At 51.9% G+C, this 62,543-nt stretch overlaps 1 protein-coding gene across 1 annotated transcript; it reads right to left on the bottom strand.

Moving 5' to 3' along the window:
• Window positions 1-15,259: 15,259 nt before the first annotated feature.
• Window positions 15,260-31,899, bottom strand: nfkbie (nuclear factor of kappa light polypeptide gene enhancer in B-cells inhibitor, epsilon). Its single transcript, XM_067975745.1, has 6 exons — window positions 31,485-31,899; window positions 24,077-24,179; window positions 23,353-23,599; window positions 21,228-21,316; window positions 20,600-20,848; window positions 15,260-16,411 (listed from the first exon to the last, which is right to left on the bottom strand). The coding sequence occupies exons 1-6, from the start codon at window positions 31,778-31,780 to the stop codon at window positions 16,355-16,357; spliced, it is 1,041 nt and encodes a 346-aa protein (XP_067831846.1). The 5' UTR covers window positions 31,781-31,899; the 3' UTR covers window positions 15,260-16,354.
• Between the last annotated feature and the right edge of the window lie 30,644 nt (window positions 31,900-62,543).

Raw genomic sequence — 62,543 nt, 5'->3', positions numbered from 1 at the left:
CAAGGCCTTGGAGAGGGTGCAGAGGAGATTTACCAGAATGGTACCAGGGATGAGGAACTTCAATTATGTGGAGAGACTGGAGAAGCTGGGATTGTTCTCCTTAGAGCAGAGACGGTTAAGGGGAGATTTAATAGAGGTGTTCAAAATTATGAGGGGTTTTGATCGAGTAGAGAGGGAGAAACTGTTTCCAATAGGGAAGGTTGGGTAGGAGGGTCGGTAACCAGGTGATACAGATTTAAGATAATTGGCAAAAAAGCCAGGGGAGAGATGAGGAGAATTCTTTTAACGCAGCGAGTTGTTATGATCTGGAATGCGCTGCCTGAAAGGGCGGTGGAAGCAGATTCAGTAATAACTTTCAGAAGGGAATTGGATAAATACTGGAAAATGAGAAATTTGCAGAGGAAGAGCGGGGGAGTGGGACTAATTGAATAGCTCTTATAAAGCCGGCACAGGTGCGATGGGCCAAATGGCCTCCTACTGTGCTGTAAGATTCTATCTGTTCATCGGACAGTCACAGAAACCCGTCCATATGTTTAAGGATCTCCAAATCAATCCTGCCAGGAAATCCCTGAAGTTAGAGTCTCTGTCTGCCCCGTAGGCACTCTCTCAGAGAACGGAGGCGTGAGTTGGCACTTGCTGGGGTTTAAGCAATCAAAAGGGCATAGCCGACCATCAGAGAGCACTGGGAGGCCCTCCAGCTTACCACTGTCCCACCCATCAATAGGAGTATCTGGAGCCAAGTGGGAATTTCACCTTCCGGTACTTATATGAGACGTGTAATTGTCCACACTCTTCCTTTGTTGCCATTATTCTTTTCTCTCCCGATGGGCTGTTTCGTGACGGAGGCCTCTGCCGTCTAGGCACTGGACTGAAACTGCCAACCCTAACGCCCCCCAACCCTAACACTCCCCCAACCCGAACAGTCCCCCAACCCTAACACTCCCCCAACCCGAACACTCCCCCAACCCGAACACTCCCCCAACCCTAACGCCCCCCAACCCTAACCCTCCCCCAACCCGAACACTCCCCCAACCCTAACACTCCCCCAACCCGAATACTCCCCCAACCCTAACACTCCCCCAACCCTAACACTCCCCCAACCCTAACACTCCCCCAACCCGAACAGTCCCCCAACCCTAACACTCCCCCAACCCTAACACTCCCCCAATCCGAACACTCCCCCAACCCTAACACACCCCAACCCTAACGCCCCCCAACCCTAACACTCCCCCAACCCGAACACTCCCCCAACCCGAACACTCCCCCAACCCGAACACTCCCCCAACCCTAACACTCCCCCAACCCTAACACTCCCCCAACCCTAACGCCCCCCAACCCTAACACTCCCCCAACCCTAACACTCCCCCAACCCTAACACTCCCCCAACCCTAACACTCCCCCAACCCTAACACTCCCCCAACCCTAACACTCCCCCAACCCTAACACTCCCCCAACCCTAACACTCCCCCAACCCTAACACTCCCCCAACCCTAACACTCCCCCAACCCTAACACTCCCCCAACCCGAACACTCCCCCAACCCTAACACTCCCCCAACCCTAACACTCCCCAACCCTAACACTCCCCCAACCCTAACACTCCCCCAACCCGAACACTCCCCCAACCCTAACACTCCCCCAACCCTAACACTCCCCAACCCTAACACTCCCCCAACCCTAACACTCCCCAACCCGAACACTCCCCCAACCCTAACACTCCCCAACCCTAACACTCCCCCAACCCTAACACTCCCCCAACCCGAACACTCCCCAACAACCCTAACACTCCCCCAACCCTAACACTCCCCAACCCTAACACTCCCCCAACCCTAACACTCCCCAACCCGAACACTCCCCCAACCCTAACACTCCCCAACCCTAACACTCCCCCAACCCTAACACTCCCCAACCCTAACACTCCCCCAACCCTAACACTCCCCAACCCGAACACTCCCCCAACCCTAACACTCCCCAACCCTAACACTCCCCCAACCCTAACACTCCCCCAACCCGAACAGTCCCCCAACCCTAACACTCCCCCAACCCTAACACTCCCCCAACCCGAACACTCCCCCAACCCGAACACTCCCCCAACCCTAACACTCCCCCAACCCTAACACTCCCCCAACCCGAACAGTCCCCCAACCCTAACACTCCCCCAACCCTAACACTCCCCAACCCTAACACTCCCCCAACCCTAACACTCCCCAACCCGAACACTCCCCCAACCCTAACACTCCCCAACCCTAACACTCCCCCAACCCTAACACTCCCCCAACCCGAACAGTCCCCCAACCCTAACACTCCCCAACCCGAACACTCCCCCAACCCGAACACTCCCCAACCTGAACACTCCCCCAACCCTAACACTCCCCAACCCTAACACTCCCCCAACCCTAACACTCCCCCAACCCTAACACTCCCCCAACCCGAACACTCCCCCAACCCGAACACTCCCCCAACCCTAACACTCCCCCAACCCTAACACTCCCCCAACCCGAACAGTCCCCCAACCCTAACACTCCCCCAACCCGAACACTCCCCCAACCCGAACACTCCCCCAACCCTAACACTCCCCAACCCTAACACTCCCCCAACCCTAACACTCCCCCAACCCTAACACTCCCCCAACCCGAACAGTCCCCCAACCCGAACACTCCCCCAACCCGAACACTCCCCCAACCCTAACACTCCCCCAACCCTAACACTCCCCAACCCTAACACTCCCCCAACCCTAACACTCCCCAACCCGAACACTCCCCCAACCCTAACACTCCCCAACCCGAACACTCCCCCAACCCTAACACTCCCCCAACCCTAACACTCCCCCAACCCTAACACTCCCCCAACCCGAACACTCCCCCAACCCTAACACTCCCCCAAGCCTAACACTCCCCCAACCCTAACACTCCCCAACCCTAACACTCCCCAACCCTAACACTCCCCCAACCCTAACACTCCCCAACCCTAACACTCCCCCAACCCGAACAGTCCCCCAACCCGAACACTCCCCCAACCCGAACACTCCCCCAACCCGAACACTCCCCCAACCCTAACACTCCCCAACCCTAACACTCCCCCAACCCTAACACTCCCCAACCCTAACACTCCCCCAACCCGAACAGTCCCCCAACCCTAACACCCCCCCAACCCTAACACTCCCCCAACCCTAACACTCCCCAACCCTAACACTCCCCCAACCCTAACACTCCCCAACCCTAACACTCCCCCAACCCGAACAGTCCCCCAACCCGAACACTCCCCCAACCCGAACACTCCCCCAACCCGAACACTCCCCCAACCCGAACACTCCCCCAACCCGAACACTCCCCCAACCCTAACACTCCCCCAACCCTAACACTCCCCCAACCCTAACACTCCCCCAACCCTAACACTCCCCCAACCCTAACACTCCCCCAACCCTAACACTCCCCAACCCGAACACTCCCCCAACCCTAACACTCCCCCAACCCTAACACTCCCCCAACCCGAACACTCCCCCAACCCTAACACTCCCCCAACCCTAACACTCCCCCAACCCTAACACCCCCCCAACCCTAACACTCCCCAACCCGAACACTCCCCCAACCCTAACACTCCCCCAACCCGAACACTCCCCCAACCCGAACACTCCCCCAACCCGAACACTCCCCCAACCCTAACACTCCCCCAACCCGAACACTCCCCCAACCCGAACACTCCCCCAACCCGAACACTCCCCCAACCCTAACACTCCCCCAACCCGAACACTCCCCCAACCCGAACACTCCCCCAACCCGAACACTCCCCCAACCCGAACACTCCCCCAACCCTAACACTCCCCCAACCCGAACACTCCCCAACCCTAACACTCCCCCAACCCGAACACTCCCCCAACCCTAACACTCCCCCAACCCGAACACTCCCCAACCCTAACACTCCCCCAACCCTAACACTCCCCCAACCCGAACACTCCCCCAACCCTAACACTCCCCAACCCTAACACTCCCCCAACCCTAACACTCCCCCAACCCTAACACCCCCCCAACCCTAACACTCCCCAACCCTAACACTCCCCCAACAACCCTAACACTCCCCCAACCCTAACACTCCCCAACCCTAACACCCCCCCAACCCGAACACTCCCCCAACCCGAACACTCACCCAACCCGAACACTCCCCCAACCCTAACACTCCCCCAACCCGAACACTCCCCCAACCCGAACACTCCCCCAACCCGAACACTCCCCCAACCCGAACACTCCCCCAACCCGAACACTCCCCCAACCCGAACACTCCCCCAACCCGAACACTCCCCCAACCCTAACACTCCCCAACCCTAATACTCCCCCAACCCTAACACTCCCCCAACCCTAACACTCCCCCAACCCGAACACTCCCCGAACCTGAACACTCCCCCAACCCGAACACTCCCCCAACCCGAACACTCCCCCAACCCGAACACTCCCCAACCCTAACACTCCCCCAACCCGAACAGTCCCCCAACCCTAACACTCCCCAACCCTAACACCCCCCAACCCTAACACTCCCCCAACCCTAACACTCCCCAACCCGAACACTCCCCCAACCCTAACACTCCCCCAACCCTAACACTCACCCAACCCGAACACTCCCCCGACCCTAACACTCCCCCAACCCTAACACTCCCCCAACCCTAACACTCCCCCAACCCTAACACTCCCCCAACCCTAACACCCCCCCAACCCTAACACTCCCCAACCCTAACACTCCCCCAACAACCCTAACACTCCCCAACAACCCTAACACTCCCCAACAACCCGAACACTCCCCCAACCCGAACACTCCCCCAACCCGAACACTCCCCCAACCCGAACACTCCCCCAACCCGAACACTCCCCCAACCCGAACACTCCCCAACCCTAACACTCCCCCAACCCGAACACTCCCCCAACCCTAACACTCCCCCAACCCTAACACTCCCCCAACCCTAACACTCCCCCAACCCTAACACTCCCCCAACCCGAACACTCCCCCAACCCTAACACTCCCCCAACCCGAACACTCCCCAACCCTAACACTCCCCCAACCCTAACACTCCCCCAACCCTAACACTCCCCCAACCCGAACACTCCCCCAACCCTAACACTCCCCCAACCCTAACACTCCCCAACCCTAACACTCCCCCAACCCTAACAGTCCCCCAACCCGAACACTCCCCCAACCCTAACACTCCCCAACCCTAACACTCCCCCAACCCGAACACTCCCCCAACCCTAACACTCCCCCAACCCTAACACTCCCCCAACGCTAACACTCCCCCAACCCGAACACTCCCCAACCCGAACACTCCCCAACCCGAACACTCCCCCAACCCTAACACTCCCCCAACCCGAACACTCCCCAACCCTAACACTCCCCAACCCTAACACTCCCCCAACCCTAACACTCCCCCAACCCTAACACTCCCCCAACCCTAACACTCCCCAACAACCCTAACACTCCCCCAACCCTAACACTCCCCCAACCCGAACACTCCCCCAACCCGAACACTCCCCCAACCCGAACACTCCCCCAACCCGAACACTCCCCAACCCTAACACTCCCCCAACCCTAACACTCCCCCAACCCTAACACTCCCCCAACCCGAACACTCCCCCAACCCTAACACTCCCCCAACCCTAACACTCCCCAACCCTAACACTCCCCCAACCCTAACAGTCCCCCAACCCGAACACTCCCCCAACCCTAACACTCCCCAACCCTAACACTCCCCCAACCCGAACACTCCCCCAACCCTAACACTCCCCCAACCCTAACACTCCCCCAACGCTAACACTCCCCCAACCCGAACACTCCCCAACCCGAACACTCCCCAACCCGAACACTCCCCCAACCCGAACACTCCCCCAACCCGAACACTCCCCAACCCTAACACTCCCCAACCCGAACACTCCCCCAACCCGAACACTCCCCCAACCCGAACACTCCCCAACCCTAACACTCCCCCAACCCTAACACTCCCCCAACCCTAACACTCCCCCAACCCGAACACTCCCCCAACCCTAACACTCCCCCAACCCTAACACTCCCCAACCCTAACACTCCCCCAACCCTAACAGTCCCCCAACCCGAACACTCCCCCAACCCTAACACTCCCCAACCCTAACACTCCCCCAACCCGAACACTCCCCCAACCCTAACACTCCCCCAACCCTAACACTCCCCCAACGCTAACACTCCCCCAACCCGAACACTCCCCAACCCGAACACTCCCCAACCCGAACACTCCCCCAACCCTAACACTCCCCCAACCCGAACACTCCCCAACCCTAACACTCCCCAACCCTAACACTCCCCCAACCCTAACACTCCCCCAACCCTAACACTCCCCCAACCCTAACACTCCCCAACAACCCTAACACTCCCCCAACCCTAACACTCCCCCAACCCGAACACTCCCCCAACCCGAACACTCCCCCAACCCGAACACTCCCCCAACCCGAACACTCCCCCAACCCGAACACTCCCCCAACCCTAACACTCCCCCAACCCGAACACTCCCCCAACCCTAACACTCCCCCAACCCTAACACTCCCCCAACCCGAACACTCCCCCAACCCTAACACTCCCCGAACCCTAACACTCCCCCAACCCGAACACTCCCCAACCCTAACACTCCCCCAACCCGAACACTCCCCCAACCCTAACACTCCCCCAACCCGAACACTCCCCAACCCTAACACTCCCCCAACCCTAACACTCCCCCAACCCGAACACTCCCCCACCCCTAACACTCCCCAACCCTAACACTCCCCCAACCCTAACACTCCCCCAACCCGAACACTCCCCCAACCCTAACACTCCCCCAACCCTAACACTCCCCCAACCCGAACAGTCCCCCAACCCTAACACTCCCCCAACCCGAACACTCCCCCAACCCGAACACTCCCCCAACCCTAACACTCCCCAACCCTAACACTCCCCCAACCCGAACACTCCCCCAACCCTAACACTCCCCCAACCCGAACAGTCCCCCAACCCGAACACTCCCCCAACCCGAACACTCCCCCAACCCTAACACTCCCCCAACCCTAACACTCCCCAACCCTAACACTCCCCCAACCCTAACACTCCCCAACCCGAACACTCCCCCAACCCTAACACTCCCCAACCCGAACACTCCCCCAACCCTAACACTCCCCCAACCCTAACACTCCCCCAACCCTAACACTCCCCCAACCCGAACACTCCCCCAACCCGAACACTCCCCCAAGCCGAACACTCCCCCAACCCTAACACTCCCCAACCCTAACACTCCCCCAACCCTAACACTCCCCAACCCTAACACTCCCCCAACCCGAACAGTCCCCCAACCCGAACACTCCCCCAACCCGAACACTCCCCCAACCCGAACACTCCCCCAACCCTAACACTCCCCAACCCTAACACTCCCCCAACCCTAACACTCCCCAACCCTAACACTCCCCCAACCCGAACAGTCCCCCAACCCTAACACCCCCCCAACCCTAACACTCCCCCAACCCTAACACTCCCCCAACCCTAACACCCCCCCAACCCTAACACTCCCCCAACCCTAACACTCCCCAACCCTAACACTCCCCCAACCCTAACACTCCCCAACCCTAACACTCCCCCAACCCGAACAGTCCCCCAACCCGAACACTCCCCCAACCCGAACACTCCCCCAACCCGAACACTCCCCCAACCCGAACACTCCCCCAACCCTAACACTCCCCCAACCCTAACACTCCCCCAACCCTAACACTCCCCCAACCCTAACACTCCCCCAACCCTAACACTCCCCCAACCCGAACACTCCCCCAACCCAAACACTCCCCCAACCCTAACACTCCCCCAACCCGAACACTCCCCCAACCCTAACACTCCCCCAACCCTAACACTCCCCCAACCCTAACACCCACCCAACCCTAACACTCCCCAACCCTAACACTCCCCCAACAACCCTAACACTCCCCCAACCCGAACACTCCCCAACCCTAACACCCCCCCAACCCGAACACTCCCCCAACCCGAACACTCACCCAACCCGAACACTCCCCCAACCCGAACACTCCCCCAACCCTAACACTCCCCCAACCCTAACACTCCCCCAACCCTAACACTCCCCCAACCCGAACACTCCCCCAATCCTAACACTCCCCCAACCCTAACACTCCCCAACAACCCTAACACTCCCCAACAACCCTAACACTCCCCAACAACCCTAACACTCCCCCAACCCTAACACTCCCCCAACCCGAACACTCCCCCAACCCGAACACTCCCCCAACCCGAACACTCCCCCAACCCGAACACTCCCCCAACCCTAACACTCCCCCAACCCGAACACTCCCCAACCCAAACACTCCCCAACCCTAACACTCCCCCAACCCGAACACTCCCCCAACCCTAACACTCCCCCAACCCTAACACTCCCCCAACCCTAACACTCCCCCAACCCGAACACTCCCCCAGCCCTAACACTCCCCAACCCTAACACTCCCCCAACCCTAACACTCCCCCAACCCTAACACTCCCCCAACCCGAACACTCCCCAAACCCGAACACTCCCCCAACCCTAACACTCCCCAACCCTAACACTCCCCCAACCCTAACAGTCCCCCAACCCGAACACTCCCCCAACCCTAACACTCCCCAACCCTAACACTCCCCCAACCCGAACACTCCCCCAACCCGAACACTCCCCCAACCCTAACACTCCCCCAACCCGAACACTCCCCCAACCCTAACACTCCCCCAACCCGAACACTCCCCCAACCCGAACACTCCCCCAACCCTAACACTCCCCCAACCCGAACACTCCCCCAACCCTAACACTCCCCCAACCCGAACACTCCCCCAACCCTAACACTCCCCCAACCCGAACACTCCCCAACCCTAACACTCCCCCAACCCGAACACTCCCCCAACCCTAACACTCCCCCAACCCGAACACTCCCCAACCCTAACACTCCCCCAACCCTAACACTCCCCCAACCCGAACACTCCCCCAACCCGAACACTCCCCAACCCTAACACTCCCCCAACCCGAACAGTCCCCCAACCCTAACACTCCCCCAACCCTAACACTCCCCCAACCCGAACACTCCCCAACCCTAACACTCCCCCAACCCTAACACTCCCCCAACCCGAACACTCCCCCAACCCTAACACTCCCCAACCCTAACACTCCCCCAACCCTAACACTCCCCCAACCCTAACACCCCCCCAACCCTAACACTCCCCAACCCTAACACTTCCCCAACAACCCTAACACTCCCCCAACCCTAACACTCCCCAACCCTAACACCCCCCCAACCCGAACACCCCCCCAACCCGAACACTCCCCCAACCCGAACACTCCCCCAACCCGAACACTCCCCCAACCCTAACACTCCCCCAACCCGAACACTCCCCCAACCCGAACACTCCCCCAACCCGAACACTCCCCCAACCCGAACACTCCCCCAACCCGAACACTCCCCCAACCCGAACACTCCCCCAACCCGAACACTCCCCCAACCCGAACACTCCCCCAACCCGAACACTCCCCCAACCCGAACACTCCCCCAACCCTAACACTCCCCCAACCCTAACACTCACCCAACAACCCTAACACTCCCCCAACCCGAACACTCCCCCAACCCGAACACTCCCCCAACCCGAACACTCCCCCAACCCGAACACTCCCCCAACCCGAACACTCCCCCAACCCGAACACTCCCCCAACCCTAACACTCCCCCAACCCTAACACTCCCCCAACCCGAACACTCCCCAACCCTAACACTCCCCAACCCTAACACTCCCCCAACCCGAACACTCCCCCAACCCTAACACTCCCCCAACCCTAACACTCCCCCAACCCTAACACTCCCCCAACCCGAACACTCCCCCAACCCGAACACTCCCCCAACCCTAACACTCCCCAACCCTAACACTCCCCCAACCCTAACACTCCCCCAACCCTAACACTCCCCCAACCCTAACACTCCCCCAACCCTAACACTCCCCCAACCCTAACACTCCCCCAACCCTAACACTCCCCCAACCCTAACACTCCCCAACCCTAACACTCCCCCAACCCGAACACTCCCCCAACCCGAACACTCCCCCAACCCGAACACTCCCCCAACCCGAACACTCCCCAACCCGAACACTCCCCCAACCCTAACACTCCCCCAACCCGAACACTCCCCAACCCTAACACTCCCCAACCCTAACACTCCCCCAACCCTAACACTCCCCCAACCCTAACACTCCCCCAACCCTAACACTCCCCAACAACCCTAACACTCCCCCAACCCGAACACTCCCCCAACCCGAACACTCCCCCAACCCGAACACTCCCCCAACCCGAACACTCCCCCAACCCTAACACTCCCCCAACCCGAACACTCCCCCAACCCTAACACTCCCCCAACCCGAACACTCCCCCAACCCTAACACTCCCCCAACCCTAACACTCCCCCAACCCGAACACTCCCCAACCCTAACACTCCCCCAACCCGAACACTCCCCCAACCCTAACACTCCCCCAACCCGAACACTCCCCAACCCTAACACTCCCCCAACCCTAACACTCCCCCAACCCTAACACTCCCCAACAACCCTAACACTCCCCCAACCCGAACACTCCCCCAACCCGAACACTCCCCCAACCCGAACACTCCCCCAACCCGAACACTCCCCCAACCCTAACACTCCCCCAACCCGAACACTCCCCAACCCGAACACTCCCCCAACCCTAACACTCCCCCAACCCTAACACTCCCCAACCCTAACACTCCCCCAACCCGAACACCCCCCAACCCGAACACTCCCCAACAACTCTAACACTCCCCCAACCCTAACACTCCCCAACCCTAACACTCCCCCAACCCGAACACTCCCCCAACCCTAACACTCCCCCAACCCGAACACTCCCCCAACCCTAACACTCCCCCAACCCTAACACCCCCCCAACCCTAACACCCCCCCAACCCTAACACTCCCCAACCCTAACACTCCCCCAACCCTAACACTCCCCCAACCCTAACACTCCCCCAACCCGAACACTCCCCCAACCCGAACACTCCCCAACCCTAACACCCCCCCAACCCGAACACTCCCCCAACCCTAACACTCCCCCAACCCTAACACTCCCCCAACCCTAACACTCCCCCAACCCTAACACTCCCCCAACCCTAACACTCCCCAACCCGAACACTCCCCCAACCCTAACACTCCCCCAACCTTAACACTCCCCCAACCCTAACACTCCCCCAACCCTAACACTCCCCCAACCCTAACACTCCCCCAACCCTAACACTCCCCCAACCCTAACACTCCCCCAACCCTAACACTCCCCAACCCGAACACTCCCCAACCCTAACACTCCCCCAACCCTAACACTCCCCCAACCCTAACACTCCCCCAACCCTAACACCCCCCCAACCCGAACACTCCCCCAACCCTAACACTCCCCCAACCCTAACACTCCCCCAACCCTAACACTCCCCCAACCCTAACACTCCCCAACCCTAACACTCCCCCAACCCTAACACTCCCCAACAACCCTAACACTCCCCCAACCCTAACACTCCCCCAACCCTAACACTCCCCAACAACCCTAACACCCCCCCCCCCAACCCGAACACCCTCCAACCCTCCAAACTCATTGTACGTCACTGCACTGTTCAAACAGTACAGTGATGCACCGCACCTCAGGAAGGATATATCGGCCTTGGAGGGGGTGCAGTGTAGATTCACCAGAATGATACCGGGGCTAAAAGGGTTAAATTACGAGGACAGGTTGCAGAGACGAGGCTTGTATTCCCTCGAGTATAGAAGATTAAGGGGTGATCTAATCGAGGTATTTAAGATGATTAAAGGATTTGATAGGGTAGAGAGAGAGAAACTATTTCTTCTGGTGGTGAGGGGAGTCTAGATTGCTCTTGCATAGAGCTGGTACAGACTCGATGGGCCGAATGGCCTCCTTCCATGCTGTAACCTTTCTATGATTCTATGAGTCCAGAACAAGGGGACAAAACCTTAAAATTAGAGCCAGGCCGTTCAGGGGTGATGTCAGGAAGCGTTTCTTCACACAAAGGGGAGTGGGAATCTGGAACTCTCTCCCCCAAAAAAGCTGTCGAGGCCGGGGGTCAATTGAAAATTTCAAAACTGTGATTGATCGATTTTTGTTGGGTGAGGGTATTAAGGGTTACGGAACCAAGGCGGGTAGATGGAGTTAAGATACAGATCAGCCATGATCTAATTGAATGTTGGAACAGGCTCGAGGGGCTGAATGGCCTCCTCCTGCTCCTATGTTCCTTCCTAAACAACGACAGAAGGCAGGAGTCAGGCAGAGAGCCTGAGGAGGAATTAAACCTCCACCTTGGGGCCAAATTGAACACAGTTGTTCCTGTTTAAAGGGAAAGCATTGCGTATCATTTCCAGGCAAGCGTAGGAGGAGGTGGGTGCTAAATCGGCAGGCCCAGTGATTTCCAGGAACCTGCTGTGATGCAAGGTGTGGTCGATCAGCCAGCTTGTGCAGACTGAACTTATTATCACCGACGCGGTTTATTTTATTTTTTGATTTTAGTTACGATATGTTTTCGGGTTGAGTCAGTGCACTGAAACTGAAAAAAGCTGCCTGAGGTTTTTTTGAAAATTTATTTTCACACGGAGAATAAATCAACAGTTCGAGAACGTCGACGGTGGGGTGGGCAGGTTGGAAATGAATTGTGCAAGCACGAGAGTGTCCCGACAGCTTTCGGGCACGTTTTTGGCCGCCTGGGCCTCCATTTTGGCTTCTCACATCTGCTGCTGAAAGCCTTATCCGTTCCTTTGTTACCTCCAGACTCCACTATTCCAATGCTCTCCTGGCCGGCCACCCTCCGTAAACTTCATCTCATCCAAAACTCTGCTGCCTGTATCTAACTCGCACCAAGTCCCGTTCACCCATCACCCCTGCGCTCGCTGGTTGAGAAAGTGGTAAAAAAAAAAGCATGCGGGAGACTGGGCTTTATAAATAGAGGCATAAGAGTACAAAAACAAGGAAGTTATGATGAACCTTTATAAAACACTGGTTTGGGCCACAGCTGGAGTATTGTGTCCAATTCTGGGCACCGCACTTTAGGAAGGATGTGAAGACCTTAAGAGAGGGTGCAGAAAAGATTCACTGGAATGGTTCTAGGGATAAGGGACTTCAGTCACCGGGATAGACTGGAGAAGCTGGGGTTGTTCTCCTTAGAGCAGATTTGATAGAAGTGATCAAAATCATGAAGGGTTTAGATAAAGTAAATAAGGAGAAACTGTTCCCATTGGCAGAAGGGTCGAGAACCAGAGGACACAGATTTAAGGTGATTGGCAAAAGAACCAAAGGCGACATGAGAAAAACTTTTTTACGCAGCGAGTAGTTATGATCTGGAATGGCTGTCAAAAAGGAATTGGATAAATACTTGAAGGGAAAGAATTTGCAGGGCTACAGGGAAAGAGCGGGGGAATGGGACTGACTGGATTGCTCTTGCAAAGAGCGAGCACAGGCATGATGGGCCGAATGGCCCCCTTCTGTGCTGTGACCATTCTATGATCAAAGGCCGACCCGTTGGTACCTCAACGGGCCCATAAAGGTGAGCCCTTTGACCAGGGAGGGCTTCACAGTTGAGCCCGAAACTGTCCTCACCCAACATCTGTCAGATGGGTAACGAGCGGGAGTGCGAAGCCTTGGCTGGGTCAACCCCCAATCACCCCTGGCCCAGGATGCTGAGGCCATTTTTAGCAACCTGACTGAACTTAGTCAGTCCCGCATCCCCACTGAGACGCTGTTCTGTGCCCAAGTCCTTCATTGCTTCAACGGGAATCACTTATTCATCGTCAGTTATAGAATTGTACAGCAGAGGAGGCCACTCGACCCATCGTGCCTGTGCCAGCTCTTTGAAAGAGCTCTCCAATTAGTCCTACTGCCCTTGCTCTTTCCTCATAGCCCCACAAATTTTTCCCCTTCAAGTATTTATCCAATTCCCTTTTGAAAGTTATTATTGAATCTGCTTCCACCAGGGGAGAGAGGAGATTTTTTCTTTTACGCAGTGAGTTGTTATGATCTGGAATCTGGAATGTCCTTTCAGGCAGCGCATTCCAGATCATAACTCACTGCGTAAAAAAAATTCTCATCTCTCCCCTGGTTCTTTTGCCGATCACCTTAAATCTGTGTCCTCTGGTTACCGACCCTCCTGCCACTGGAAACAGTTTCTCCTTATTTACTCTGTGAAAGCCCCTCAAAATTGTGAGCACGTCTATTAAATCTCCCCTTAACCTTCTCTGCTCTAAGGAGAACAACCCCAGCTTCTCCACATAACTGAAGTCTCCCATCCCAGGTACCATTCTAGTAAATCTCCTCTGCACCCTCCCCAAAGCCTTGACATCCTTCCTAAATTGTGGTGCCCAGAAATGGTCACAATATTGTACTGCAGTTATACAGGGCCTTGGTGAGACCACACCTGGAGTATTGTCTGCAGTTTTGGTCTCCTTACTTAAGAAAGGATATACTTGCCATAGAGGGAGTGCAGCAAAGGGGGATGGCAGGACTGTCGCAAGAGGAGAGATTGGGTCGACTCGGCCTGTATTCACTCGAGTTTAGAAGAATGAGAGGGGATCTCATTGAAATGTATAAAATTCTGACAGGGCTAGACAGACTGGGTGCAGGGAGGATGTTTCCCCTGGCTGGGGGGTCCAGAACGAGGGGTCACAGTCTCAGGATACGGGGTAGGACATTTAGGACTGAGATGAGGAGAAATTTCTTCAGAGGGTGGTGAACCTGTAGAATTCTCTACCACAGAAGGCTGTGGAGGCCAAGTCACTAAATATATTTAAGAAGGAGCTGGATTTCTAGACACAGAAGGCTTCAAGGGGTATGGGGAGAGAGCGGGAGTATGGTATTGAGACAGAGGATCAGCCATGATCATATTGAATGGCGGAGCAGGCTCGAAGGGCCGAATGGCCTGCTCCTGCTCCTATTTTCTATGTTTCCAGCTGAGGCCTAACCAGTGTTACTATAAAGGTTTAGTATAACTTCCTTGCTTTTGTACTCTATGCCTCAATCAATAAAGCCCAGGATCCCATATGCTTTATTAGCAGCCTTCTCAATCTGTCCAGCAACCTTCAAAGATTTGTGTACACACACCCCCAGGTCTCTCTGCTCCTGTATCCCCTTTAAAATTGTACCATTTCGTTCTCTCGATTGAGATAGGGGGAAAACCCAGAGTGACGAACAGGGGGTTTACAGAAGACGACAACTTGAGTTCATTCAGCACCTTTAATGTAAGAAACATCCCAAAGCACTTGACAAATTGGGAAAAAGAGAGAAACGGGAAGGGAGAGAGCAGGAAGAAAGATTTCCAATTCTATTGCGCCTTTCACGGCCTCAGGATGTCCCAAAGCGCATCACAGCCAACGAAGTACTTTTGAAGTGCAGTCACTGTTGAAATGTAGAAAACGCGGCCAGCGATTTGCACACAGCAAGATCCCACAAACAGCAATGTAATAACCACCAAATATTGGTCCATCTCTTCTTCCAATAGTGGCCGTGGGATCTTTTACGTCCACCCGCGAGGGCAGACGGGGCCTCGGTTTAACATCTCACCCGAAAGACGGCACCTCAGACAGTGCAGCGCTCCCTCAGTACTGGCACTGGGAGTGTCGGCCTGGATTATGTGCTCAAATCTCTGGCGTGGGACTTGAACAGGAGGGCTAACCGAAAGCTTGGTCGAAGAGTGGGTTCTTGAGGAGGTTTGCGAAGTTAGAGAGAGAGAGAGAGAGAGAGAGAGAAAAAGGAGGCAGAGGCGTTTAACGAGGGAGGTCCAGAGAGTTGTGTTTAGACTCCTGAAGGCCGCCAATGACGGGGCAGAAGGGACACAAGGAGAGAGCCAGAGGACTGAAGCATGCGGAGGAGATTGCAGGTGGGCTGAGAGCGTGGAGCGATTTGAAGACGAGGAGGAAGATGATTTTAAAGTTAACCCCAACCCCTGTCCTGGACACTCATGTATCCTCCAGAACCTTTCTCCTCAAGTAAAGTCCCGTCTTCATCCTGTTTGTCGTTTATCGGTCTCTGCCATGACTGCTTGCAGCCTCTTCCGACGAGACCGGCCTGGGGGAAAACACACTTCTGTTTCCGTAGCAACGTCCTCAGGAGTCACGATCCACGCCTTGCTCAGCCTGTCCAGGGAGCTGAGGAATCGGAGTCAGTTTGGAAGCAGGCGGGTAGGACTGGCTTCTTCAAAACCACACACTGGTCTGTGGGTCCGGGCACCGATCGGCCGTCCCACCGGTTGAAGGGGCAAGGCCTTGTCCCCTGCTTTTCAGTCGCATTATGTACAGACCGACGTCTGCTGGTCCTGTCACACTAGCGGCCGCCCCCATAACCTCACGTCATCGAAGAGGCACAAGTCGAGGACCTGAAACAGGAAGTGTGACACGTAAGATTCACAGGAACAGGAGGAGGCCATTCAGCCCCTCGAGCCTGCTCCGCCATTCAATTAGATCACGGCTGATCTGTGCTCAACTCAGTTTACCTGCCTTTGGCCCATATCCCTTGATACCCTTTCCCAACAATTATTAGTCACTCAGTCTTGAAAGCTCCAACTCACCCCCAGCATCCACAGCTTTTTGGGGGAAGAGAGTTCCAGATTCCCACTCCCCTTTGTGTGAAGAAGTGCTTCCTGAAATCACCCCTGAACGGCCTGGCTCTAATTTTAAGATTGTACCTCCTTGTTCTGGACTCCCCTCACCAGAGGAAATAGTTTCTCTGCATCAACTCCATCGAATCCCTTTAAAGACCTCGATTAGATCACCCCTTAACCTTCTAAACTCAACGGAGTACAAATCAAGTTTATGCAACTGCATAATTTAACCCTCTAAGCCCCGGTATCATTCTGGTGAATCTGCACTGCACCCATTCCAAGGCAAATATATCCTCCCTGAAATGTGGTGCCCAGAACAGAGCACAGTACCCTAGGTGGGGACTGATCAAGGCTCTTGTAGCATAACTTCCACCCCTTTGAAATAAGTGATGTGTGTACCTGGACTCCTAAATCCCTTTACACCTCCACAGCTCCTAGTCCCAGTAATCACTCAAGTCTCCCACATTCCTGTCGATTCATAGGGACATCTACTTCATTAAGTATTCATTGAGATTGCACTATTGTTTTAATGTGAGCAACCCAGAGACCTGGGGGGGGGGGGGGGGGCGGGGGAAGAGAGGCACAGAGGGAGACAGAGAAGCAGACACAGAGGAGGAGGAAAGGGAGAGAGAGAGACACACACACACAGAGGGAGACGGAGAAGCAGACACAGAGGAGGAGGAGGGAGGGAGAGAGAGAGAGAGAGGCACAGAGGGAGATGGAGAAGCAGACACAGAGGAGGAGGAAAGGGAGAGAGAGAGAGAGAGAGAGGCACAGAGGGAGACGGAGAAGCAGACACAGAGGAGGAGGGAGAGAGAGAGAGGCACAGAGGGAGACGGAGAAGCAGACACAGGAGGAGGAAGGGAGAGAGAGAGAGAGAGAGAGACGGAGAAGCAGACACAGAGGAGGAGGAAAGGGAGAGAGAGACACACACACACACACACACACACACACACACAGAGGGAGACGGAGAAGCAGACACAGAGGAGGAGGAGGGAGAGAGAGAGAGAGAGAGAGAGGCACAGAGGGAGATGGAGAAGCAGACACAGAGGAGGAGGAAAGGGAGAGAGAGAGAGAGAGAGAGAGGCACAGAGGGAGACGGAGAAGCAGACACAGAGGAGGAGGAAAGGGAGAGAGAGAGAGAGAGAGAGAGGCACAGAGGGAGACGGAGAAGCAGACACAGAGGAGGAGGGAGAGAGAGAGAGGCACAGAGGGAGACGGAGAAGCAGACACAGGAGGAGGAAGGGAGAGAGAGAGAGAGAGAGAGGCACAGAGGGAGACGGAGAAGCAGACACAGAGGAGGAGGAAGAGAGAGAGAGACACACACACACACACACACACACACACACAGAGGGAGACGGAGAAGCAGACACAGAGGAGGAGGAAAGGGAGAGAGAGAGAGAGAGAGGCACAGAGGGAGACGGAGAAGCAGACACAGAGGAGGAGGGAGAGAGAGAGAGGCACAGAGGGAGACGGAGAAGCAGACACAGGAGGAGGAAGGGAGAGAGAGAGAGAGAGAGAGAGAGAGGCACAGAGGGAGACGGAGAAGCAGACACAGAGGAGGAGGGAGAGAGAGAGAGGCACAGAGGGAGACGGAGAAGCAGACACAGGAGGAGGAAGGGAGAGAGAGAGAGAGAGAGAGAGGCACAGAGGGAGACGGAGAAGCAGACACAGGAGGAGGAAGGGAGAGAGAGAGAGGCACAGAGGGAGACGGAGAAGCAGACACAGGAGGAGGAAGGGAGAGAGAGAGAGAGAGAGAGGCACAGAGGGAGACGGAGAAGCAGACACAGAGGAGGAGGGAGAGAGAGGCACAGAGGAAGACGGAGAAGCAGACACAGAGGAGGAGGGAGAGAGAGGCACAGAGGGAGACGGAGAAGCAGACACAGGAGGAGGAAGGGAGAGAGAGAGAGAGAGGCACAGAGGGAGACGGAGAAGCAGACACAGGAGGAGGAAGGGAGAGAGAGAGAGAGAGAGGCACAGAGGGAGACGGAGAAGCAGACACAGAGGAGGAGGAGGGAGAGAGAGAGAGAGAGAGGCACAGAGGGAGACGGAGAAGCAGACACAGAGGAGGAGGAGGGAGAGAGAGAGAGAGAGGGAGAGAGAGAGGCACAGAGGGAGACGGAGAAGCAGACAGAGGAGGAGGAGGAGGGAGGGAGAGAGAGAGAGGCACAGAGGGAGACGGAGAAGCAGACACAGAGGAGGAGGGAGAGAGAGAGAGAGGGAGAGAGAGAGGCACAGAGGGAGACGGAGAAGCAGACACAGAGGAGGAGGGAGAGAGAGAGAGAGAGGGAGAGAGAGAGGCACAGAGGGAGACGGAGAAGCAGACACAGAGGAGGAGGAGGAAGGGAGAATAACAGAGAGTAAGGAACATGGGCCGACAGAGGGAAAGAGACAGAGATCGAGAGAGAGAGAGAGAGAGAGAGACAGACACAGAGATCAAGAAAGGCCGAGAGAGACAGAGACAAATCAAGTAAGAGAGATCAAGAGACAGACAGGCACAGAGAGATGATGGAAATCTGGAACACTCTTCCCCAAAAAGCTGTGGATGCTTTCATTGTCCTTTCTATTTGATGAATCACATGCATCAAATAACAGGGAAAACTCAGTAAGCAGTCAATGAAATGTGGTGTGTTGTTAACGATACTCTGTGCCCCCGCCCCTGTAATCCAGACCTTAGAAGCTTTGTACAACATGGAGTGTGAAATAAATGTGGGAAAAGGTGAGGCCTCTAGGCCTAATCACCTCATACACAGAGATCCCCATGGAGGGTTTCTGCTTGGGGGGTGCGGGGGAAAGAAAAGAGGGGGGGTAGGAATGCAATAAGCTGGAGTCCAAACAATTCCCTTCAGGGAGGGAGGGCGAATGGCCCACTGAGCTCACACACTCCCCAACAGGACCGGCAGAGGCCGATGCCTGCTCTTTGACAGGCTAGTGATGTGGCACGAGGGAGGAAGAGAGAGAGAAGGAAGGAGTCCGGAGAAAAAGCACAAGAAACGGGTACACAATCACCTCAGCAACAGGAATTCATTTAACATGGCTTCTCCTTGCTTTTAGCAACCAGACGTAATTCAGTTCCCATTTTAAAAATCCTTATTTTTATATTTTCCTTTAATTCATTCTCGGGACGTGAGCAAGGCCGGCATTTATTGCCCGTCCCTAGTTGCCCTGAGGTGGTGGTAGTGGTGAGCCACCTTCTTGAATTGGTTTGAGGGGCTTGTTAGGCCATTTCAGAGGGCGGTTAAGAGTTAATCACGTTGGTGCGAGACTGGAGTCACATATAGGCCCAGACCGGGTAAGGACGGCAGGTTTCCTTCCCAAAAGAACATTAATGAACCAGTTAGGTTTTTAACGACAATCCGACTGCTTCAAGGTCACTTTTACAGAGACCAGCCTTTTATTTCCAGATTTTAAAAAACTGAATTCAAATTCTCAAACTGTCCATGGTGGGATTCAAACTCACATTCTCTGGATTATTAGTCCATCTTCTGGGTTACTAGTCCTGTAACCAGTACACTACTGTGGTTAATAGTTTTCAATTATAAATTCCTATGTCCACATTTATAATGGAACCGGCCTATGTAAACATCACACTGTAATCACACCTAGCGCCACCCCTGATGGGAGGATATAATTACAGCATGACATGTTTACATAGCAGTTCCCATTATAAGTGTGAAAATAGTTTTTCTAACAGGCAAAGTCGACAGGAAGTGCGAGCGGGTGTAAGACTTTAAATATATTATTGATCGATGTAGATTTATCTTTGATTTAATTTTTTTTTAAAAACAGATGGGAGACACCAGGCAGAGAGAGGATGCCCGTCTCAGGTCCCTCTGATATTGGAACCGAATAAGTAGTGAGTGACGGGGGCCGGTTTTGGCAGTGGCTCGCGTCTCAGTCCCTGCACCCCATGATCCCTGGATTGCAGAGGACCCCTCCCACCCCCGAGAAGAGGTCACGTACGTTCCAGTTGCTGCTGGCGAGGTCCAGAGCCGTCTCCTCCTCCAGGTTGGGCAGCAGCGGGTTGGCCCCTGCCTGGCACAGGGCGGCAGCGATGCCCGCGTCCAGCCGGCCCACGGCCAGGTGCAGGGGGGTGCAGCCGTTGTACATGGGCGCGTCCACCTCTCCGCCGCCCCGGAGCAGCCGCGACACCAGGCCCACCTCGCCCAGTTCCACCGCCAAGTGCAGAGCTGTTCTGCCGCTCGTCGCCTCCTGCAGACCAACGAGAAAAGGACGAAGAGTTAGACAGGGGGCCAGGATTTCACGCCCCACCCTCCCTCAGCCCCACCACCTCCCACTTCCTCTCACCCCCTATGCCCCCCCATCTGTTCATCACAGTTCAGCGTCCCTGCCAAACAGTCACGTAAACTCATACCCGAATGAGGCCCCAGTTACATAAGTGTGGTCTTTGATCGCAAATTAGTGGATCATGCACCACCCAGTGGGACGGACACGCACGCCTTTGTACCAACAATCGTTCAAGGCCCTTCCATTGGAGATGGAGGTAAATCCATAACCCCGGGGCAGATAGATTTGAGCTGCTTTGATTGGTAAGTAGGAGGGTGCATTTGGATTGGTAAGTAAGTCTCACCTGGGTATTGATTCTCGCTCCTGAAGACAGGAGATGTTCCACCATCTCATCGTTCCTATACAGCACTGCCACATGCAGACAGGTCAAACCTGCAAAAAGAATCCCAGAGTCACAATTCCAGAAGAAACCTGACAGGAACGCAATCAGGGTCTCACTCAGCAGCTCCGAATAGCTTAAAGATAAGTGAAAGGAAAGGGGGGGGGGGCCTCGTTTATTACCAACCTCCCCACCCCCTTCCCACCCGGGCCTACGGTCTTTCCACAAGATCAATTGAACAAACATCTTTACCAGGGTTAACTAATAACCACCAATGTTCAAGTAACGTACCCCACCCTGTGCGTGTGTTATAACTGAAAGATAATCTCAATCTTTGGCTCAGAGCTCTTCAGGTGTTTGCTGTGACCTGGAATGTCCTACAGAATAGTTGAAAGTTAAAAATTAAATTGTGGTTAGTTACAGCCCACTGTTGTGACTCGTATGACGCTGAGATTGTTCCATATGATGGATGGTTTATTCCATATGGGAGTAATTATTCCTTTTTATGGATGGTTTATTCCATATGGGAGTAATTATTCCTTTTTATGGATGGTTTATTCCATATGGGAGTAATTATTCCTTTTTATGGATGGTTTATTCCACAGGAGTAATTATTCCTTTTTATGGATGGTTTATTCCACGAGTGTAATTATTCCTTTTTATGGATGGTTTATTCCCTATGAGTGTAATTATTCCATATGTGATCATAGTATGGTACAGCACAGAAGGAGGCTATTTGGTCCATTGTGCGTGTGCTGGCTCTTTGAAAGAGCTATCCAATTAATCCCACTTCCCCCCCCGCTCTCTCCCCACAGCCCCGCAAATTTTTTCCCCTTCAAGTATTTATCCAATTCCCCTTTTGAAAGTTATTATTGAATCTGCTTCCACCGCCCTTTCAGGCAGCGCATTCCAGATCATCACAACTCGCTGCATAGAAAAATGTTTCCTCATGTCATCTCTGGCTCTTTTGCCGATCTGGTCACCCACCCTCCTCCCACTGGAAACAGTTTCTCCTTATTTACTCTGTCAAAACCCTTCATGATGTGGAGATGCCGGTGATGGACTGGGGTGGACAAATGTAAGGAATCTTACAACACCAGGTTATAGTCCAACAGTTTTATTTGAAAATCACAAGCTTGCGGAGATTATCTCCTTCGTCAGGTGAGTGAGTGAATGAGGGGTTCTCAAATCGCATATTTTATATTAAGCTGGGACACGATCACACCAATCAAACACCTTTGATTGGTGTGATCGTGTCCCAGCTTAATATAAAATATGCGATTCGAAAACCCTTCATGATTTTGAACACCTCTATTAAATCTCCCCTTAACCTTCTCTGCTCTAAGGAGAACAATCCCAGCTTCTCCAGTCGCTCCACAAAGCTGAAGTCCCTCATCCCTGGCACCATTCTAGTAAATCTCCTCTGCACCCTCTCCAAGGCCTTGACATCCTTCCTAAAGTGCAGGGCCCAGAATTGAACACAATACTCCAGCTGAGGCCTAACCAGTGATTTATAAAGGTTTAGCATAACTTCCTTGCTTTTGTACTCTACGCCTCTATTAATAAAGCCCAGGATTCCAAATGCTTTTTAATAGCCTTCTCCACTTGTCCTGCCACCTTCAAAGATTTGTGTACATACACCCCCAGGTCTCTCTGTTCCTGCACCCCCTTTAAAATTGTACCATTTAGTTTATATTGCCTCTCCTCATTCTTCCTACCAAAATGCATCACTTCACACTTCTCTGCGTTAAATTACATCTGCCACGTATCTGCCCATTTCACCAGTCTGTCTACGTCCTCCACATTGTTTACTACATTCCCGAGTTTCGTGCCATCTGCAAACTTTGAAATGATACCCAAGTCCAGGTCATTAATGTAAAACAAAATGGATGGATTATTCCATACGTGTGTAATTCTCTGATTTGAAACTTGTTTTGTTCTAAAGTGATCTACAACATGTGGAAGTGTGACCAAACACTGCAATATATAAATCTCAGCCTCCTTTTAGCCTCACTGAGTAAGAAAGTTACGAGTAGTTTTATGCCTGCAGCTTTATTGAAGGAATGCTGTATACTCGCTAGCACTGTACCTTGCCAATTGTGCCGTTCGAAGTTCTGCGGTCCCAGTGCGTTGGAGGCATCACGTCCAAACAGGGCGAGCTCTTTGGCCGTGATGGGCTTCGTCAGGGCCTGCATGCACTCCTCCAAGCTGTACTGGCAGGCCAGGTGCAGTGGGGTGTTCCCATTACGGTCCTGCAGCTCTGTGTCAACTCCCTTCAGCACCAGCTGCCGCACGATGTTGGTCTGTCGTGTGTACGTGGCCAAGTGTAAGGGCGTCTGCGATTCGGAGGGAACGTTGCTTAGGTTACAGTTAGTTCACAGCGTGCAGTCAGGGGAGCCCTTAACACCACATCACTTCAAAAGTACATCAAGGCCTGACGCGCTTTGGAACGTTTCGACAGGGTAAGACGATATCTAAATGCAAGGACATTATAACATTCTGGAATCTGGGCCCCTGCCGTTGAAATTCCCTTCGCCTCGGCTTATAACATAACTTGACACTCAGATAAGGTTTGACCACGAGCGCTGGGAATTTGGTAAATTTGGCAGAGGGTCAGCAGAAACCCCGTCTCATCCGAAACTCGGGCCCCCCCCCCTCCCCGAGTGTCAACCTGGATTTTGTGCTCAAGCCTCTGGAATGGGACTTGAACCCACGACCTTCTGACTCCGACGCGAGAGAGAGAGTGATACCGACCGAGCCAAGCTGGCAGCTACAAGCCCTAGACCCGCCCGTTAAAGGCACTCGCTATTTACCTGAAATAGGTCATTCTGCCAGTTGAGATACTCCGCCTTGGATCGGCCGATGAAGGCAAGGGCCAAGTCTTCAGCCTCGTGAATAATGCAGAGATGGAGGAACCTGAAAAAGAAGGAATTATAGATTAGGAATAAGTAGGAATGCCATTTTTCCTAAAACTTGGGTATATGCAACAGTCCAGCAAACTCATTTACATATTCACTCTGGGGATGTGGGTGTCCCTAGCAAGGCTGGCATTTATTGCCCATCCCTAGTTACCCCGAGAGGGTGGTGGGGGGCCTTCTTGACCCACTGTGCAGCAGTTTGATACAACTGAGCAGCTTGCGGGAGCATTTAGGAGGGTCATCCACCTTGGTGTGGGACTGGAGTCACATATAGGCCCAGATGGTGTAAGGACAGCGGGTTTCCTTCCCTAAATGACATTAGTGAACCAGTTGGGTTTTTACAACAATCCGATAGCTTCATGGTCACTTTTCTTGTTTAGTTTTTTTTTTAAGGACTGAATTTCAATTCTCAAACTGCCCATGTTGGGAATTTAATTCATGTTCTCTGCATTACTAGTAACATAATCACTACACTATTGTACCTCTGTTCATTTTATAAAGAGGGGACCATCAGTGGCCCTTTGAGACAGGTCACAGATAGCAATCTTAAGCTTGTGGATCAACATGCCCAGTTTATCATTGCCCTTTTAAATTTGCCTGACCCTGTAATAACTAGTGAACTGCCTAAGGCATCGCCACACAAAATGGCAACATTTACCTGAAACTCGTTCCACAGAGCCACCTAGTGGCCAGCGCCATCACTACACCGTGACAGTTGACATAGCAATTTACAATGGGAAATGTTGACAGAAAAGCGTGACCATAAATCGTGACGACAGGAAGTAAAGTTTTTGGGCAGGAAGTGTGCGCCCTACACAAGATTTTTAATAATATATAGACATAGTTAAGTTCTGCTCTCTGTACAACCTGGTCAAATAAAAGCTAATCATTCAGCCCAAGCCACAAGGTTCAATAGCACTGAAATTTAAATGACATTCATCCCTATATACCCCTTAAAGGCAAATTTGTGTAGTTAAGCAATCATGCTCACCAAACAAGAGACAATATCAAGCTAAAAGAAAAGGTTTACACAAATGCAAGGAGAAGTGGAAAGTCAGCAGACTGGGAGAACTATAAAAAGCAACAAAGGGAGACAAAAAAGTTAAAAAAAAATGCAAAAAGGGAGTATGAAAAAAAAACTTGCAAGAGATATCAAAGCCAAAAAGCAAAAGTTTTTAGAAATCTATTAAGAGAAAAAGAGAGTGGTAAGGGGGAATGTGAGACTATAATGAATAATAAGGAAATGGCAGACTTGTTAAATCAGGACCTTGTATCCGTTTTCACAGTAGAGGAAGGACAAAATACCAGTGGTACAAGGGAACGTAAAAATAAGTCAAGAGGAGGAACTTAAAGGATTTAATATCAGGAAAAGAAAAATTAAGGGAGAAAATAACTGGACTTAAGATAGACAAATCTCCAGGTTTCCACCCCATGGAATTAAAAAAAAATAGGTTTACAAATGTGTTAGTCGTATTGCAAATGTCACTCCATTACTTAAGAAGGGATAAACCAGGAAACAACAGACCTGTCAGTTTAACATCAATTGTGGGGATAGATAACTGGAATCTATCATCAGGGACAGAGTGACTGAGAAATTGATCAAAAGGAGTCAGCATAGATGTGTGAAGGGTCGATCATGTCTGACCAATCTAATTGAATTTTTTGAAGTACAACAAGTAATCAAAAAGGCTAATGGAACGTTGGCTTTTATCTCGAGATTTGTACCTCAACTCTACCCGGTGTAACTACATATCTCTTGGTACCCATCTCCAACAAAAATCTATCGAGCTCAGTCTTGGAATTTTAAATGGACCCCCAGCCTCAACAGCTTTTTGGGGGAAGAGAATTCCAGATTTCCACTCCCCTTTGTGTGAAGAAGTGCTTCCTGATTTCACTTCTGAACAGCCTGGCTCTAATTTTAAGGTTATGCCCCCTTGTTCTGGACTCCCCCCACCAGAGGAAATAGTTTCTCTCTCTCTCTCTCTCTCCCCTATTGAATTCTTTAATCATCTTAAAACACCTCAATCAGATCACCCCTTTAATCTTCCAAACTCAAGGGAATACAAGCCTCGTCTCTGCAACCTGTCCTCATAATTTAACCCTTTTGGCCCCGGTATCATTTTAGTGAATCTGCGCGGCGCCCCCTCCAAGGCCAATATATCCTTCCTGAGAGGATGGGTTCAGTGGACCAGCTGGTTTTTGACCTGTCCTTTCTCTTATATTTTTATGTCCATATTACACTTAGCTCCTGTAACACGTCCCCCATCACCACGAGCAATGCCACGGGTGATCTGCAAACACGAGAGAGATAGGGCTGGTATACAGCGCAAGTCCATCGCACTTCAAAGTGTCACACTTTCTCGTAGATGCAAAAACAATCTTTAAAAAAAAAACAATACGGAAAGAGAACCAGTCATTTGTAGCTGTTTTTTCCCCGACTTTTGGAAACCTGGCCAGCTCCCAATTTACAGAAACCTCCCTCAGCGATTCAACTAAGGACGTGCCTCTTTAGGCCTCTGCCCTGCATTGAGTATCTGCGCAGCGGTTTTAAAGGGATGGGCCACGTTGAGCAGGGCTCCAACGTAGCAGCCAAACGTTCCGACCGCAGTTCAGATCCCAGGAAAACCCCCGTGAGCAGCGGCTCGGGAGGTCAACGAGCGAGTGAGAGAAAAAAAAATAATCTAAGAAGAGAATTCGGAACACGTGGTCAACTCAGGATAAAAGCGCGACAAACATCTCACTGATCAGATCAAATGTTTGGACAAGAACTTCGGAATAACAGGATCAAATAGGACGAGAAAGAACGAATATACATTTCTATGACCTCAGGACGTCCCAAAGCGCTTTACAGCCAATTAAGTACTTTTGAAGTGTACTCACTGTTGTAATGTAGGAAACGCAGCAGCCAATTTGCGCACAGCAAGATCCCACAAACAGCAATGTGATAATGACCAGATCAACTGTTGTTAGTGATGTTGGTTGAGGGACAAATGTTGGCCCAGGACACCCCGGGGAGAATTCCCCCTGCTCTTCTTCGAAATAGTGGCTGTGGGATTTTTTACGTCCACCCGAGAGGGGCAGACGGGGCCTCAGTTTAACGTCTCATCCGAAAGACGGCACCTCTGACAGTGCAGCACTCCCTCGGTGCTGGCACTGGGAACGTCAGCCCGGATTATCGGCTCAAGTCTCTGCAGTGGGGCTCGAACCCCCGATCTTATGACTCAGAGGCGAGAGAGTGCTACCCACCGAGTCACAGCTGACACAGCGTCAGAAATAGTGCAGTAGGAATTGTGAACTACTTCTACACATCCCGATGAGTGGAAACATTCTCCTGCAGAACAGTATCTGTCCATGATGTGGGGGGGGGGGGGGGGGGGGGTGGGGGGAAGGAGGCAGTGTGTCCTTGCTGAAGTTTGATCCAAAAACCAGATTATAGTGCGTTACCACAAGTGTTATCAGCACAGTGTGACCAGATGCTGCTCAGGTAGCTTTCCGAGATATGGCTGAGCTACAAGAGGCTGATTCCTAGTGTCGAGGAAGGGGGCCTGAGGGAGGACGGCAGAACCTCAGGCTTTTCAACAACAACTTGCATTTATACAGCACCTTTGACCTGGTAAACGTCCCAAGGCGCTTCACAGGAGCAATTATCATACAAAAATTGACACCGAGCCAAAGGAGATATTAGGACAGGCGACCAAAAGCTTGGTCAAAGAGATAGGTTTTAAGGAGCGTCTTAAAAAGGAGGAGAGAGAGAGAGAGGCGGAGAGGTTTAGGGAGGGAATTCAAGAGCTTGGGGCCCAGGCAGCTGAAGGCACGGCCGCCAATGACGGGGTGAAGGAAGTGGAGGCCAAAATTGGAGGAGTGCCGAGATCTCGGAGGGTTGGAGAAGGTTACAGAGATCAGGGGGTGGGAGCAAGGCCATGGAGGGGGGGTGGGAGCAAGGATGGGGATTTTAAAATGGAGGACTGGGAGTAGGGTTGCCAACCCTGGTTCGAGACATTCCTGGAGGTTTGATCACGTGACATCTGATCACATGACATCTACAAACGTTATTGCATTTACCTTATAAAGATCAGGTCCCCTGTAACTGATTATTTTAGCTCCTGGTTTCGTGTCAGCAGCTGTTGTGCAAGAAGTTCCAAGAACCAAGAGGACCTTTGATTTCACCGGTAACTAATGGTAACTCACTGAAATTGCACCGATAACTAATAGTAATATGGTAACACTCAGATTAGTCTCATAACCAACAGTAACACAATAACTCACTGCTAGTACTAGGTGTAATGCCCAGATATCCTACCTATAACTAGTAGTAATTCGATAACCCGCTGATATTCACAGCCAGAATCCCCCCTGCACTGCACAAGGTGCAGTCAGGCTCCCCAGTCAATGCCACTTTTTAAACAGGCCCCTTCGCTCTCTCCCTCGACTCTGGTTCCGGGCGAAGGAGGCAAATCCTGAACTGGGAGCCGACCTGTGCTCGGACTTCACACGTCAAAACCGGCCGACACAGACCGACCGGAACCAAACCGAGAGATCGGGCGTTGGGCAGCGGGCTCGGTGTTTGGGGCACTGCTCACAGGCCACACTGTCCTAAACTCAACATTTCTAAACCACTCCGAGCTCAGACTCGATAAAGGAGAGCTTCCATAGAAATTACTGCACAGGAGGCGGCCATTCGGCCCCTTGTGCTGGCACTCTCTCCTGTAACCTATTCCCCCACAAAGATCATTTCATATTCCACCTTTTCAAATATTTATCCCATTCCCTATGAAATTAAGTTTTAGTCTCTGCCTCAATAGCCACATGTGGTGAAGTATCTCAGTCTAATAGCCCTCAATTCAAGAACCTTCCTCTTCCCTTCCCCCTTCGGTTCTTCCAGTGAGACTCCTAGGTTTCCGTTCCTTAGTTCCCCATTCGCCCACCAGTGGAAATAATCTTTCACTGTTTACCCACAGTAAGGTCCCCAGGTTTCACTCGCCCCTTTACTAGCTGCACCTCTGTAGAAAATGTTGGTCCCCATGTCCACCCCAATGCATTCCCCCCCCCACCCCCCCAGCTTGAGCCCAACTCCACTGCCCCCTACTGACCACAGTCCACTTCACTTCCCCGACCTCCCATCCGTTAATCCCCCATCCTCAGTCTTCCTCGCTCCCCGAGCCCCATTCTCTCCCCCCATTCCCTTCCACCGAGCCCCCAGTCTCTCTCCCCACCCCCCCCCCCCAGAGCCTCCATTCCCCAGTCTCTCGAGCCCCCCCCCTCCAGAGCCTCCATTCCCCAGTCTCTCGAGCCCCCCCCCCCCCCAGAGCCTCCATTCCCCAGTCTCTCGAGCCCCCACCGAGCCTCCATTCCCCAGTCTCTCGAGCCCCCACCGAGCCTCCATTCCCCAGTCTCTCGAGCCCCCACCGAGCCTCCATTCCCCAGTCTCTCGAGCGCCCCCCCCCCCCCCCCGAGCCCCCATTCCCCAGTCTCTCGAGCCCCCCCCCAGAGCCTCCATTCCCCAGTCTCTCGAGCCCCCACCGAGCCTCCATTCCCCAGTCTCTCGAGCCCCCACCGAGCCTCCATTCCCCAGTCTCTCGAGCGCCCCCCCCCCCCCCCCCCCGAGCCCCCATTCCCTCGAGCGCCCCCCCCCCCCCCCCCGAGCCCCCATTCCCCAGTCTCTCGAGCGCCCCCCCCGAGCCCCCATTCCCTCGAGCGCCCCCCCCCACCCCCGAGCCCCCATTCCCCAGTCTCTCGAGCGCCCCCCCCCCCCCGAGCCCCCATTCCCTCGAGCGCCCCCCCCCCCCCCGAGCCCCCATTCCCCAGTCTCTCGAGCGCCCCCCCCCGAGCCCCCATTCCCTCGAGCGCCCCCCCCCCCCCCCCCGAGCCCCCATTCCCCAGTCTCTCGAGCGCCCCCCCCCCCCGAGCCCCCATTCCCCAGTCTCTCGAGCCCCCACCGAGCCTCCATTCCCCAGTCTCTCGAGCGCCCCCCCCGAGCCCCCAAGCCCCCAGTCTCTCGAGCACCCCCCCAAGCCCCCAGTCTCTCGAGCCCCCCCCCCCCCAAGCCCCCAGTCTCTCGAGCCCCCCCCCCCCCAAGCCCCCATTCCCCAGTCTCTCGAGCACCCCCCACCCCGAGTCCCCATTCCCCAGTCTCTCGAGGCCCCCCCCCCACCCCGAGTCCCCATTCCCCAGTCTCTCGAGGGCCCCCCCCACCCCGAGCCTCCATTCCCCAGTCTCTCGAGCCCCCCCCCCCCCCGAGCCCCTATTCCCCAGTCTCTCGAGCCCCCATTCCCCAGTCTCCCTCTCCTCTCCCCCAATTTCAGAGCTCCACCCGATTGCTGGGAACACTCCCCCGAATGCCGTCACCTGCGATTCCCAGACCCTCCCCGGCCTCCCCCCCCCCCCCTCCTCCTGTCTGCTCTCCACGAGGTCACGGCTCTGCGGGTGACTCCAGGGGTGGGGTGCGCTGCCCTGGGAAATATAAAATCGCTGATCTCCAGGGGCTCCTGGAGACAGGGCTCGGGGGGGGTGGGGGGAGGAGGAGCCCACAATCCCAGGAAACTCCCCATCATTTCAGGAGGGTTGGGAACCCTAACCAGGAGCCAACGTCGGTCAGCGGGCACAGGGGGAGGGGTGACGGGCGATCGGGACTCGGTGCGAGTTAGGAGACGGGGGGGGCAGCAGAGTTTCAGATGAGCTCGAGTTACAGAGGGTGGAAGTCCCGCTCACTCATCACCCCCTGCGCTCGCTGACCTACATTGACTCCCGGTCCGGCATCACCTCCATTTTATAAATCTCACCCTCGTGTTCAAACGGCCCTCGCACACACCCTCACCCTCCTCCTCCTCCTCCTCCTCCTCCTCCTCATCATCTCCGCAACCCCTCCTCGCTCCCCCAATTCGGGACTCTCGTGCGGCGGGATACGACTCCAGCCCCACGCTCCCCGTCGGGAGGGTCCGTCTTTCGGACGAGACGTTAAACCGAGGGCTCCGTCTGCCGCTCTCAGACGGACGTAAAAGATCGTACGGCCACTATCGGAAGAGCAGAGGGGAGGGGGGTGGGGGGGGAGCTCTCCCCGGTGTTCAGTGGGGGGGGGGCAAATATTTACCAATATCAATTAAAAAAAACACATGACCTGGTGATTATCACACCCCTGTTGTGGGATCTTGCTGTGCACAGATTGATTACAAGGTTTTCCTACATAACAACAGTGACTACACCTCAAAAAAACACCACTTTAAAGCGCTTTGGGACGTCCTGAGGTGGTGAAAGGGGCGAGATTTAAATTTCTCCCCACCACCCTGTTAAATAAGGTCAGACTTACGTGTCCCCTTCCTCGCTCAGGTAGCCCCAAGGGTCGAAGGCGGCAGCGGCCTCCTCCTCCTCCTGAACCGGGGCCGGGGCTTGGGCTTGGGCTTTGTCGCAGGCCCCCAGAGAGCAGCGGGAGCCGAAGCTGTCGAGCAGGTCGGAGCTGTAGGCCGAGTCGCACCTGTTGTCCTCCCCGGAGTTGCACTGGGGGCCGAGGCTGGGGCCTGGGCCTGGGTCGGGGTCCCCATCCAGCCCCGAGTCGCACTGGGACTCGGGCAGCTCCAGGCCGGCGGAGGCCGCGGTCAGAGCCATTCGGAGAGAGAGAGAAGCCGCCGGGACTCGATTTCGGGAACCGCGGGGCCTCCGGACTGAGAGGCCGGGCTGGAACTCCCCTCCCTCCCGCCGCCCCTGACAACCGCCTCCCACTCACTGACTGACTGACTGACAGCCAATTAAAGGCAAGGTGCAGCCGGCTTCCTTCCCCTTTAATGCGCCGACGACCCGTGTCACTTAAAGGCAAGGTTCAGCCGGCGTCCCTCCCCTTTAATGCGCCGACAGCCCGTGTCACTTAAAGCGCCCCTTCCCGCTGCAACCCCGCGCTGTGCAGCAACCGGCGAAGAGCAGCAGCGGCCCCTTTAAGAGACCATCGCCTCCTTCCACCTCACTGAATGTGTGACCGTCCCATGTGTGACTGGACCGTCAAAGATATTCGACTGGATTAGATTCCAGCCTGTAACTCACTCCCGGGTGTCTGTTATTCTATATATAAACCCCCGAACCCCTCGATTAGATTCCAGCCTGTAACTCACTCCCGGGTATCTGTTATTCTATATATAAACCCCCCGAACCCCTCGATTAGATCCCAGCCTGTAACTCACTCCCGGGTATCTGTTATTCTATATATAAACCCCCCGAACCCCTCGATTAGATTCCAGCCTGTAACTCACTCCCGGGTATCTGTTATTCTATATATAAACCCCCCGAACCCCTCGATTAGATTCCAGCCTGTAACTCACTCCCGGGTATCTGTTATTCTATATATAAACCCCCCGAACCCCTCGATTAGATTCCAGCCTGTAACTCACTCCCGGGTATCTGTTATTCTATATATAAACCCCCCGAACCCCTCGATTAGATTCCAGTCTGTAACTCACTCCTGGGTATCTGTTATTCTATATATAAACCCCCCGAACCCCTCGATTAGATTCCAGCCTGTAACTCACTCCCAGGTATCTGTTATTCTATATATAAACCCCCCCGAACCCCTCGATTAGATTCCAGCCTGTAACTCACTCCCGGGTATCTGTTATTCTATATATAAACCCCCCGAACCCCTCGATTAGATTCCAGCCTGTAACTCACTCCCGGGTATCTGTTATTCGATATATAAACCCCCCGAACCCCTCGATTAGATTCCAGTCTGTAACTCACTCCCGGGTATCTGTTATTCGATATATAAACCCCCCCGAACCCCTTGATTAGATTCCAGTCTGTAACTCACTCCCGGGTATCTGTTATTCTATATATAAACCCCCCGAACCCCTCGATTAGATTCCAGCCTGTAACTCACTCCCGGGTATCTATTATTCTATATATAAACCCCGCCGAACCCCTCGATTAGATTCCAGCCTGTAACTCACTCCCGGGTATCTGTTATTCTATATATAAACCCCCCGAACCCCTCGATTAGATTCCAGCCTGTAACTCACTCCCGGGTATCTATTATTCTATATATAAACCCCCCGAACCCCTCGATTAGATTCCAGCCTGTAACTCACTCCCGGGTATCTGTTATTCTATATATAAACCCCCCGAACCCCTCGATTAGATTCCAGCCTGTAACTCACTCCCGGGTATCTGTTATTCTATATATAAACCCCCCGAACCCCTCGATTAGATTCCAGCCTGTAACTCACTCCCGGGTATCTGTTATTCGATATATAAACCCCCCCGAACCCCTCGATTAGATTCCAGCCTGTAACTCACTCCCGGGTATCTGTTATTCGATATATAAACCCCCCCGAACCCCTCGATTAGATTCCAGTCTGTAACTCACTCCCGGGTGTCTGTTATTCTATATATAAACCCCCCGAACCCCTCGATTAGATTCCAGCCTGTAACTCACTCCCGGGTATCTCTTATTCGATATATAAACCCCCCGAACCCCTCGATTAGATTCCAGTCTGTAACTCACTCCCGGGTGTCTGTTATTCTATATATAAACCCCCCCGAACCTCTCGATTAGATTCCAGCCTGTAACTCACTCCCGGGTATCTGTTATTCTATATATAAACCCCCCGAACCCCTCGATTAGATTCCAGTCTGTAACTCACTCCCGGGTATCTGTTATTCTATATATAAACCCCCCCCCGAACCCCTCGATTAGATTCCAGCCTGTAACTCACTCCCGGGTATCTGTTATTCTATATATAAACCCCCCGAACCCCTCGATTAGATTCCAGCCTGTAACTCACTCCCGGGTATCTGTTATTCTATATATAAACCCCCCGAACCTCTCGATTAGATTCCAGCCTGTAACTCACTCCCGGGTATCTGTTATTCTATATATAAACCCCCCGAACCCCTCGATTAGATTCCAGCCTGTAACTCACTCCCGGGTATCTGTTATTCTATATATAAACCCCCCCGAACCCCTCGATTAGATTCCAGCCTGTAACTCACTCCCGGGTATCTGTTCTTCTATATATAAACCCCCCAAACCCCTCGATTAGATTCCAGCCTGTAACTCACTCCCGGGTATCTGTTATTCTATATATAAACCCCCCCGAACCTCTCGATTAGATTCCAGCCTGTAACTCACTCCTGGGTATCTGTTATTCTATATATAAACCCCCCCGAACCTCTCGATTAGATTCCAGCCTGTAACTCACTCCTGGGTATCTGTTATTCAATATATAAACCCCCCGAACCCCTCGATTAGATTCCAGTCTGTAACTCACTCCCGGGTATCTGTTATTCTATATATAAACCCCCCCCCGAACCCCTCGATTAGATTCCAGCCTGTAACTCACTCCCGAGTATCTGTTATTCTATATATAAACCCCCCGAACCCCTCGATTAGATTCCAGCCTGTAACTCACTCCCGGGTATCTGTTCTTCTATATATAAACCCCCCAAACCCCTCGATTAGATTCCAGCCTGTAACTCACTCCCGGGTATCTGTTATTCTATATATAAACCCCCCGAACCTCTCGATTAGATTCCAGCCTGTAACTCACTCCCGGGTATCTGTTATTCTATATATAAACCCCCCCGAACCCCTCGATTAGATTCCAGTCTGTAACTCACTCCCGGGTATCTGTTATTCTATATATAAACCCCCCCGAACCCCTCGATTAGATTCCAGCCTGTAACTCACTCCCGGGTATCTGTTATTCTATATATAAACCCCCCGAACCCCTCGATTAGATTCCAGTCTGTAACTCACTCCCGGGTATCTGTTATTCTATATATAAACCCCCCGAACCCCTCGATTAGATTCCAGTCTGTAACTCACTCCCGGGTATCTGTTATTCTATATATAAACCCCCCGAACCCCTCGATTAGATTCCAGCCTGTAACTCACTCCTGGGTATCTGTTATTCTATATATAAACCCCCCCGAACCTCTCGATTAGATTCCAGCCTGTAACTCACTCCCGGGTATCTGTTATTCTATATATAAACCCCCCGAACCCCTCAATTAGATTCCAGCCTGTAACTCACTCCCGGGTATCTGTTATTCTATATATAAACCCCCCGAACCCCTCGATTAGATTCCAGCCTGTAACTCACTCCCGGGTATCTGTTATTCTATATATAAACCCCCCGAACCCCTCGATTAGATTCCAGCCTGTAACTCACTCCCGGGTATCTGTTATTCTATATATAAACCCCCCGAACCCCTCGATTAGATTCCAGTCTGTAACTCACTCCCGGGTATCTGTTATTCTATATATAAACCCCCCCGAACCCCTCGATTAGATTCCAGCCTGTAACTCACTCCCGGGTATCTGTTATTCTATATATAAACCCCCCCGAACCCCTCGATTAGATTCCAGTCTGTAACTCACTCCCGGGTATCTGTTATTCTATATATAAACCCCCCGAACCCCTCGATTAGATTCCAGCCTGTAACTCACTCCCGGGTATCTGTTATTCTATATATAAACCCCCCGAACCCCTCGATTAGATTCCAGCCTGTAACTCACTCCCGGGTGTCTGTTATTCTATATATAAACCCCCCGAACCCCTCGATTAGATTCCAGCCTGTAACTCACTCCCGGGTATCTGTTATTCTATATATAAACCCCCCGAACCCCTCGATTAGATTCCAGCCTGTAACTCACTCCCGGGTATCTGTTATTGTATATATAAACCCCCCCCCGAACCCCTCGATTAGATTCCAGCCTGTAACTCACTCCCGGGTGTCTGTTATTCTATATATAAACCCACCCCGAACCCCTCGATTAGATTCCAGCCTGTAACTCACTCCCGGGTGTCTGTTATTCTATATATAAACCCCCCCCCGAACCCCTCGATTAGATTCCAGCCTGTAACTCACTCCCGGGTATCTGTTATTCTATATATAAACCCCCCCGAACCCCTCGATTAGATTCCAGTCTGTAACTCACTCCCGGGTATCTGTTATTCTATATATAAACCCCCCGAACCCCTCGATTAGATTCCAGCCTGTAACTCACTCCCGGGTATCTATTATTCTATATATAAACCCCCCCGAACCCACGAATTAGTATCCATCCTTTAATTGTTATTGTTTCACCTGTATGGAGAACAGATCTTTTTGTATGGCTGACAGAAATACAGCAACAGGCAGAGGGACCGTCCCTTTAAGGCGTTGTCTGAACTAAGGGTGGAGTCCCAGGAAAACAGGCGGTGTCTGGGATAAACATGGTCGCCACAGACTGGGAGCAAAGACATGAAGCTGGGGATGAGTCAGGGATCACCCAGGTTCAGGAAACTTCCTCTGACCCTTGCCAAGGAAGAGCTCGGCACAACCACAATCACAGGGGACAACCGAGGGTTTTATTCAAGGTCCTGGCCATTGAGGATGAAACAGGCCTCAGTCAAATTGAAATAAATGATTATTTTTTTCTCCAAAATTCACCGTGCACGTCACGCATTGATATCACGCACGGAGATAACATCGCAGGCTTATTACTATCCCCATTCCACCCACAAAAATGGGGTACAGTTCCACAGACACTGACTCTCACTGGAGTACAGTTCCACAGACACTGACTCTCACTGGGGTACAGTTCCACAGACACTGACTCTCTCTGGGGTACAGTTCCACAGACACTGACTCTCACTGCAGTACAGTTCCACAGGCTCTGACTCTCACTGGGGTACAGTTCCACGGGCACTGTTCCACAGACACTGACTCTCACTGGGGTACAGTTCCACAGACACTGACTCTCACTGGGGTACAGTTCCACAGACACTGACTCTCACTGGGGTACAGTTCCACAGGCTCTGACTCTCACTGGGGTACAGTTCCACAGGCACTGACTCTCACTGGGGTACAGTTCCACAGGCACTGACTCTCACTGGGGTACAGTTCCACAGGCACTGACTCTCACTGGGGTACAGTTCCACATGCACTGACTCTCACTGGGGTACAGTTCCACAGGCACTGACTCTCACTGGGGTACAGTTCCACAGGCACTGACTCTCACTGGGGTACAGTTCCACAGGCACTGACACTCACTGGGGTACAGTTCCACAGGCACTGACACTCACTGGGGTACAGTTCCACAGACACTGACTCTCACTGGGGTACAGTTCCACAGACACCGACTCTCACTGGGGTACAGTTCCACAGACACTGACTCTCACTGGGGTACAGTTCCACAGACACTGACTCTCACTGGGATACAGCTCCACAGACACTGACTCTCACTGGGGTACAGTTCCACAGGCACTGACTCTCACTGGGGTACAGTTCCACAGGCACTGACTCTCACTGGGGTACAGTTCCACAGGCACTGACTCTCACTGGGGTACAGTTCCACAGGCACTGACTCTCACTGGGGTACAGTTCCACAGGCACTGACTCTCACTGGGGTACAGTTCCACAGGCACTGACTCTCACTGGGGTACAGTTCCACAGGCACTGACACTCACTGGGGTACAGTTCCACAGGCACTGACACTCACTGGGGTACAGTTCCACAGACACTGACTCTCACTGGGGTACAGTTCCACAGACACCGACTCTCACTGGGGTACAGTTCCACAGACACTGACTCTCACTGGGGTACAGTTCCACAGACACTGACTCTCACTGGGATACAGCTCCACAGACACTGACTCTCACTGGGGTACAGTTCCACAGGCACTGACTCTCACTGGGGTACAGTTCCACAGGCACTGACTCTCACTGGGGTACAGTTCCACAGGCACTGACTCTCACTGGGGTACAGTTCCACAGACACTGACTCTCACTGGGGTACAGTTCCACAGACACTGACTCTGACTGGGGTACAGTTCCACAGGCACTGACTCTCACTGGGGTACAGTTCCACAGGCACTGACTCTCACTGGGGTACAGTTCCACAGACACTGACTCTCACCGGGGTACAGTTCCACAGGCATTGACTCTCACTGGGGTACAGTTCCACAGGCACTGACTCTCACTGGGGTACAGTTCCACAGACACTGACTCTCACTGGGGTACAGTTCCACAGGCTCTGACTCTCACTGGGGTACGGGTTCCACGGGCACTGACTCTCACTGGGGTACAGTTCCACAGGCACTGACTCTCACTGGGGTACAGTTCCACAGGTACTGACTCTCACTGGGGTACAGTTCCACAGGCTCTGACTCTCACTGGGGTACAGTTCCACAGACACTGACTCTCACTGGGGTACAGTTCCACAGACACTGACTCTCACTGGGGTACAGTTCCACAGACACTGACTCTCACTGGGGTACAGTTCCACAGGCTCTGACTCTCACTGGGGTACAGTTCCACAGACACTGACTCTCACTGGGGTACAGTTCCACAGACACTGACTCTCACTGGGGTACAGTTCCACAGACACTGACTCTCACTGCAGTACAGTTCCACAGGCTCTGACTCTCACTGGGGTACAGTTCCACAGACACTGACTCTCACTGGGGTACAGTTCCACAGACACTGACTCTCACTGGGGTACAGTTCCACAGGCACTGACTCTCACTGGGGTACAGTTCCACAGGCACTGACTCTCACTGGGGTACAGTTCCACAGACACTGACTCTCACTGGGGTACAGTTCCACAGACATTGACTCTCACTGGGGTACAGTTCCACAGGCATTGACTCTCACTGGGGTACAGTTCCACAGGCACTGACTCTCACTGGGGTACAGTTCCACAGACACTGACTCTCACTGCAGTACAGTTCCACAGGCTCTGACTCTCACTGGAGTACAGTTCCACAGACACTGACTCTCACTGGGGTACAGTTCCACAGACACTGACTCTCACTGGGGTACAGTTCCACAGACACTGACTCTCACTGGGGTACAGTTCCACAGGCATTGACTCTCACTGGGGTACAGTTCCACAGACACTGACTCTCACTGGGGTACAGTTCCACAGGCACTGACTCTCACTGGGGTACAGTTCCACAGACACTGACTTTCACTGGGGTACAGTTCCACAGGCACTGACTCTCACTGGGGTACAGTTCCACAGACACTGACTCTCACTGGGGTACAGTTCCACAGACACTGACTCTCACTGGGGTACAGTTCCACAGGCATTGACTCTCACTGGGGTACAGTTCCACAGGCACTGACTCTCACTGGGGTACAGTTCCACAGGCACTGACTTTCACTGGGGTATAGTTAATAATCTTTACATTTACACTACATGCATCACAGGAGCGATTATCAAACAAAATTTGACACCGAGCCACATAAGGAGATATTTGGACAGGTGACCAAAAGCTTGGTCAAAGAGGTAGGTTTTAAGGAGCATCTTAAAGGAGGAGAGAGAGGCGGAGAGGTTTAGGGAGGGAATTCCAGAGCATAGGGCCCAGGCAGCTGAAGGCACGGCCGCCAATGGTGGAGCGATTAAAATTGGGGATGGACAAGAGGCCAGAATTGGAGGAGCGCAGAGATCTTGGAGGGTTGTAGGGGCTGGAGGAGGTTACAGAGATAGGGAGGGGGGCGAGGGCCATGGAGAGATCTGAAAACAAGGGTGAGAATTTTAAATTGAAGGCATTCCCGCAGAGGAGGTGATGGTGAACGGGACTTGATGTGAGTTAGGATACGGGGGCAGCAGAGTTTTGGATGAGCTGAAGTTAACGGAGGGTGGGAGATGGGAGGCCGGGCCAGGAGAACATTGGAATAGTGGAGTCTGGAGGTAACAAAGGCACGGGTGAGGGTTTCAGCAGCAGATGAAGAAATCATCCCACGCTGAGCCTGGGAAATAAGAACATAAGAAATAGGAGCAGGAGTAGGCCAATCGGCCCCTCGAGCCTGCTCCGCCATTCAATAAGATCATGGCTGATCTGATCCTAACCTCAAATCTAAATTCATGTCCAATTTCCTGCCCGCTCCCCGTAACCCCTAATTCCCTTTACTTCTAGGAAACTGTCTATTTCTGTTTTAAATTTATTTCATGATGTAGCTTCCACAGCTTCCTGGGGCAGCAAATTCCACAGACCTACTACCCTCTGAGTGAAGAAGTTTCTCCTCATCTCAGTTTTGAAAGAGCAGCCCCTTATTCTAAGATTATGCCCCCTAGTTCTAGTTTCACCCATCCTTGGGAACATCCTCACCACATCCACCCGATCAAGCCCCTTCACAATCTGAGATGTTTCAATAAGATCGCCTCTCATTCTTCTGAACTCCAATGAGTAGAGTCCCAATCTACTCAACCTCTCCTCATATGTCCGCCCCCTCATCCCCGGGATTAACCGAGTGAACCTTCTCTGTACTGCCTCGAGAGCAAGTATGTCTTTTCTTAAGTACGGGTGGGCTCCCTTACAGGCCGTGGGTGGAGTGACGAGCCCTCCCCTCTACCTGTCCAATTTACCCCTCAGGGCTGACCCTATGGAACGGGAAACTCTGCTCCTTGTTCGCAACCACAGTCACCCCAAAGCACGAAGCCACACCCAGCTGACGGGTTAACACCCGCACGTTCCCCAATCCGTTCAGTGTACGGTGCGCTCCGATCCTCCGGAGAGGTGGAGGTCTCAGCCCCCCCCCCCCCCCCCACCTCGAGGCCACCGTACCGATCGGTGAGATAGTGAACCAGCTCCCCCCTCTCCCCAGCCAGGAGGGACATCGCACCTCACGGTTCCACACCACTTCCAGGGAGAGCGGCAATTCGTTTCCCGGTGAGTTTGGATTAGCATCATGGAATCCCACAGCACAGGAGGAGGCCGTTCGGCCCATCGTGCCTGTGCCGGCTCTTTGAAAGAGCTCTCCAATTAGTCCCACTCCCCTGCAAAATTTTTCCCCCTTCAAGTATTTCTCCAATTCCCCTTTTGAAAGTTATTATTGAATCTGCTTCCACCGCCCTTTCAGGCAGCGCATTCCAGATCATCACAACTCGCTGCGTAAAAAGAATTCTCCTCATCTCCCCCCCTGGTTTTTTTGCCAATTATCTTAAATCTGTGTCCTCTGGTCACCGACCCTCCTGCCAGTGGAAACAGTTTCTCCTTATTCACTCTCTCAAAACCCTTCATGATTTTGAGATGGGATAGTGGGACCTGGAAGTGGCTCAAACACTCTATAAAAGGTGCCTGTATTATACAGCTTTACAGAGCTCTGGTCAGACCCCATCTGGAGATACTGCGTCCAGTTCTGGGCACCGTCCCCTCAGGAAGGATATATCGGCCTTGGAGGGGGTGCAGTGCAGATTCACCAGAATGTTACCGGGGTTAAAAGGGTTAAATTACGAGGACAGGTTGCAGAGACGAGGCTTGTATTCCCTCGAGTGTAGAAGATTAAGGGGTGATCTAATCGAGGTGTTTAAGATGATTAAAGGATTTGATAGGGTCGAGAGAGAGAAACTATTTCCTCTGGTGGAGGGGAGTCCAGAACAAGGGGGCATAATCTTAAAATTAGAGCCAGGCCGTTCAGGGGTAATGTCAGGAAGCATTTCTTCATACAAAGGGGAGTGGGAATCTGGAACTCTCTCCCCCAAAAAGCTGTCGAGGCCGGGGGTCAATTGAAAATATCAAGACTGAGATTGATCGATTTTTGTTGGGTGAGGGGATTAAGGGTTACAGAACCAAGGCGGGTAGATGGAGTTAAGATACAGATCAGCCATGATCTGATTGAATGGCGGAACAGGCTCGAGGGGCCGAACGGCCTCCTCCTGTTCCTGTGAGTTCAGAGAGACACACAGTGTGAATGAGCAGTGCCATCGCAAAGCAAGCGAGTGACAAAGACCGCAGGTTTCCAGTCTCCAAACCATTCTCCGCTCACTGGACCCCCTTCGAAGCTGAGGACACAGGTCTTGCAGGGAACTAATCTGTTCTTTGCTCAGCCTCAGTCACCCAGGCGGCAGCTGGTGTCTGTCGCCCTCTGCTGTGCATCCCCAGGAGTGTGGAGCATTGGTTCAGGATTTACCCTGCAGGTCCCAGGTAAGCCTGCGAGCTTGTTTACCGCCCAATCCCTGTCCAAAGGGGAATAGTCAAACAGATGTGAGACACACACACGGGCCGTGCAGTACCAGACGGGAGTGAATCGTTCCCTTTTACCCACTGTGTACTGTACATGTACAGGAGGCACTGAGACACACACGGGCCGTACAGTACCAGACGGGAGGGAATCGTTCCCTTTTACCCGCTGTATGCTGTACATGTACAGGAGACACTGAGACACACACGGGCCGTACAGTACCAGACGGGAGTGAATCGTTCCCTTTTACCCGCTGTGTGCTGTACATGTACAGGAGACACTGAGACACACACGGGCCGTACAGTACCAGACGGGAGGGAATCGTTCCCTTTTACCCGCTGTGTGCTGTACATGTACAGGAGACACTGAGACACACATGGGCCGTACAGTACCAGACGGGAGTGAATCATTCCCTTTTACCCGCTGTGTGCTGTACATGTACAGGAGACACTGAGACACACACGGGCCGTACAGTACCAGACGGGAGTGAATCGTTCCCTTTTACCCGCTGTGTGCTGTACATGTACAGGAGACACTGAGACACACATGGGCCGTACAGTACCAGACGGGAGTGAATCATTCCCTTTTACCCGCTGTGTGCTGTACATGTACAGGAGACACTGAGACACACACGGGCCGTACAGTACCAGACGGGAGTGAATCGTTCCCTTTTACCCACCGTGTACCATCTTAGCTCAATTATCCAGAGAGACAGTACTGACTCCTATCGCAGCATCCAGTTGGTTCTTGAATGATTCCGTGCTTTTTGCCCCCTCTACTCTCTCTCTCCGAGGCCACACCAAGTGTTGATTACTCTCTGTGTGAAGAACTTCCTGATATCAGTTCGAAAGTCACTAGTTAGAACCTGTGTCCCTTGTCCTCCTCTTCCAATCTAAAAAAATATTCCAGATTTATCTTTCCCGTTCCCTCAAACTGCTTATATCCCTCTGTAAGGTCACCTCTCAGATGCTTCCTCTCAAGGCCAAAAAGCCCAAGTTCTCCGGTCTTGCCTCATAGCATCGCCCCTCCATCCTCTCTCCGAAAGAGCTCTCCCCTCAGTCCCATTCCCCATCCCTTTCCCCATTCGGCCCATCGCCCCTCCATCCTCTCTCCGAAAGAGCTCTCCCCTCAGTCCCATTCCCCATCCCTTTCCCCATTCGGCCCATCGCCCCTCCGTCCTCTCTCCGAAAGAGCTCTCCCCTCAGTCCCATTCCCCATCCCTTTCCCCATTCGGCCCATCGCCCCTCAATCCTCTCTCCGAAAGAGCTCTCCCCTCAGTCCCATTCCCCATCCCTTTCCCCATTCGGCCCATCGCCCCTCCGTCCTCTCTCTGAAAGACCTCTCCCCTCAGTCCCATTCCCCATCCCTTTCCCCATTCGGCCCATCGCCCCTCAATCCTCTCTCCGAAAGAGCTCTCCCCTCAGTCCCATTCCCCATCCCTTTCCCCATTCGGCCCATCGCCCCTCCATCCTCTCTCCGAAAGACCTCTCCCCTCAGTCCCATTCCCCATCCCTTTCCCCATTCGGCCCATCGCCCCTCAATCCTCTCTCCGAAAGAGCTCTCCCCTCAGTCCCATTCCCCATCCCTTTCCCCATTCGGCCCATCGCCCCACCGCCCTCTCCGAAAGAGCTCTCCCCTCAGTCCCATTCCCCATCCCTTTCCCCATTCGGCCCATCGCCCCTCCATCCTCTCTCCGAAAGACCTCTCCCCTCAGTCCCATTCCCCATCCCTTTCCCCATTCGGCCCATCGCCCCTCCATCCTCTCTCCGAAAGAGCTCTCCCCTCAGTCCCATTCCCCATCCCTTTCCCCATTCGGCCCATCGCCCCTCAATCCTCTCTCCGAAAGAGCTCTCCCCTCAGTCCCATTCCCCATCCCTTTCCCCATTCGGCCCATCGCCCCTCCATCCTCTCTCCGAAAGAGCTCTCCCCTCAGTCCCATTCCCCATCCCTTTCCCCATTCGGCCCATCGCCCCTCAATCCTCTCTCCGAAAGAGCTCTCCCCTCAGTCCCATTCCCCATCCCTTTCCCCATTCGGCCCATCGCCCCTCCATCCTCTCTCCGAAAGAGCTCTCCCCTCATTCCCATTCCCCATCCCTTTCCCCATTCGGCCCATCGCCCCTCCGTCCTCTCTCCGAAAGAGCTCTCCCCTCATTCCCATTCCCCATCCCTTTCCCCATTCGGCCCATCGCCCCTCCGTCCTCTCTCCGAAAGAGCTCTCCCCTCATTCCCATTCCCCATCCCTTTCCCCATTCGGCCCATCACTGGGAGTGTCGGCCTGGATTATGGGGCTCAAGTCTCTGGAGTGGGGCTCGAACCCACGATCATCTGACTCGGAGACGAGAGAGAGAGAGAGATAGAGAGACCCAAGGCCTGACACCGTCACCCCATCTCAGAGCGCTGGTCTCACCCAGGCTGTGCGTCCCAAAATAACCCAGCTCCATCCGCCAGCTCCCTGTAATTACAGAGAGGCGTGTTAGTCTGTGTAATGACAGAGTGCAGCAAGCTAGGAGACTGGGCCTGTCTCGACCGACCCTGGAGGAGGAGGCGAACTCCCGCAGAGGCAGGCTTCCCCCCGACAAACCAGTGGTGGGGTTGCCAACTCCGGTTGGACGTATTCCTGGAGGTTTCGTCACATGACCTCCTGCCGCCAAACGCCCCGCCCCCACACTCCCGCCATTGGTCGCCCGACATGTCCATCCTCATGGTGCCCTGCGTTTCCAGCCAATCGGAAAGCAAATAGACTCTTCATTAGCCAATTGAATGATTCTTGACCATAAATCAAATTGCCATTCCTCCCACGTCCGATATTTTCACAACTGATAAAGAAAAGTGTTCAAAGAAATTCCTTTAATAACACAATTTTGAATTGCCCGAATGATTTTTCTCCTGTGTTTTTTTTTTATTCGTTCATGGGATGTGGGCGTCGCTGGCGAGGCCGGCATTTATTGCCCATCCCTAATTGCCCCTTGAGAAGGTGGTGGTGAGCCGCCTTCTTGAACCGCTGCAGTCCGTGTGGTGAAGGTTCTCCCACAGTGCTGTTAGGAAGGGAGTTCCAGGATTTTGACCCAGCGACGATGAAGGAACGGCCGATATATTTCCAAGTCGGGATGGTGTGTGACTTGGAGGGGAACGTGCAGATGGTGTTGTTCCCATGTGCCTGCTGCCCTTGTCCTTCTAGGTGGTAGAGGTCGCGGGTTTGGGAGGTGCTGGCAAAGAAGCCTTGGCGAGTTGCTGCAGTGCATCCTGTGGACGGTACACACTGCAGCCACTGTGCGCCGGTGGTGAAGGGAGTGAATGTTTAGGGCGGTGGATGGGGTGCCAATCAAGTGGGCTGCTTTGTCCTGGATGTTTGCTCAAAGCAAGTGCCCTGGAATCATAAAATCGTAGAACGGTACAGTGCAGAAGGAGGCCATTCAGCCCATCGTGCCTGTGCCGGCTCTGTGAAAGAGCTCTCCAATTAATCCCATTACCCCGGCTCTTTCCCCGTAGCACTGCAAATTTCTCCCCTTCAAGTATTTATCCAATTCCCCCTTTTGAAAGATTACAAAAGATTTCATTCCTGGAGACTCCCGGGCAATCCTGGAGCCCCAGAGAGCGGGCTGTGACCACACTACCTGCGTGGCCCGTGAGTTCGGCCCTGTTTGTCCGGTTTACAGGACGGGGCCTGACGCCAGACTCAAGCCAGCAATCAGAGTCCATTAGTTAAAAAATCTTTACATCTAATTAATAACTTGTGCCTTTAACGTCCCGAGGTGCATCATGGGACAAAATTTGAGACCGAGCCATATAAGGAGATATTAGGACAGGTGACCAAAAGCTCGGTCAAAGAGGTAGGTTTTAAGCAGCGTCGTAAAGGAGGAGAGAGAGAGGTGAGCTATTCTGCCATGGGAGGACTCGCGAGCCCAGACCTGTCCTTTCCTGATATCCGATATTGAAGCCGATTGCAGGATCCCGGCTGAGCAATGAATTAAGCCCAGGCTCTTCCTGCTTCGTGTGATCCAATACCACACCGGTGGGTCAAGGAGTAGGCCCCGCCATCCGGGGGCAATCAGGGGATGGGGGGCAATAAATGCCGGCCTTGCCAGCGTCACCCACGTATTTGGCACCGACCCACTCAGCTCTGGAAGGGGCAGAGGCCCTGAGGCAAAAACCCAATGGCCGGTCAAGCCTCATTCCCTCCTATGGACGGTCGGAACACACGTCCAGACGGCCTGCGGGATGACCCGAAGTGGGCCAAACGAGTCGGCCCTTTGGCTGGAATGGTGCAGTACCGGTGTTGTACCAGCAGACGCCACCGGTAAGGGCGGCCGCTAAGGCACGCTAGAGACACCTAGGGGCAGCGGACTGTTTACTGCAGGGACCCTCATCCCTGATTGGGGATTGCTTGCATACTTTTCCTGAACCCCGACGGGGAGCTCTGCTGTCAGAATCTGGGTCTGAAACGACCCTGGATTAGAATTAGCCTCTTTCGAAGCCTGCCAGCTCCTGGGGAGGCGTGGGACTGATATTTAAAGGGCCCTTGCTGATAGGGAGTGGGTATGGACTGTGGTAAGGAGCATGCATATACACCCCGAGCAGAGCTACCCTTTCCCCCTTTTAATGCATTTAATCCTTCCAGTTTCCCCTGGCTAATCTCAGACCCTGCCCCTTTAAATATTGCAGGAGATGGCATCCAGAATCAAGGTAGCTGACGTCAGCTATATATTAAACACAAATAGTACAGTGCAGGAGCAATAAGAGAGGCTTTAAATGCGAGGCGAAGTGAAGCAGACTAGCAGTTACATATTTATATATTAAAACTCTGCTTGGATTTATAGTTTAGGAATCAGGTTTAAATCTGAAGCATCAATTGTTTTTTTAATTATATATATATATATAATGTGTGAGATACACATACACAATCTTAGCTTCACTGTATTGGGGCTGGATGCAGATCTCAAGTGTGTGTGTGTGCGCCTGTTAATGGGAAAGCAGCCTGGTGCATGAGAAGGAGCCGGGTCCAGTCTGTCTGCGAGCAGCCTGGCTGAGTGAGAATGAGTTGGCTTCTTACACATGGCGTTCCTGCTCGTCTCGATTTCTGCCTTGGAGGCTGAAAGAGATAATGCAGAGTTTGTCGGCGGCGCTGAACGGAGGACCGAGCCCGAGTCTACAAGAAACCAGGGAGGAGGTGAGAGAAAAAAAAATAAAAGAGAGAGAGAGCCAGATTAAAACAAGGGCGACACGCCCTTCGTCAATTCTGATGTGGAGACAACCTCAATTCTAGTTTGTTAATTTAAAATAAATGAGAATCTAAGAGATAAATCACCCTCTCCTCCCACCTGAAGGATATGTTTTAAAAAAAAATACATTTCACACCTATCATGTTAATTTCAAATCGATTACTGTCAATTCCACACCCAATAATGTCAATTTTATCCCCCCCCCCCATCCTCAATTGGCTGGTCTGTGACTAGTCGATAAATCAGTGCTGGGGGGGGGGTTTAGGCAGGGAGGGCTAAACTGTGTTTTTTTCCTGTCTTTTCCCCCCCCCCCTTCTTAAAAAATGTCATTTAATTTTTTTTTTGGAGGGGGGGTAAAGCTAGCTAGGGAAGGGGGATTTGAGAGATGCAAATGGCTGCATTGCAGTCCCTTTTTTACAATTTAACTCTCAGCCTTGACATTGTAGTCTCTCTAAGCCTGTCCGAGCTGTGGAGCGGACGATGCTGAGGACTGGGAGGAGAGGGGGGGGAAGGCATCTGCAGTTGTCATTTGATCCCTGTTATTTCTTTGATTTTTAATGTGGGTTTAACTTCTCAAGGGTTTTCTTGCTGAATGCAAGCCTCCCCCCCTGAGAAGGCTGTGGGCTCTACGCTCTGTCCGCACGCCGTTCGATCGAAATCCATCCTAGTGTCACAGTACAGGGGAGGCCGTTCGGCCCGTCGTGCCTGTGCCGGCTCTTTGAAAGAGCTATCCAGTTAGTCCCGCTCCCCTGCTCTTTCCCCGTAGCCCCTGCGAATTTTATTTTGTTCGAAGTCTGTAATTCGTGCACCTGGCAGCGCGCGAGGCCGGCCGTTCGGCCCGTCTGTGCCTGCGTACGATCCAATTCCCCGGCTCTTTCCCCGTATAGGAACAGGAGGAGGCCCCTCGAGCCTGTTCCGCCATTCGGTGAGATCATGGCTGACCTGTGACCTAACTCCATCTCCCCGCCTTAGCCCCATATCCCATAATACACTTTGGTTAACGAAAATCGATCAATCTCAGATTTAAAATTAACGATTGAGCGAGCATCGACTGCCGTTTGCGGAAGAGAGTTCCAAACTTCTCCCCCCACTTTGTGTGTAGAAGTGTTTTCTGATTTCACTCCTGAAAGTCCTGACTCTAATCTGTCCCCTAGTCCTAGTCTCCCCAACCAGCGGAAATAGTTTCTCTCCCTCTACCCTATCAGTTCCCCTTAATATCTTGAAAACTTCGATCAAATCACCCCTTAATCTTCTAAATTCCAGGGAATACAACCCTAGTTTGTCTGATCTCGCCTCATAATTTAACCCTTGGAGTCCGGGTATCATTCTAGTAAATCTACGCTGCACTCCCTCCAAGGCCAATATGTCCTTCCTGAGGTGCCCAGAACTGCTCACAGTACTCCAGGTGTGTTCTAACCAGGGCTTTGTATAGCTGCAGCATAACTTCTGCCCCCTTGTATTCTAGTCTTGTAGATATAAAGGCCAGCATTCCATAGCCCTGCAATTTTTTCCTTTTGAAGCATTTCTCCAATTCCCTTTTCAAAGTTATTATTGAATCTGCTTCCACCGCCCTTTCAGGCAGCGCGTTCCAGAATATGAAATATAACTGGTTAAGGGGATAAAATGGGGGAAAGAGGGCAGAGCTGGGGTTTGTGATTGGGAGGAGGGGAGCATTGTGACATTTTCTTAAGTGTTCGAGGAAACCCACTTAAGGTCAAAAGACACTTCTGGAAATCAGTAAAACACTGCAAAAATATTGTCAGAAAATAATTTGAGTCTTGTTCGAAACCTCAGTCCCAAAGCTTTCGTACAAAAGCAGCCACAGAGTTGAGAAGCTTTGGAAACTCGTTTCGTGGCGCCACCTAGTGGTCAGCGCCTGCAGCGACTCTGTGACAGTTGACATAGGAAAATTGAATGGGAATTGTTGACATAGCAGTTTACAATGATGAAGGTTGACAGGAAAGTGTGATATAAAATTATGACAATGGTGTAAGGTTTGTGAACAGTGAATGTGGGCCTTACGCAGTACTGTTATATAGATGTATGGGAGGAGTTCCTCTGAGATTGAAAAGGTGTCCTTTATAAACTATTTCATGACACAGAAAAGGTCTCCCCCTCCCGCATGTTAGCACTTGGTGCCAGTTTGAAAAGACGACAACTGCTCATCTTGATACAGTGCCTTTTCAAGTCATTGAGATGTCACAAAACATTTCTTCTGACGTGCAGCCGCTGTTGTTATGGAGGCAAATGGGTCAGCAGTTGTGTGCACAGCAAGATCCCACAAACAGTAAATGAGATGTATGACCGGTTAATCTGCTTTTAGTGATGTTGGCTGAGGGAGGAATGTTGGCCCCAGGACACCGGGGAGAACTCCCCCCCCCCCCTGCTCTTCTTCCGATAGTGGCTGTGGTTTAATTAGTATAAAGAGGTAGTTACAGGGCCCCATTCCATATGTGATGGCAAAACATCAGCTTTGCTGAATGTTTCAAACCAGGTCATTACAAGACACCATTCACAAACCAGGTCATTACAAGACACCAGTCACAAACCAGGTCATTACAAGACACCAGTCACAAACCAGGTCATTACAAGACACCAGTCACAAACCAGGTCATTACAAGACACCAGTCACAAACCAGGTCATTACAAGACACCAGTCACAAACCAGGTCATTACAAGACACCAGTCACAAACCAGGTCATTACAAGACACCAGTCACAAACCAGGTCATTACAAGACACCAGTCACAAACCAGGTCATTACAAGACACCAGTCACAAACCAGGTCATTACAAGACACCAGTCACAAACCAGGTCATTACAAGACACCAGTCACAAACCAGGTCATTACAAGACACCAGTCACAAACCAGGTCATTACAAGACACCAGTCACAAACCAGGTCATTACAAGACACCAGTCACAAACCAGGTCATTACAAGACACCAGTCACAAACCAGGTCATTACAAGACACCAGTCACAAACCAGGTCATTACAAGACACCAGTCACAAACCAGGTCATTACAAGACACCAGTCACAAACCAGGTCATTACAAGACACCAGTCACAAACCAGGTCATTACAAGACACCAGTCACAAACCAGGTCATTACAAGACACCAGTCACAAACCAGGTCATTACAAGACACCAGTCACAAACCAGGTCATTACAAGACACCAGTCACAAACCAGGTCATTGTAGACACCATTCACAAACCAGGTCATTGCAGGATTGAGATCACAGGCCCAACAACAGTGTCTATTACTCATTTTTTATTTACTAATTGGAAATGCTAATTAGATCCACATCTGGACTAAAGCAAACATCCTTCCTATAGCGTGGAGTCCAAAATTACACCCATCTTGCTACCCGCGCGCTGTGCCATTATTAGTGTGTACCCAGGCAAGCTGAATGAGAGGGAATGGAGGAGGATGTGTGGTGCCCGACTGTGATTTTAGATCACTGCTCATGGGACTAATGAAGAAGGGCGGAGTTTATAAGCATACTGCCAGTCAGAGGCGAGGGAACTCTCTTCCGGTGCCAATCCACAAATTACCAGGTTTATTGAATCGGTTCCACAATCATAGAATCATACAGCATAGAAGGAGGCCATTCGGCCCATTGTGCCCCTGCTGGCTCAGAGCAATCCAATTAGTCCCACTCCCCACCCCACCCCCCCCCCGCTCTTTCCCCACAGCCCTGCAAATTTTTCCCCTTCAAGTATTTATCCAATTCCCCTTTTGAAAGTTATTATTGAATCTGCTTCCACCGCCCTTTCAGGCAGCGCATTCCAGATCATAACAACTCGCTGCGTAATAAAAACGTCTCCTCATCTCCCCCTCTGGTTCTATTGCTAATTACCTTAAATCTGTGTCCTCTGGTCACCGACCCTCCTGCCACTGGAAAGAGTTTCTCCTTATTTACTCTAATCAAAACCCCTCATGATTTTGAACACCTCTATTAAATCTCCCCTTAACCTTCTCTGCTCTAAGGAGAACAATCCCAGCTTCTCCCAGTCTCTCCACATAACTGAAGTCCCTCATCCCTGGTACCATTCTAGTAAATCTCCTCTGCACCCTCTCCAAGGCCTTGACATCCTTCCTAAAGTGTGGGGCTCAAAATTGGACACAATACTCCAGCTGAGGCCTAAGCAGTGTTTTATAAAGGTTCCTTGCTTTGTACTCTATGCCTCTAACGCATAAGTTACCATTGTTGGGATTTGAACCCATGGCTCTGGGTTGCGAGTTGAATCCTGGAACTACTGGGCCCCTGTACCTGCGGTAGATTGGGAGAAGGTAGCTGAGGGATTGGCATGGGAGTGAAGGAGTGGGATACGAACATGTGAAAACAGTGGACAGGGAGGGACAAGATGGATCTATCCCAAAACCGTTATCTTTTGGTTAACCTTCATGACTCCACGATGCCCCTGCATCCACCACCAGCCCTGTAATCTGATAAACCTCCTGACATTGAGCCCAACTCTCTACACTGACGTAACTTATCCACAAGTCCCCCTCGCTCTCCCCAAGCTGTCGATCCACACGAACACAGTCTCGTCCTTTTCATTATTTTCAATCAATTCTCCTCAAAGTCTACGCTTTTCTAGAGTAAACAGACCCAGACCCACGGTAACTGAGGGCCTTTCAACCAGCTATCAATCTAATGGCCCTCTTCTGAACCTTTTCCAGGGTCTCGCTAATAAAGAATGAAAGAATTAGCATTTATACAGAGTCTTTCAAGACCTCAGAACCTCCTAAAACGCTTTACGGCCAATTAAGTACTTTTTGAAGTGTAGTCACTGTTGTAATGGCAGCCAATTTGTGCACAGCAAGATCCCACAAACAGTAAGGAGATAAATGACCAGATCATCTGTTTTTTTTAGTGATGTTGGTTGAGGGATAAATATTGGCCCCAGGACACCGGGGAGAACTCCCCCTGCTCTTCTTCCAATAGCGGCCGTGGGATCTTTTACATCCACCTGAGAGGGGCAGACGGGGCCTCGGTTTAACGTCTCATCTGAAAGACGGCACCTCCGACCGTGCAGCACTCCCTCGGATGAGACATCTAACCGAGGCCCCGTCTGCCCCTCTCAGGTGGATGTAGAAGATCCCACGGCCACTATTGGAAGAAGAGCAGGGGGGAGTTCTCCCCGGTGTCCAGGGCCAATATTCATCCCTCAACCAACACTTAACAACAGATGATCTGGTCATTATTTCATTGCTGTCTGTGGGATCTTGCTGTGCGCAAATTGGTTGTCGTGTTTCCTACATTACAACAGTGCCTACACTTCAAAAGTGCTTCATTGGCTGTAAAGCGCTTTGGGACGTCCTGAGGTCATGGAAGGCGCTATATAAATGAAAAACTTTCTTTAATGTTCCCTAGTGGCAAATTACCTATAATAACAACAACAACTTGCATTTATATAGCGCCTTTAACGTAGTAAAACGTCCCAAGGTGCTTCACAGGAGCGTAAATCAGGCAAAATTTGACACCGAGGCACATAAGGAGATATTAGGACAGGTGACCAAAAGCTTGGTCATAGAGGTAGGTTTTAAGGATTGTCTTAAAGGAGGAGAGAGAGGCGGAGAGATTTAGGGAGGGAATTCCAGAGCTTAGGGCCCAGGCAGCTGAAGGCACGGCCGCCAATGGTGGAGCGATTAAAATCGGGGATGGGCAAGAGGCTAGAATTGGAGGAACACAGAGATCTGGGAGGGTTGTAGGGCTGGTGGAGTTTCAGAGATAGGGAGGGGAGCGAGGGCCATGGAGGGATTCGAACATGAGGATGAGAATTTTAAAATCAAGACGTTCCCGGACCGGGAGCCAATGTGGGTCAGCGAACACAGTGGGTGATGGATGAACAGGACTTGGTGCAGGAGTTAGGATACGGGGGCAGCAGAGTTTTGGATAAGCTGAAGTTTACAGAGGGTAGAAGATGGGAGGCCGGCCAGGCGAGCGTTGGAATAGTCGAGTCTGGAGGTAACAGAGGCACGGACGAGGGTTTCAGCAGCAGATGGGTTGAGGCAGGGGCGGAGACGGGCGACGTTATGGAGTTGGAAGTAGGCGGTCTTGGTGGAGTCAAACTAATGGGCCTGGGATTTCCCAGTTTGGCCTTGTTGCCATTGTTAGATGTAGGCCCTACTTGGACCTCTCTCCATTCAATGGGGACAATCTCAGACCCCAGTGAGCTATTAAATATATGAGCAAAGAACTCGCAGAGAACAGCCCCCATTCTTTGAGCACCGTTGGGCAAATACTGTCAGAGCCAACAGTGATCTCACATTAGGAACAGGAGGAGGCCATTCAGCCCCTCGGGGCTGCTCCGCCATTCAATCAGATCAGGGCTGATCTGCACCTCACCTCCATTTATCCCTCCTTTGCTCCATATCCCTCGATCCCCTCACCCAACAAAAATCCATCGCGCTCAGTCTTGAAAACTCCAATTAATCCCCAGCATCCACAGCCAAAAATGTTTTATAAATACATAAAGAGCAAGAGGATAACTAAGGAAAGAGTAGGGCCTATTAGAGACCAAAAAGGTAACCTATGTGTGGAGGCGGAAGATGTGGGTATGGTTCTTAATGAATACTTTGCATCTTTCTTCACAAAAGAGAGGGACGATGCAGAGATTGTAGTTAAGGAGGAGGAGTGTGAAATATTGGATGGGATAAACATAGTGAGAGAGGACGTATTAAGGGGTTTAGCATCTTTGAAAGTAAAAGAATTGCCAGGCCCGGATGAAATGTATCCCAGGCTGTTAAGAGATGCAAGGGAGGAAATAGCGGAGGCTCTGACCATCATTTTCTGATCCTCCCTGGCTACAGGTGTGGTGCCGGAGGATTGGAGGACTGCTAATGTTGTACCGTTGTTTAAAAAGGGAGAAAGGGATCGACCGAGTAATTATAGGCCAGTCAGTCTAACCTCGGTGGTGGGCAAACTATTGGAGTCAATTCTGAGGGACAGCATAAATCGTCATTTAGAAAGGCACGGGATTAATCAAGGACAGTCAGCATGGATTTGTTAAGGGAAGGTCGTGTCTGACTAACTTGATTGAATTTTTTGAGGAGGTAATAAGGAGGATCGATGAGGGTAGCGCGTTTGATGTAGTCTACATGGATTTTAGCAAGGCTTTTGACAAGGTCCCGCATGGCAGACTGGTCAGAAAAGTAAAAGCCCATGGGATCCAAGGGAAAGTGGCAAGTTGGATCCAAAATTGGCTCAGTGGCAGGAAGCAAAGGGTAATGGTCGATGGGTGTTTTTGCGACTGGAAGGCTGTTTCCAGTGGGTTTCGCAAGGCTCAGAACTAGGCCCCTTGCTTTTTGTGGAATATATTAATGATTTAGACTTAAATGTAAGGGGCATGATTAAGAAGTTTGCAGATGATACAAAAATTGGCTGTGTGGTTGATAGTGAGGAGGAAAGCTGTAGACTGCAGGAAGAGGGAATGCATTTGGGGAGGGCAAACAAGGCAAGGGAGTACACAATAAATGGGAGGATACTGAGAGGTGTAGAGGAACAGAGGGACCTTGGAGTGCATGTCCACAGATCCCTGAAGGTAGCAGGACAGGTAGATAAGGTGGTTTAAAAAGGCATACGGGATACTTTCCTTTATTAGCCGAGGCATAGAATATAAGAGCAGGGAGGTTATGCTCGAACTGTATAAAACACTAGTTAGGCCACAGCTTGAGTACTGTGTACAGTTCTGGTCACCACATTACAGGAAAGATGTGATTGCACTAGAGAGGGTACAGAGGAGATTTACGAGGATGTTGCGAGGGCTGGGGAATTTTAGCTGTGAGGAAGGATTGGATAGGCTGGGGTTGTTTTCCTTGGAACAGAGGAGGCTGAGGGGAGATTTAATTGAGGTGTATAAAATTACCACGGGACTAGACAGAGTGGATAGGGAGGACCTATTTCCCTTAGCAGAGAGGTCAATAACCAGGGGGCATAGATTTAAAGTGATTGGTAGAAGGATTAGAGGGGAGCTGAGGAGAATTTTTTTCACTCAGAGGGTGGTGGGGGTCTGGAACTCACTGCCTGAAAGGGTGGGAGAGGCAGAAACCCTCAACTCATTTAAAAAGTACTTGGACGTGCACCTGAACTGCCGTAACCCACAGGGCTACGGACCAAGTGCTGGAAAGTGGGATTAAGCTGGATAGCTCTTTCTCGGCCGGCATGGACACAATGGGCTGAATGGCCTCCTTCTGTGCCGTAACTTTCTATGATTCGATGATCCACAGCCTTTTGGGGGAGAGAGTTCCAGATTCCCACTCCCCTTTGTGTGAGGAAGTGCTTCCTGACATCACCCCTGAACGGCCTGGCTCTAATTTTAAGGTTATGCCCCCTTGTCCTGGACTCCCCCCACCAGAGGAAATAGTTTCTCTCTCTGTACCCTATCCCTTTGCTCAATTAGAGCACTCATCAGCCTTCTAAACTATCCAGAACTATATCCGCAGCCATTTTGACATTTCAAACCTTAGTGTCAACTATGCGTTGCATTAATGGTAACTGAGAGCTGTCTACAGTTTTAGTCATTTAAAACCCCTGCTGTATCCTGGGACTCTATCTGAATCTGCCCCGAGGTGTCCCATAACTGTCCTAAATGTCCTTCTGACTCCTTACATTGCTGAAAAAGATCTTACTATCACCACTGCAGTTATCCACTATCTTGTCTCCAATGATCTTTCAGCTGAGCTCGATACCTGGAATGATACAACGCAGAAGGAGGCCATTCGTCCCCTCGTGCCTGTGCCGGCTCTTTGAAAGAGCTGTCCGATTGGTCTCACTCTCCTGCCCGCCCCCCGTATCACTGCAAATTTCTCCCCTTCAAGAATTTGTCCAATTCCCTTTTGAAAGTTATTATTGAATCTGCTTCCACCACCCTTTCAGGCAGCGCATTCCAGATCATCACAACTCGCTGCGTAAAAAGAATTCTCCTCATCTCCCCCCTCTGGTTCTTTTGCCGATTATCTTAAATCTCTGGTCACCGACCCTCCTGCCACTGGAAACAGTTTCTCCCTATCTACTCGATCAAAACCCCTCATAATTTTGAACGCCTCGATTAAATCTCCCCTTAACCTTCTCTGCTCTAAGGAGAACAATCCCAGCTTCTCCAGTCTCTCCGCATAACTGAGGTCCCTCATCCCTGGCACCATTCTGGTAAATCTCCTGGAATATAGGAACATAGGAACAGGAGTAGGCCATTCAGCCCCTCGTGCCTGCTCCGCCATTTGATAAGATCATGGCTGATCTGTGATCTAACTCCATATACCTGCCTTTGGCCCATATCCCTTAATACCTTTGGTTGCCAAAAAGCTATCTATCTCAGATTTAAATTTAACAATTGAGCTGGTATCAATTGCCGTTTGCGGAAGAGAGTTCCAAACTTCTACCACCCTTTGTGTGTAGAAATGTTTTCTAATCTCGCTCCTGAAAGATCTGGCTCTAATTTTTAGACTGTGCCCCCTACTCCTAGAATCCCCAACCAGCGGAAATAGTTTCTCTCTATCCACCCTATCCGTTCCCCTTAATATCTTATAAACTTCGATCAGATCACCCCTTAACCTTCTAAACTCTGGAGAATACAACCCCAATTTGTCTAATCTCTCCTCGTAGCTTAACCCTTGAAGTCTGGGTATCATTCTAGTAAACCTACGCTGCACTCCCTCCAAGGCCAATATGTCCTTCCGAAGGTGCGGTGCCCAGAACTGCTCACAGTACTCCAGGTGCGGTCTAACCAGGGTTTTGTATAGCTGCAGCATAACTTCTGCCCCCTTGTACTCCAGTCCTCCAGATATAAAGGCCAGCGTTCCATTAGCCTTATTGATTATTTTCATTTTCCTTCTGCCCGTCATGTCCCACCAAGTAGGGCTTCCCAATGAAGCCCACTCTGGTCCCTCTGCCAGTCTCGCAGAGTTAACCCGCTCAATATCCAGAACTAGCGTTAAAATCTTGGCAGCTTTGGTTTGCCTGATTGACTTTGAATCTATTAGTGAACTCTGACCCCGCACCAGGGCCGCGACTGAAAACCACCGTTGGGGATATCCCATGGGGATTCCCCCGCTGGAATGTGGGCGGGGGTTCAACGGAAATCCCATTTCCGGAAGTAAAAGGGTGGCGGAGCGGGAGAAACTCTGGGTCGTTCACCGGGGAATACCAAACACCCAACCACTCCCTAATTTCTGCTGCTGTAACTTTGCCGGAAGTCCAGCGGAGTTCCTGTTTATGGTTGTAAGGCCTTCCAGCACAGAGCAGCTCGGAGGGAATTCGCAGCCTTAGTTTCCTCACTGAGATGTTGTGTTAGGAATCAGTCATTAATAATGAACTGTGTATATATTGTATTATATTTATTATTATATCATTTATTATAAAAGAAAGCAAGAATTTGCATTTATATAGTGCCTTTCACGACCTCAGGACGTCCCAAAGCGCTTTACAGCCAATGAAGTACTTTTTGAAGTGTAGTCACTGTTGTAATGTAGGAAACACGGCAGCCAATTTGCGCACAGCAAGATCCCACAAACAGCAATGTGATAATGACTGGATCATCTGTTTTAGTGACGTTGGTTGAGGGATAAATATTGGCCCCAGGACACCGGGGAGAACTCCCCCCTGCTCTTCTTCCAATAGTGGCCCGTGGGATCTTTTACATCCACCTGAGAGGGGCAGACTTGGTTTACGTCTCGTCCGAATGACAGTGCAGCACTCCCTCAGTACTGGCACTGGGAGTGTCGGCTTAGATTATGGGGCTCAAGTCTCTGGAGTGGGGCTCGAACCCACGACCTTCTGACTCAGAGGTGAGAGAGAGAGAGCCACGGCTGACATGTTATATTATATTTTACATTACGTTATTTCCTATTATGTTATAATACACTATGTTAACGGTCTCAAGGGCCATGGTTGAGATTGAGAAGAAAAGGAGGGAAGATGAGATGAATCAGGCAGTTTTGGTTATGTGAAGTCAATCTCGGCCGATGGAATTCTGGATCATGTTGCCGGCCCGGATCGGGATTAAATTCCCACACTTCATTCCCAAGGTCAGGCTGAAGCTGGAGTACCAGGCAAAGCCTTTTCCTCAGTGGAGTAAGATGATCCAGGGACTGTAGAGAGAAAGTGCGACCAGCAACAAGACTGATCCGCAGTGTGAGAGGGACTGGCTTTGAGCAGCAATCTGTTAGGCCTCAAACTAAATCCTTGTGTTCAACTCCCTCCGTGGCCCTCGCCCCCACTCCTATCTCTGTAACCTCCTCCAGCCCCTACAACCCTCCGAGATCTCTGCGCTCCTCCAATTCTGGCCTCTTGCCCATCCCCGATTTCCATCGCTCCACCATTGGCGGCCGTGCCTTCAGCTGCCTGGGCCCTGAGCCCTGGAATTCCCTCCCTAAACCTCTCCGCCTCTCTCTCCTCCTTTAAGACGCTCCTTAAAACCTACCTCTTTGACCAAGCTTTTGGTCACCTGTCCTAATATCTCCTTATGTGGCTCGGTGTCAAATTTTGTCTGATAATCGCTCCTGTGAAGCGCCTTGGGACGTTTTACTACGTTAAAGGCGCTATATAAATGCATTAATCTAGTATTGGCCAGGACACCGAGAAGTCCACTCCTCTTATTCCAATAGTGGCCGTGGGATCTTTTACATCCACCTGAGAGGGACAGACGGGGCCTCGGTTTAACGTCTCATCCGAAAGACGGCACCTCCGACAGTGCGGCACTCCCTCAGTACCGGCGCTGTGAGTGTCGGGCCTGGATTATGGGGCTCGAGTCTCTGGGAGTGGGGCTCGAACCCACGACCTTCTGACTCAGAGGCGAGAGAGACACACTGACTGAACCACGGCTGACAGTGAGGAGTTAACTCAACGGGCAGCTCGATGGCTGGGCATCCATCTTCTCACCACTTGGCACCGACTATTCACCTAATTGCTTAAAGAGTCTTGAACTGCTGACACAGCAGCCATGCTGTCTCAACATCGCCCCTGATGTGAATTCACTCGATGCCTCGTTATCTGTTACAATTCTCACCTAACCGCAAATTCTATATTCCAACCAGTGTCCTGTCTGGAAGTCCTATCTGAAGCTTATCCATATAGCCTCTTAAGTTTCTGGCTGCATTGGTCGCAAGTGTAAGAGTAGAGCGTAGAATAACATCATAGTCCTTATGATCTACCAGAGGTATGTGTGGGAATATTCCTCACAACCCCTTCTATTCCCACGTCTCCGCTCCACGATCGACATTTTGCTAAAATTCCGATTTTTTTTTATTCGTTCGTGGGATGTGGGCGTCGCTGGCAAGGCCGGCATTTATTGCCCATCCCTAATTGCCCCTTGAGAAGGTGGTGGTGAGCCGCCTTCTTGAACCGCTGCAGTCTGTGTGGTGAAGGTTCTCCCACAGTGCTGTTAGGAAGGGAGTTCCAGGATTTTGACCCAGCGACGATGAAGGAACGGCCGATATATTTCCAAGTCGGGTGGTGTGTGACTTGGAGGGGAATGTGCAGGTGGTGTTGTTCCCATGTACCTGCTGCTCTTGTCCTTCTAAGTGGTAGAGGCCGTGGGTTTGGGAGGTGCTGTCGAAGAAGCCTTGGCGAGTTGCTGCAGTGCATCCTGTGGATGGTACACACTGCAGCCACAGAGCGCCGGTGGTGAAGGGAGTGAATGTTTAGGGTGGTGGATGGGGTGCCAATCAAGCGGGCTGTTTTGTCCTGGATGGTGTCGAGCTTCTTGAGTGTTGTTGGAGCTGCACTCATCCAGGCAAGTGGAGAGTGTTCCATCACACTCCTAACTTGTGCCTTGTAGATGGTGGAAAGGCTTTGGGGAGTCAGGAGGTGAGTCACTCGCCGCAGAATACCCAGCCTCTGACCTGCTCTTGTAGTCACAGTATTTATGTGGCTGGTCCAGTTAAGTTTCTGGTCAATGGTGACCCCTAGGATGTTGATGGTGGGGGATTCGGCGATGGTAATGCCGTTGAATGTCAAGGGGAGGTGGTTAGACTCTCTCTTGTTGGAGATGGTCATTGCCTGGCACTTATCTGGCGCGAATGTTACTTGCCAATTATCAGCCCAATCCTGGATGTTGTCCAGATCTTGCTGCATGCGGGCACGGACTGCTTCGTTATCTGAGGGGTTGAGAATGGAACTGAACACTGTGTAATCATCAGCGAACATCCTCATTTCTGACCTTATGATGGAGGGAAGGTCATTGATGAAGCAGTTGAAGATGGTTGGGCCTAGGACACTGCCCTGAGGAACTCCTGCAGCAATGTCCTGGAGCTGAGATGATTGGCCTCCAACAACCACGACCATCTTACTTTGTGCTAGGTACAACTCCAGCCCCTGGAGAGTTTTCCCCCTGATTCCCGTTGACTTCAATTTTACTCGGGCTCCTTGGTGCCACACTCGGTCAAATGCTGCCTTGATGTCAAGGGCAGTCACTCTCACCTCACCTCTGGAATTCAGCTCTTTTGTCCATGTTTGGACCAAGGCTGTAACGAGGTCTGGAGCCGAGTGGTTCTGGCGGAACCCAAACTGAGCATTGGTGAGCAGGTTATTGGTGAGTAAGTGCCGCTTGATAGCACTGTCGACGACACCTTCCATCACTTTGCTGATGATTGAGAGTAGACTGATGGGGCGGTAATTGGCCGGATTGGATTTGTCCTGCTTTTTGTGGACAGGACATACCTGGGCAATTTTCCACATTGTTGGGTAGATGCCAGTGTTGTAGCTGTCATGGGCAAAAGAAACATAGGAACAGGAGTAGGCCATTCAGTCCCTCGTGCTTGCTCCGCCATTTGATAAGATCATGGCTGATCTGTGATCTAACTCCATATACCTGCCTTTGGCCCATATCCCTTAATACCTTTGGTTGCCAAAAAGCTATCTATCTCAGATTTAAATTTAGCAATTGAGCTGGTATCAATTGCCGTTTGCGGAAGAGAGTTCCAAACTTCCACCAGCCTTTGTGTGTAGAAATGTTTTCTAATCTCGCTCCTGAAAGATCTGGCTTTAATTTTTAGACTGTGCCCCCTACTCCTAGAATCCCCAACCAGCGGAAATAGTTTCTCTCTATCCACCCTATCCGTTCCCCTTAATATCTTATAAACTTCGATCAGATCACCCCTTAACCTTCTAAACTCTAGAGAATACAACCCCAATTTGTGTAATCTCTCCTCGTAGCTTAACCCTTGAAGTCTGGGTATCATTCTAGTAAACCTACGCTGCACTCCCTCCAAGGTCAATATGTCCTTCCGAAGGTGCGGTGCCCAGAACTGCTCACAGTACTCCAGGTGCAGTCTGACCAGGGTTTTGTATAGCTGCAGCATAACTTCTGCCCCCTTGTACTCCAGTCCTCTAGATATAAAGGCCAGCGTTCCATTAGCCTTATTGATTATTTTCATTTTCCTTCTGCCCGTCATGTCCCACCAAGTAGGGCTTCCCAATGAAGCCCACTCTGATCCCTCTGCCAGTCTCGCAGAGTTAACCCGCTCAATATCCAGAACTAGCGTTAAAATCTTGGCAGCTTTGGTTTGCCTGATTGACTTTGAATCTATTAGTGAACTCTGACCCCGCACCAGGGCCGCGACTGAAAACCACCGTTGGGGATATCCCATGGGGATTCCCCCGCTGGAATGTGGGCGGGGGTTCAACGGAAATCCCATTTCCGGAAGTAAAAGGGTGGCGGAGCGGGAGAAACTCTGGGTCGTTCACCGGGGAATACCAAACACCCAACCACTCCCTAATTTCTGCTGCTGTAACTTTGCCGGAAGTCCAGCGGAGTTCCTGTTTATGGTTGTAAGGCCTTCCAGCACAGAGCAGCTCGGAGGGAATTCGCAGCCTTAGTTTCCTCACTGAGATGTTGTGTTAGGAATCAGTCATTAATAATGAACTGTGTATATATTGTATTATATTTATTATTATATCATTTATTATAAAAGAAAGCAAGAATTTGCATTTATATAGTGCCTTTCACGACCTCAGGACGTCCCAAAGCGCTTTACAGCCAATGAAGTACTTTTTGAAGTGTAGTCACTGTTGTAATGTAGGAAACACGGCAGCCAATTTGCGCACAGCAAGATCCCACAAACAGCAATGTGATAATGACTGGATCATCTGTTTTAGTGACGTTGGTTGAGGGATAAATATTGGCCCCAGGACACCGGGGAGAACTCCCCCCCCTGCTCTTCTTCCAATAGTGACCCGTGGGATCTTTTACATCAACCTGAAGGGGCAG

Source organism: Heptranchias perlo, chromosome 43 (genome assembly GCF_035084215.1).
Source record: "Heptranchias perlo isolate sHepPer1 chromosome 43, sHepPer1.hap1, whole genome shotgun sequence".
Taxonomy (NCBI): Eukaryota; Metazoa; Chordata; class Chondrichthyes; order Hexanchiformes; family Hexanchidae; genus Heptranchias; species Heptranchias perlo.
Note: the sequence above shows the minus strand (reverse complement) of the source record. Positions and strands in the feature narration are given on the sequence as shown.

Excerpts from the sequence above, each read along its gene's own strand:
- nfkbie (XM_067975745.1), bottom strand. The coding sequence starts at position 31,780 with ATGGCTCTGACCGCGGCCTCCGCCGGCCTGGAGCTGCCCGAGTCCCAG. Across the intron at positions 24,180-31,484 it reads CTGAGCGAGGAAGGGGACAC|GTTCCTCCATCTCTGCATTA; the intron begins GTAAGTCTGACC and ends CTTCTTTTTCAG. Across the intron at positions 21,317-23,352 it reads CGAACGGCACAATTGGCAAG|GTTTGACCTGTCTGCATGTG; the intron begins GTACAGTGCTAG and ends TTCTTTTTGCAG.